We start from the raw sequence: 67,852 nt of genomic DNA, 5'->3' as shown, positions 1-67,852 counted from the left end.
ACATTTTTCCAGGAAGTCCGTGGTTATTTTAACAAGAAAATGACAGTCTGATATCAAGCAAGAAGAAAGCAAGAAGAAAAGTGGTAATGTCCTTTATGGTACATCTAACAAAATCCTAAAAAAACTTCAGTATATCCAGAATTCAGCTGCTCGCCTCCTTACTCATACTCGCTCCCGTGATCATATTACACCTGTTCTCCAAAAACTTCATTGGCTTCCCGTTGCTCAACGCATTCAATTCAAAATTCTTCTATTCACTCACAAAGCTCTCCATAATCAGGCCCCATCCTACCTCACCGACCTGCTCCATCAGCACATTCCCTCCCGTAGCCTTCGCTCTTCTGAGGCTAACCTACTGTCCATACCCTCTAGGACCAAGCACCGGACCTGGGGTGACAGGGCCTTTTCCATAGCTGCTCCATCTTTATGGAATGCTCTCCCCAAACACCTACGAGATTGTCCTGACCTGTCCAAATTCAAGTCACTTCTCAAAACTCATCTATTCAAAATGGCATTTAACTTGTAACAACACGAAATAAATGCTTTTATTTTTGCTATTCTTTTTAATAGTTTTTATACTTAGATCACGACAGAAATGTGAAGTCCTAGATCCTAAAACTTGTAAAGTTTTCAGTTTCCTGATTGCATGTGAATCTGTCCTGTTTCTGTCTAATTTTAAGAAATTGTTCTATATTTGTTGTTCTCTCTCATAATTTAGCTAATTTTTAATGAACTGTCTTATGCTGCTCTCTTTGTTTTTATCTTAATTATTCTTGATGTTGATGTACTATTTTGATTTTGTACTATGATTTGTATGGTGTATGTATTTGTTTTGATTATTTGTCTTATGTAAAGCGTCTTTGAGTATCTTGAAAAGCGCTATATGAATAAAATGTATTATTATTATTATTAATGATAATAATAATAATCGGACAAATGAAACAACACCTTTACTTGTCATATATACAGTGGGGCCAAAAAGTATTTAGTCAGCCACTGACTGTGCAAGTTCTCCTGCTTAGAAAGATGAGAGAGGTCTGTAATTTTCATCATAGCTACACTTCAACTATGAGAGACAAAATGAGAAAAAAAAATCCAGGAAATCACATTGTAGGATTTTTAAAGAATTTTTTTGTAAATTATGGTGGAAAATAAGTATTTGGTCAATAACAAAAGTTCCACTCAATACTTTGTAACATAACCTTTGTTGGCAATGACAGAGGTCAAACGTTTCCTGTAAGTCTTCACCAGGTTTGCACACACTGTAGCTGGTATTTTGGCCCATTCCTCCATGCAGATCTCCTCTAGAGCAGTGATGTTTTGGGGCTGTCGCTGGGCAACACGGACTCCACAAATTTTCTATGGGGTTGAGGTCTGGAGACTGGCTAGGCCACTCCAGGACCTTGAAATGCTTTTTACGGAGCCACTCCTTCGTTGCCCGAGCGGTGTGTTTGGGATCATTGTCATGCTGGAAGACCCAGCCACGTTCCATCTTCAATGCTCTCACTGATGGAAGGAGGTTTTGGCCTAAAATCTCACGATACATGGCCCCGTTCATTCCTCCCTTAACACGGATCAGTCGTCCTGTCCCCTTTGCAGAAAAACAGCCCCAAAGCATGATGTTTCCACACCCATGCTTCACAGTAGGTATGGTGTTCTTGGGTTCTTCTTCTTCCTCCAAACACGACGAGTTGAGTTTTTACCAAAAAGTTCCATTTTGGTTTCATCTGACCACATGCTCTCTGGCAAACTTCAGACGGGCCTGGACATGTACTGGCTTAAGCAGGGGGACACGCCTGGCACTGCAGGATTTGAGTCCCTCTCGGCGTAGTGTGTTACTGATGGTAGCCTTTGTACTTTGGTCCCAGCTCTCTGCAGGTCATTCATCAGGTCCCTCCGTGTAGTTCTGGGATTTTTGCTCACCGTTCTCATGATCATTTTGACCCCACGGGATAAGATCTTGACCCCAAGGGAGATTATCAATGGTCTTGTATGTCTTCCATTTTCTTACAATTGCTCCCACAGTTGATTTATTCACACCAACCTGCTTGCCTATTGTAGTTTTCTTCCTGGTGTCCTTCGACAGCTCTTTGGTCTTGGCCATGGTTGAGTTTGCAGTCTGACTGTTTGAGGCTGTGGACAGGTGTCTTTTATACAGATAACGAGGTCAAACAGGTGCCATTAATACAGGTAACGAGTGGAGGACAGAAGAGCTTCTTAAAGAAGAAGTTACAGGTCTGTGAGAGCCAGAAATCTTGCTTGTTTGTTATTGACCAAATACTTATTTTCCACCATAATTTACAAATAAATTCTTTAAAAATCCTACAATGTGATTTCCTGGATTTTTTTTCTCATTTTGTCTCTCATAGTTGAAGTGTACCTATGATGAAAATTACAGACCTCTCTCATCTTTCTAAGTAGGAGAACCTGCACAATCAGTGGCTGACTAAATACTTTTTGACCCCACTGTACATACACACATGTACATTAGAATTAAATTCTGGGGTCAGAGTGCAGGGGCAGCCATCATACGTTATCCCTGGAGCCAAAAGGGTAAAAGGCCTTGCTCAAGGTTGTAACAGTGGCTGCATGGCAGAGGTTGTGAGGTTTCCAACTATTGGTAACCCACAGTTCTTTTACAAATGAACTCATTCTTCTTTTTATTGCATTTTAAAACATTTTAAAAACTTTATTGAAAATGGGGTTTGTAGATTCAGGTAGGTGCATCAGGTTAGATGAAATGAATGCATCTCTGCAGGAACTATAAACACCTTAAAACAAGCTAAATTAAATGCACCACAGCCACTGCCCTTTACCCATGATGTAGGGCCTGCTCTGGGCTGGAGGTGGCAGCACCAGAAAAAAATTTAACACTGGGCAAAATAACTGATTTTTATCATTTTTATCCATGAGAGGTATGGCCCAGGAAGCCATAACTGCAACCGATGTTCTTCAGAATTTCTAGGGTGCATCCTTGCTTTTATAACATCAGATTTAGTTTTATAAATGCATACATAATTTTGCATGTACAGTATTGGAACAGTGAGGCCAATCCCTTTATTTTTGCTGTAGACTGAAAACATTTGGGTTTGACATTAAAAGATGAATATGAGACAAAAGATCAACATTTCAGCTTTTATTTCCAGGTATTTACATCTGGATCTGATACACAGTTCAGAAGATAGCACCTTTTGTCTGAACCCACCCATTTTTCTTGTGAGCAAAAGTATTGGAACATGTGACTGTCAGGTGTGTTTTGTTGCCCAGGTGTGTCCTGTTACACTGATTATTTAAACAATAAATAGCACTGAATGTCTATGCTCAGTTTCAGATTTGGGTTTTGCCTGTGCAGACTGTGCATTTATAGTTAGAGGAGTAACCAACATGAAAACCAGAGAGCTGTCTATGGGTGAAAAACAAGCAATTGTGAAGTTGAGAGAAGATGGAAAATCAATCAGAGCCATTGCACAAATATTGGCCATAGCCAGTACAACCGTTTGGAATGTCCTGAAGAAAAAAGTTGTCACTGGTGTACTAAGTAACAGATGTCGAACAGGTAGACCCAGGAAAACAACAGTAGTTGATGACAGAAACATTGTGCGTGCTGTAAAGAAAGACCCTAAAACAACTGTTAGTGACATCAGCAAGAACCTCCAGAGGGCAGGAGTGAAGGTATCACAATCTACTGTTCGCAGAAGACTTCATGAACAAAAATACAGAGGCTTCACCAGAAGATGCAAACCACTAATGAGCAAGAAGAATAGGAAGGCCAGGCTGGAATTTGCCAAGAAGTACAGATAAAGTTTTATGGACTGATGAGACAAAGATTAACCTTTACCAATGTGATGAAAAGGCTAAAGTTTGGAGAAAGAAAGCATCTGCTCATGATCTTGGGCTTGCATGGCTTCTTCTGGGACGGGCTCATTAATCTTCATTGATGATGTCACGCATGATGGCAGCAGTACAATGAACTCAGAAGTCTACAGAAACATTTTGTCTGTTAATTTAAAGAAAGATGCAACCAAACTGATTGGGAGATCCTTCATCATGCAGCAAGATAATGACCCAAAACACACTGCCAAAACTACAAAGGAGTTCATCAGGGGCAAGAAGTGGAAGGTTTTGGACTGGCCTAGTCAACCTCCAGACTTAAACCCTATAGAGCATGCATTTTACCTGCTAAAGAGGAGACTGAAGGGAGTAACCCCAACACCAACAAACACCAACTGAAAGAGGCTGCAGTAAAAGCCTGGAAAAACATCACAAAAGAAGAATGCAAAAGTTTAGTGATGTCAATGGGTCACAGGCTTGATGCAGTTATTGCAAGCAAAGGATTTGCAACTAAATATTAAGTCTTATTCACTTTAATCTGTTTTAAGTTGATCTGTTCCAATACTTTTGCTCACAAGAAAAATGGGTTGGTTCAAACAAAAGGTGTTATCTTCTGAACTGTGTATCAGATCCAGATGTAAATACCTGGAAATAAAAGCTGAAATGTTGATCTTTTGTCTCATATTCATCTTTTAATGTCAAACCCAAATGTTTTCAGTCTACAGCAAAAATAAAGGGATTGGCCTCACTGTTCCAATACTTTTGGAGGGGACTGTACATGCAAAATTATGTATGCATTTATAAAACTAAATCTGATGTTGTAAAGGCAAGGATGCACCCTAGAAATTCTGAAGAACATCGGTTGCAGTTATGGCTTCCTGGGCCATACCTCTCATGAATAAAAATGATCCCAAAAAAAAAATCAGTTCTTTTGCCCAGTGTAAAAATTTTTTCTGGTGCTGCCACCTCCAGCCCAGAGCAGGCCCTATATCTGGAAATGATGAGTGTGTCAGCTTCCCTGGGTGAAAACTCTAAAAAAAAAAAAAGAGTTTTCAAAATTCTCTCTGTTGCTGCCACCTCCAGACCTCAGTATGCTTTAAGTCTGGGCAGGCATATACAGTGGGGCCAAAAAGTATTTAGTCAGCCACTGATTGTGCAAGTTCTCCTACTTAGAAAGATGAGAGAGGTCTGTAATTTTCATCATAGGTACACTTGACAAAATGAGAAAAAAAAATCCAGGAAATCACATTGTAGGATTTTTAAAGAATTTATTTGTAAATTATGCTGGAAAATAAGTATTTGGTCAAACACAAACAAGCAAGATTTCTGGTTCTCACAGACCTGTAACTTCTTCTTTAAGAAGCTCTTCTGTCCTCCACTCATTACCTGTATTAATGGCACCTGTTTGACCTCGTTATCTGTATAAAAGACACCTGTCCACAGCCTCAAACAAAATTGTAGACCTGCACCAGGCTGGGAAGAGTGAATCTACAATAGGCAAGCAGGTTGGTGTGAATAAATCAACTGTGGGAGCAATTGTAAGAAAATGGAAGACATACAAGACCATTGATAATCTACCTTGGGGTCAAGATCTCATCCCGTGGGGTCAAAATGATCATGAGAACGGTGAGCAAAAATCCCAGAACTACACGGAGGGACCTGATGAATGACCTGCAGAGAGCTGGGACCAAAGTAACAAAGGCTACATCAGTAACACACTACGCCGAGAGGGACTCAAATCCAGCAGTGCCAGGCTTGTCCCCCTGCTTAAGCCAGTACATGTCCAGGCCCGTCTGAAGTTTGCCAGAGAGCATATGGATGATCCAGAAGAGGATTGGGAGAATATCATGTGGTCAGATGAAACCAAAATGGAACTTTTTGGTAAAAACTCAACTCGTCGTGTTTGGAGGAAGAAGAAGAACCCAAGAACACCATACCTACTGTGAAGCATGGGGGTGGAAACATCATGCTTTGGGGCTGTTTTTCTGCAAAGGGGACAGGACGACTGATCCGTGTTAAGGGAAGAATGAACGGGGCCATGTATCGTGAGATTTTAAGCCAAAACCTCCTTCCATCAGTGAGAGCATTGAAGATGGAACGTGGCTGGGTCTTCCAGCATGACAATGATCCCAAACACACCGCTCGGGCAATGAAGGAGTGGCTCCGTAAAAAGCATTTCAAGGTCCTGGAGTGGCCTAACCAGTCTCCAGACCTCAACCCCATAGAAAATTTGTGGAGTCCGTGTTGCCCAGCGACAGCCCCAAAACATCACTGCTCTAGAGGAGATCTGCATGGAGGAATGGGCCAAAATACCAGCTACAGTGTGTGCAAACCTGGTGAAGACTTACAGGAATCGTTTGACCTCTGTCATTGCCAACAAAAGTTGTTACAAAGTATTGAGTTGAACTTTTGTTATTGACCAAATACTTATTTTCCAGCATAATTTACAAATAAATTCTTTAAAAATCCTACAATGTGATTTCCTGTATTTTGTTTTCTCATTTTGTCTCTCATAGTTGAAGTGTACCTATGATGAAAATTACAGACCTCTCTCATCTTTCTAAGTAGGAGAACTTGCACAATCAGTGGCTGACTAAATACTTTTTGGCCCCACTGTAAGCCTTTTTCCCTTGGATGGTTCATTGCTGCCCTGTTGCCTGCAAACACTCATTACTGCACCACTCTCCAGCCCTTCGCCAGTCAGTGCCACATCATCTGACTACCATTAAGTTATTTCTTACACCTGCATTTGACCCATGTCTTTCGTTAAAAAATTTACCTTATAAAGAAACCATGTATTCTTAACTATTATGACTGTACATGCACAAAGAATTATTTCAACTGACAGATGCTTCCTTTGAAAACAGGTGGACCATTGTGCTTGGTTACATCAATTTAAATTACTCAACGATAATTATTCCACACTACTAGTCTCTATCACTAGTCACTACTATCTCTTTACAGTACATTTGTCTAATCTTAGGTTTATCTAAACCTCTGTTGATTGTTTTAAAGCATGTCCTTGTTTTAGGACCATTGTCCTTGGTTACATCAATTTAAATTACTCAACGATAATTATTCCACACTAGTAGTCTCTATCACTAGTCACTACTATCTCTTTACAGTACATTTGTCTAACCTTTGTTGATTGTTTTAAAGCATGTAGCATGACCACAAAAGAAGATACGTAAACAAGCCAGCCCAGATGAGGTTACATAGGGATGTTTTCTAATGGAAATGATGCAGTAGTTTTAACAATCAGGTTCAACAATTTCCATCTTATTCAGAATAGTAAGAACAATTCAATATATTGCTATAAATTAAGTGCATTCTTATCATCTATTATTTTAATTATGAGGTGATAATTTAATTGATTCTAACATCAGGGAAAATACAGGGGTTGGACAAAATAACTGAAACACCTGGTTTTAGACCACAATAATTTATTAGTATGGTGTAGGGCCTCCTTTTGCGGCCAATACAGCGTCAATTCGTCTTGGAAATGACATATACAAGTCCTGCACAGTGGTCAGAGGGATTTTAAGCCATTCTTCTTGCAGGATAGTGGCCAGGTCACTACGTGATGCTGGTGGAGGAAATTGTTTCCTGACTCGCTTCTCCAAAACACCCCAAAGTGGCTCAATAATATTTAGATCTGGTGACTGTGCAGGCCATGGGAGATGTTCAACTTCACTTTAATGTTCATCAAACCAATCTTTCACCAGTCTTGCTGTGTGTATTGGTGCATTGTCATCCTGATACACGGCACCGCCATTGGATGCACATGGTCCTCCAGAATGGTTCGGTAGTCCTTGGCAGTGACGCGCCCATCTAGCACAAGTATTGGGCCAAGGGAATGCCATGATATGGCAGCCCAAACCATCACTGATCCACCCCCATGCTTCACTCTGGGCATGCAACAGTCTGGGTGGTACGCTTCTTTGGGGCTTCTCCACACCGTAACTCTCCCGGATGTGGGGAAAACAGTAAAGGTGGACTCATCAGAGAACAATACATGTTTCACATTGTCCACAGCCCAAGATTTGCGCTCCTTGCACCATTGAAACCGACGTTTGGCATTGGCACGAGTGACCAAAGGTTTGGCTATAGCAGCCCCGCCGTGTATATTGACCCTGTGGAGCTCCCGACGGACAGTTCTGGTGGAAACAGGAGAGTTGAGGTGCACATTTAATTCTGCCGTGATTTGGGCAGCCGTGGTTTTATGTTTTTTGGATACAATCCGGGTTAGCACCCCAACATCCCTTTCAGACAGCTTCCTCTTGCGTCCACAGTTAATCCTGTTGGATGTGGTTTGTCCTTCTTGGTGGTATGCTGACATTACCCTGGATACCGTGGCTCTTGATACATCACAAAGACTTGCAGTCTTGGTCACAGATGCGCCAGCAAGACGTGCACCAACAATTTGTCCTCTTTTGAACTCTGGTATGTCACCCATAATGTTGTGTGCATTGCAATATTTTGAGCAAAACTGTGCTTTTACCCTGCTAATTGAACCTTCACACTCTGCTCTTACTGGTGCAATGTGCAATTAATGAAGATTGGCCACCAGACTGGTCCAATTTAGCCATGAAACCTCCCACACTAAAATGACGGGTGTTTCAGTTATTTTGTCCAACCCCTGTATATCCTGCTAAAACAAGATTACCTGTCCTGGGTAATACGTTTTATGCATCTGTGGTATTTGTATTGGAAATACAAAGTCAAGAATGGATATTTTTCACATTCCTGGCAACACTGACAAAGACAAAAGGAGTTTAAACAGTCTTCTATTCATCAGAATTATGCTTCACACTACACAACTTTCAAAGCCGTCAGATAAATGTACAGTTCACACCACACAAATATGGGTGGGGGGGGTTTCCACACACTACACGATCCATCACCAAGAGGAATCACAGACTAATCTGTCTGTCTAAAAAAGCAAGGTAGAAAAAAAAAAAAGAATCTGGGTGAAGGAGTGGATTGGGCTACACTGTCAGCAGGGATTGTCTGTTCCGCAGATAAAGTTGAAAGTAAATGAATATTTTTGCAATGCAACATTGCTATTATGGTTTTGCGTGGACGATAAGGTCACAAATACTGTAAAGCTTGTGTGTGTATCAGTATTCTGATAGCAACTATATTATGCCCCTGCCCCACACACTTACAACTCTTCCCCAGACTACGTATCTTGCGTTCTCATTGGCTGTAGTTCGACACCACACTCAATGCCAAACACAACCTAATCGCAACACGTTTTACACTACAGTATTTGCAGTCACTAACAGGTTAAGATATTTAGCATGCTAGACATTTTTCTGGAGTCGGCGAGTGATCAGTGAGCCACTCGAATTGAGTCGCTGAACAGTTCACACACAGCGATCGAGAGCCGATTTCCAAGCCATGAGCAAACGACAATTTTCCTTGAGCTGGTACATCTAGCAGCAACCTGTCAACGAGTGAAAATCAGGGCAGAAATCGTGTAGTGTGAACTAGGCATTAACCTAATAAGGATAAACATATAAGGAGATTAATATTTTACCTGTAATATTTTCAGATTCACAGGACCAATTAAACAGCACTACATTTTTCTTTGCTATATAAATTATAAAGCCTACAGAATGCAAAAAATAACATGCCATAAAATAAAACTTGGCAGTGTATGCTGTTTATGCAAAAACTTAGCTTATGCTTTTGTAGTGTTCAATATACCTTTAGATCAGGAGTGGCCCTGTACACAAAGTGTGATTACCCAGATGGTGGTACTAAACACATTGTCCTTGATCACAACAGGTAAAAAATAACAAGTAAAAAAAAAAAAAATTTTTTGACAATTTATTTGACATACTATACAGTAATTCACATAGATATATTGCCAAATTGTGTATTAGTTACAAGAGTATACTCTTGTGGCACATTTTATATATATATATAAAAAAAAAAAGTATGACCAGAGAAAAATCCTTACAAAAACAATAGTGCTTTGTGCTAGAAAAAAGTTGACATGCCTTAATGTTTCAAATCAAAGTTTTCACCTAACTAAATTGCCAGTTTTTTAACAATGCCAACTGCATTAAGCTGTAACTAATACAATGACATTAGGGCTATATTGCATGTATTTCCTTTTGCAGTTTGCTGGAAATTCACAAATAAACTTAATGACTAAATATAAACTGGCAAACTCATTACTGATCACAAGTAATTTACAGTTGCACCTGGTGTGCATTTGATGAGCTGTTACTGGTCTATAACAGAAAAAAACACAATAATGGGGAAAACATTTAATATTTTCAAAAATTTTCATTGTGTAAAGGTTAGTTTAAAAACAGCACACATTAGCGAACAGAAAACTACACAGGTACAGGGTACATGTTAAATTTATTAGTAAACTTCAAAATGTGTTTTTAATTTTGGCAGCCACTAAGACCAGGATCTCGCCAATCTTTTTCTGCCAGTTAAGGATGTGCTTGGATTCAGTGCACCAAAGCTCTCCATGGCGTGGTTCAGCATTCTCACAGCACTTCTTCACTTCTTCCTGTTGCTCCTGGAAAGGAAGAAACAAAGGTTTCCAAACATTTTGTAAGGTTGAAATGTTCGTTCCTTTTCTTTAGGTTAAAACATTTAATGAAAATTTAAACTGAGAAAGGGCATTAAACATTATCTTCCAACTTTATCACAACTGAAACCCGATGTTAAAACTGCTTGTGTGGGGTGGTGGTGGGGGTTCTGTGGGAGTAATTCGTGTTTTATATTGCCCTCTACAAAATGTCCCAACTTTCCTGGAAACTGGGTTTGTATTTTATAGGACTGCATTAAATTAAATACCTTAGTGAACAGCCAAGCTTATGATTTAAATTTAGATAACTGACTGAGTAACATATAGGGCAAGTACTTTTTCCACAAGAGTGATATGGGAGTTCAGTGTTATTATTCACTAAATATAGTACAGATTAGATTTTAACAAGCATGTTGTTTTTACTTGTTTATTTTGTATAACATTACAACAGCCATCTTTGTGATGGTAAACTGTGTGCATCTCAGTCATACACTGACACAACATTAAACCAATATGCCACTATACAAATTCCATTAGCAGAAAACTACATCATCAGAATACTTTTAACATAGTCTTGCAATGTAGCTTTGATTTTACTTACCAACAGAAAACCTCAAAAAAGACTTAAAACTCTTTAGGAATACTTTTTACAGACCAAAAAAAATAAAATAAAAATAACTGAATAAAAATATAAAAGAACTGTATCCTTTCTTTAAGCAGAACAGGCAAACATTAACATACTGCTCTATGTCTTTTTTTTTTTATGTTTATGCGCTTATGCTTAAATGGTGTTAAAAATGTGGAAACCCTTCATTTGATGACTTCAGTTTGGTTGGTAACTAAATAATGTTATTTCAAACAGGTGATCAGGTTTGTATTGTAATCATGATTTGGAACAAAAGCAGTATCCATGAAAAGTCTTGAGGAGCAAAAATGGACAGATCTCAGATTTCAGTTTGTTAACAAATGCATAACAAAATTATTGAAATGTTTAAAAAATGTGTATTGTGGTCAGACGGCTCAGTATTTTAGATATTTTTGAAAAGAAATAAATGCCAAGTGTGGTGGACCAAAGACGGAAAGTACCATTTATCCTAGCAGTAAGGCTCCCTATTTTATGGTTGGAAGTTTTTTCTTTCTTTCCTTCTTTTATCCTGAACTCTTGGAAGTTTAAACTGCAGATTTGGCTTGATGAATTTCCATTAAAATGTCTGTGCCAAAAAGTTCTTGATCCTCTGGGTCTGTGCATATCTTTTGGTCAACTTTATTGTCGGGTGCGTGTTGAAGTTACTGCTTTCTTTTGCTCTTGTGTTCATCAGGAAGTGGTTGCTTCTGCAGAGATCACCCCATTGTTCCCAAAAGGGATTAAATGTAGGTCTAATTTACAAACCATATTTTCAGTAAAGTTGGGATTGTTTGATAAAATTCAATAAAAAGAATCTGTGATTTGTCTTGGATCTTTTTTTAACTGTCGATTTTAAAAAGAAAAGACTTGCATTTTACAGCAAAAAGTGCCACATTTGTCTCTTATGAGCAGCAAGAACTATTCTGTAGAGTTTTAATTAGTATTAAACAGTCTGTATAGCACTTTCATGGTATAGCTGGACAACAATCACCTCTTCTGCATTCATGATGTCCTTCACTAGTATACAGTACAAGTGAAGGGAAACAAGGATGCCAGGTTCTAAGAAGCAAAAGTTTGTGCTACTAATCATAGTCTTTGAAGAAGAATAAAATACCTTTGCACTTACACTTACACAGCCACATACCATGACAGATCCTGGCTTTTGGAATTGTTGCTGATAACAGTCTGGATAGTCCTCTCAGTCTTTAGTCTGGAGCACATGGTCCCTATTTCTTTCAAAAAATATTTGGAATACTGGTTCACCTTACCACAAAACAACAACGTCTGTGGACATGCTTAAAACAGAGCTTCTTTTTTGCACAGTAAAGTTTTAAGTGGCATTTCTGAATGCAACTCCATACTGAAGTGCTTGACAAAAAGTTTGAGATTCTCAACCTTTCTTTGTTTATTAAAACCTCAGCTTTCGTGGATACTGCTTTTTTACCAAATCATGATTACAATTACCTGTCGATACACCTGTTCAAAAAATTTTTTTGTTTGTTTTTATCTCATTACTAGCTCCTAATTGCCCCATCCCAACTTTTTCGGAATGTGTTGCAGGCCTTAAATGCAGGAATGGGTGTATATTAACAAATGAAATGGAGTTGACAAGCCAAAACAAAAAATATATTGGGGTCATACTGTCCGCAATGAAATAAAAGTAAGAAACACTTCCACATATCATAATAGAATATAAAAGGAGGATTCAAGCACTCAGTCGTATGCTAAATTCACATTACACGACTTTTAAGGTGTTCAGATCGCTGTGTGGTTTACACACCAGTCATGTACTAGCAAGATTGGGCAAAAAATTATCTTACAAACTGTAACAATTAGTGTCCTCAAAATAAGGTGGGACAGTGTCTGAGTGGCAGCAAGCTAAAACTCCTGTTCATTAATAAACCACATAGTTTTAAACTATGCTATAAAAACAATAGACATGAATTAAACTCTGGTAGGACTATAACTTCACCTACCTCTGTGCCATGTTGTAGCTCAAATTTATAAAAGAGTGCCCATGCATCTCCTAGATCTGGTTCAATCTTCACTGTGCGCAGGAACCACTCTCTTGCTTTGGTTATCTTTCTCTCACTCCAGAATAACCTATGGATCAAACCCACTGACCATTTAAACATTTGGCCATTTAACACAATAAGTTGGGGGGAATTCCCCCTTAAATGCTTCAAACAAACAGGATTTGTACTTTTTGAGAGGGAGCCCAACTGCTAAAAATCCATAGTTTGTCTTTTGGCCAGGACAAAACTTAACATACACAAATAATGAAATGTACTTTATGAGAGAACCATCTCTCCAAATCGATCACAAACATAATCAGAAAGGATACCATGAAGCCATTGGTAACTGTGAAGTCTTGATGGCTAAGATTAGTCTGTGCAGGTGACAAACTTACAAGCCTACACATGATGTATTATATGGCAGTGTGGCAGGAAAGAAGCCTCTTCTAAAAAAACTCTTGTAAGATTCAGATGCCATGTGGCAAAAACCCAACACAGCAAAATGTACAAGTCACCATGTACTTCCAGTTGCAATGGAAAATATTCAACCCCCCAAAGACAATAAGAATTTATAATTTATTTGTTCAAGGGGTGTTGCAATCATTGAGAAAAACAAAGGAGCTATCACAAAAACGAGGAAAATGTGTATAAGAAAGTTTCAAAACCTTAAACATTCCATGAGGCACAATTGAGAGCATTGTCCAAAAGCTTAACATTTATGGTACAGCAGAAGCAAACCTGCCTGGTCATGAAAAGAAAAACAAAATTAAGGCCCTAGTAATGTCATAGGGGCAACAAAAAAACCTTGTTTTACAGCAAGATGACCTGATGAACTTCTGTGACAGTTCTAAGGAGTGAAAAACAGGAACTGTTTGGTCGTGTGGCTGGCATCATGGATTCACAGAAACACCAAAGCATTTTGAGGAGTAATGTTATGCCTTTTGGAGAAACTGAACCTTGTTGATAAGTGGACTTTTTAACAAGACAATGATACCAAGCACACTTCCAAGCCAATCTATGCTTGGTTAAGGAACCAGTTCTGGAATATCCTGAAGTGGCCTTCTCAGTCTTCAGATTTAAATCTCATAAATATTTAAAGAAGGACTTTAAAGAATGCAGTTGCAGCACAAAAGCAATCAAACCTCACTGAGCTTTTGCCCATAAGGAAAGGGCAGAAATTTCACAGGAAAGAAGCTTATTAGCACTTCCTTATGTTTGTTAGTTTATTAGGATTTTAACGTCATGTTTTACACTTTAACTACCGTTTCTGTCATGAATGTAACCACTCGTTACACCCAAGGTTAATCAGTTCACAAGTTTTAACGTCAAACACAGTCATGGACAATTTTGTATCTCTAATTCACCTCACTTGCATGTCTTTGGACACGGGGAGAACATGCAAACTCCACACAGAAAGGACCCGGACCGTCCCACCTGGGGTTCAAACTCATGACCTAGCACTTCCTTATCACTCATAACTCACTCAGAGTTATTGTCTAGTATAGTTTATCAAGGCAAAAGAATGTTCCAACAAGAACTGAGGATGGAGGTTAAATAACAATGCACATGGACATTTGTCAAGAGAACTAGATAAATTTCATTCAAACTAAAAAATTTACAACTTTGTATGTATCAATAAATATACTTTATGTTTAATGAGCCTTTTTGTTTTCTTTCAGTTCTATACACATTACCATAATATTTTAAGGTGAAGAAGTTAAATATTTCTCATTGCAACTGTCTTACTTTGCAGGTTCTGATTTTTAGATCCAATATGCTATATAAAGGTGATTGTGTAATTCTTACTATATAGTCTTACTTTGCAACAGCCAGTAGAACATGGGGGTCATGCTCACATTTCTTCAGTGCATCGACACTCTTGGTTTTTCTTTGTGGTCTAGCCTCCAAGAATACAGCCTCAGCCCAAAGAATACCTGTAACAGAGTAAGCAATGTGCTTTTTGAAATGAATAAAGATGGGTTAAATACTTCAGAGAAAAAGATTTACAACATACCAGAGCTGGGGCACTCCTGTAAGGCTTTAGCCATGAGGGTGTTGGCAATATTTTTCAGGCCTGCCCTGTATTCCAGCCGGACTGACTCCAACCTAGATTAGGGGAAGACATGCATGACACAAAAAAAAAAAAAAAATTGTGCTGGCTGTGAGCTTTTGGCTGGCTTTTTTCTATGACGTGAAGTAGTGCCACTTAGACCAACTGCATTGTGATTGCATTTTTGGTTTGCATTTAATTTTTATTTATTTAATTTTATTTATTTGGGTTTTAATACCATGGTTAACACATACTTTTGTGTCATTTTATGATGATGAGTAGGGCTGGCACCGATCCGATACTCGGTATAGGTATCGGTCCAATATTGTCCCAAATCACTGGATCGGATATTGGAAGGAAAAAAAAACATGTAATCTGATCCGATACTGTTGCTTAATGTAAATAACACTTAATGTAAATAAGGTCATTGTTTGTGTGTAAAACAAATAACACACAAAAATACGTTCCAACAGAGCGCCGTTTATTGCCACTCACGCTTGATGACATCATTAACATGTGCCACTGATCTACAACTCATCTGCAACAGCCATTTAGAAATTAAAACACAGTGATCTATGTAAACTTTTAGCATTTTGAAAAAAATCATCTCCTACTGCCACATCTAAAAACACTGTTTAAACACAATAAAAATCGCTTTATAAATGATAAATCGCTCACCTGAGATAAAGAACCTATCTTGTCCCGGCTTGGAGACAACAATTAATCCATTAGTGTTATGAAATAAAACAAACTACACCGTTTCCCATTTTCCTCTTCACAATCCAGTAAAATGCAGTTTTTTTTAAGCACGCTTTGGTTTTTAATAATCTAAAAACGTGACAGAACTTAAATGGAAAATCTCAACTCTGCGTCAATTCTAATTGGTCCATCGCATTTGATTGACATCCACGTCTTCCAATTGTGGACATTTTTGTTAAACAAGACAAAAACACTGCTAAATTTTGTGTGTGTAAAAGTTCAAATAAAAACAGCAGTTTTGCATAAGTGTGATGTAGGTTCTGTATTTATTCCTTTAGAATATTTGTTTCACAGTCTGAGCATTGTTATTTAGATAGATAGTTTAACCATGGTGCATTGAGACGTATTATTACTGCTTAGTTGTTTGAGAGGAGAAATTACTGTATCGGATTGGTATCGGCATCGGCAGATCCTCAATTTGCAGTATTGGTATCGGACATAAAAAAGTGGTCTTGAGCCAGCCCTAATGATGAGTATTATGTTTGTCTGCTAATTTTCTCTTGTCTTTAAATTTTGGGGCCATTTTATATTTTTATGGCTGTAAGGTAGGTTAAAAGTGTTCTTGTGTTTTCTTTTGTAAGAATTTTCTTTATGGTTCCAGGCATGTGAAGTTTCCTTCGATTGGTGTATTTGGGGCATTTTATCAGGATGTGCTTTATCAAGATGAGTGTTTTGCAGATTTCATAAGTTTGTGGGCTTTCTCCTTCTATTAGATGTTGGTGGATTATCCTGGTGTGGCCAAATCGGCATCTTGCGTTGTCCTTGGTGTGCCCTTGGTTTAATATTGATGTAAGGGTGTAACACAGAGTTTTTTGTGATCTGTGTGTTCTACTCAGTCTGCCATTCTCCTTGATGTACATATTTATTAGTGGTTTTATATCTGTTGCGGGGATTTTAAAGTTTGTTGTATTTTGTCTTGTTTTTCTTTTCTGGCTAGTTGATCCGCTTTTTCATTTCCTGCTATACCGCTGTGTCCTGGTACCCAGCATAACTTTTGTCATATTCCAGATGTTAGATTGTTGATTGTCCTTTGTATGTTATTAATGATAAGATGGTTTGATTCAAGTGCTTTAAGGCATGATTGTGAATCTGTGCATATTATGATTTTGTGTTCTTGGTTTTCCTCTGCATATTTTAATGCCATAAGTATGGCATGGGTTTCTGCAGTGTAGTTGGTACTGGGCTGGGGTATTTTGCTTTGTTCAAGTATCTGTTTGTAATTACAGCTGCTGTTACCTGTTCTGTGTTTTTGGATCGGTCTGTGAGATAGTGAATGATGTGGGTATTTTTGTCTGACTTTGAGAAAATTGTTGGATATACTTTTGGGTGTGTGGTTCCTTTCCTCTTGTCTGCAATGTCAAAGATGATGTTAGGTTTTCTGATTTGCAAGTGATGTATGGTATTGGTAAGGTTCTGGGCTATTATGTTTGGACATGGTTTTAGGTTGTCTATGTATGGTTTGATTCTGATCACAAATGGTTGGATTGCTAATGCTAAATGCTTGCCTTCTGAGTTCATGCAAGGGCTCTTGTGATGGGGATGGGAGAGGTGCGGTATACTACTAGGGCTGTTCTGATGCCTAGATGGTGGACCTTGTATAGACTTTTGAGGTAGGATTTTCGCACTGATGCATACATTAAGCACCTGTAATTAGGGCTTGGCGGTTTAATGCAAATATTTTTCCACGATATTGAAAATGACCATATTCGTTATATCGAGTATGCCTAGGATACACAGGTTACCATTTAAGAACGTTTAAAACACACACACACACACACACACACACTAATTATTAATAACTAATAAGTCAGGCAACTGTAGAGAAAAAATGAACTAAGTGGCGAAGATTTAATGAAATAAAATATAAAAATGAATTATATGTTCCTTATGATGTCATTATTCAATACGTTTGTGCCTTTTCGGCTCTAAAGCTCTGTCAGACTCTGTCTATACACATTAAATGTACCCCTCCCCATTTCAAAACACACTGAATCACTAATGCTAAGTTTACACTACACGACTTTCAAGTTGTTCAGATCGCTGTACGGTTCACAATACACAACTGGATCTCTTGTAATCGGGGGTCTTTTAAATTGTTGTGTATTTCACAATACACGACTGATCGGCGACAGGGGGTCACACACTACACGATCTACCATCAGGAGGAATCTCATACCATGTCTGGTCTCCCAAACTACGTTTTGTCACAAAAACACATGTGAGTGACAAGGGGTTTAATGATACCACATCCAAAAATGCATGTTAGGAATAAGCAAGTGATCAGAGTTGTTCGTGCGCTGACGTGCAGCGTAAAAACAAGTAGGAAAAATAAATGAATCTGAGTGGATTGGGCTATGCGACAGCAGGGATTGTCTGTTCTGTAGTAAGTTGAAGGTTAATAAATATTTTTTGCAATGCAGCGTTCGTATTATGGTTTGTCGTAGATGATAAGATCACAAATACTGTAAAGCTTGTGTGTGTGCAGATGTATTCTGATATAAACTATATCCCATATCTTGCATTCTCATTGGCTGTAGTTCAACATAGCACTCGCTGCCACTCGCAACCTGCTCGCAATGCTTTTCACACTACAGGATTTTGACTCGCCGACAGGTCCAGATATTAAACATGGTAGATTTTTTTTTTTGAGTCTGTGAGTGCTTGGCGAGCCACTTGGAACAAGCTGCCGAACAGTTCCCACATAGCGATAGAGAGCCGATTTTCGATCCCCAAGCGTACCTTATTTACCAGCAAGGGATATGTTAATGACGTAAAACCTACAGGTAGTAATTCTTGTTCATTTCTGTGCCCAAATACAGGCAGGGACCTGCCATTGTACTTTACAGTTTACATTTTATTGTATTGTATATCATAATTCAGTTTTGTTCTGATCAACGTACTGTCAAGGCACAACAGTATGGTAAGATCTGCTCCCCATTTAGTATTGACTAATACTTTTAGTATTTTAAATTTTGTGAAAAATTTCTCTCTCTGTGATTTAATATGAAAAATGAAGATGAATCTTTGGTCTAGTGTAAGGTCCAAGTATTGGGTAGTTTCTGCTATTTTTATGGGCTCTCCATCTAAAGACAGTTCAGGATCTGTATGTAGATTTCTGTTCTGGCAGAAGTGACAGACAGACAGACAGATAGATAGATGAATTGAGTCCTGTCCAGACCCAATTATAAGCTAACCTTTTGATAAGATTATTGATTCTGTTTTTGTCTGTTGTGCGAGAACCCTCGCCGCAGCACACCACTCCAAAGAAAAGGGCACTGGCCACCACAGACTGATAGAAGGTGCACAGTTGGGCCAATAAAATACATCCTTGTGGGACTCCTGACTCTTGGATGTGGTATTAGGAGAATGTGTTGTTGGCCTAGACTTTAAAATGTCTGTCAATTAAAGAGTTTTAAAGAATTAAATTAGTTTGCCTGTACTTTCTTGAGGCACTTTATCAGGTTTTGACCTGATCGAAGCTTCTTTGCATCTGTTACTTTTTTGTACTGCAAATGGTGACAGATTGGTTTGTATCATGTCAGTTTGGATGAATTCCATCACCATGTATCTGGGCCAGTTGTCTATTGGTCCTTAAGGTTTCAGGCTAGTCGTCAGTTGGGATTCGTTCTTGTAATTTAAGAGTTTGCGTTTTGGGGTACGTTTGGTATTCATAATTGTATGGTTTTCATTTCATTATCCTTACTCCCCACTAGGGGTGGGCGATATGGCCCTAAAATAATATCACGATATTTCAGGTTATTTTTGCGATAACGATATTTTTGGCGATATAACAAAACACTGAAAAATATTTTATTTATTTCGAGAAAACACTATTGCAAAAAAAATAATGTTCAGATTTTATTTAGAATTAATATAAGTTAACACGTAAAAAATGTAAGAAGTATGTAAGAATTACACACACTTTTCTTTATTTTGTCTTTCCAGTAAAAATTATGTAACAATGTAGTAGCGAAGTCAGACAATTTCCATAGGGGTGGCCAGACTGAGACCATTGCTCACACAGGGGTGGCACAGAATCTAATACCTTTTTCTTATGTGGTCACTCATTTATTTACCTATACAGGCAGTGAGTGCCATGTAGAATTACATCACGAAGACCCGCATAATAATAATAAGCTTTTTTTCTCCTGTCACAGAATCAGTTTCTTCCGTTCAAATCTCTCGACCACCATGGGCAAGACCAAAGAGCTATCAAAGGACGTCAGGGACAAGATTGTAGACCTGCACAAGGCTGGAATGGGCTACAAGACCATCAGCAAGAAGCTTGGTGAGAAAGAGACCACTGTTGGTGCGATAATTCGAAAACGGAAGAAATACAAGATCACAGTCAATCACCCTCACTCTGGAGCTGCATGCAAGATCTCACCTCGTGGGGTAAGAATGATTCTGAGAAAGGTGAGGTCAGTCCAGAATTACATGGGAGGAGCTTGTCAATGATCTCAAGGGAGCTGGGAGCAGAGAAATGCTGGATATGACCCCAAGAACACCATCCCCACCGGGCATTTCTTTGCCTCCAAACACGGCGAGTGGAGTTGATGCCAAAGAGCTCAATTTTGGTCTCATCTGACCATATCACATTCTCCCAAGCTTTCTCTGAATCATTCAGGTGTTCATTGGCAAACTTCAGACAGGCCTGTACTAGGGCTGGGCGATTTTGCCCCAAAAAAAATCTCGATTATTTTAAAATTATAACCGATTGTCGATTACGATTTCGATTTTTTTTGTTCTTGTATAATGCAATTGAAATAAGACTCAGATTCCTTTTTTTTGCATTGTAAATTAAAATGACTGCAGAAGTGCAAAAATAGTACCACCACCACCTATAATTATCCTTTTAAGGATCTAAAAATTTATAACAATAACGATCACAATAATTAAAAACAAAATGGAAATCTGAATTATCTATATGCTTTATAAGAATAGCTCACAAACAACTCTTTTTTTTTTTTTTTAAATAATGTGCAGCAAAACCTTACATTAGGAAAAGGACTAAAAAAAAGTTCTTTACAGGTTTCTTAAAAGAAACACGAGTCTGTGCTGTGCTGTTTCCACCACTGAGTGAGTCTGTATCAGTATCTATACTGGGGGAGGGGGGGTGAAGTAATCACTCAGCTCAGCTTTGATTTTGTCCTCTTGTGATTGGGGGGTGGATGGAGGGGGCACGTTCTGCTTCTAACTATATAGACTACAACTCCCATGTTTCCACGGACCGTCACATGTCCCCGGTCAGCCAATCCTGATCGCGCTCATCGGCGCCAGAGTTTTGATTCAGTTCAGCGGTGTTCGATTCAGTGAATCTTAATTAAACTCTTCTGTTTGTGTCTCGTTTTACCGATCGTGTTTACGCTCCTTATTTCTGAATCTAACCGTTACCGTGTATAACCCTTGTTGTCTTCCGTTTACTGTTTTAGTTTATCCTCTGGTTTTGGACTCTGACCTGGTTTTGTACACTGTTTTTGCCTTTTTATATTAAACTTTCCCTGATTTATATTCCGCGAGCGTCTGGTCAGTTTCTGCCTCGTGTCATGTTGGTATTTTAGTAAAAATATAAAGTATGTAAACAATCGCGATTGTCACATTCTAACATTGGGTGAAAACGTTCATTCTGATTAACCGAATTAATCGTGAAAATCGCCCAGCCCTAGCCTGTACATGAGCCTTCTTGAGCAGAGGGACTTTGCGGGCACTGCAGGATCTCAATCCATTACAGCGAAGTGTGTTACTAATGGTTTTTTTGGTGACTGTGCTCCCAGCTCCCTTGAGATCATTGACAAGCTCCTCCCGTGTAATTCTGGGCTGACCTCACCTTTCTCAGAATCATTCTTACCCCACCAGGTGAGATATTGCATGGAGCTCCAGAGTGAGGGTGATTGACTGTGATCTTGTATTTCTTCCATTTTCGAATTATCGCACCAACAGTGGTCTCTTTCTCACCAAGCTTCTTGCTGATGGTCTTGTAGCCCATTCCAGCCTTGTGCAGGTCTACAATCTTGTCCCTGACGTCCTTTGATAGCTCTTTGGTCTTGCCCATGGTGGTCGAGAGATTTGAACGGAAGAAACTGATTCTGTGACAGGAGTCTTTTATACAGGGACAGGACTAATTTGTGTGCCTCATGGGCACATAACCGGTCTGTGGGGGTCAGAATTCTTGCTGGTTGGTAGGGGATCAAATACTTATTTCCCTTAATTAAATACAAATTAAAAAAAATTTCTGGATTTTTTGTTGATATTCTGTCTCTCTCTGTTAAAATAAACCTTCCATAAAAATTATAGACTGTTCAAGTCTTTGTAAGGGGGTAAACTTACAAAATCAGCAGGGGATCAAATACTTATTTCCCCCACTGTATATATATATATATATATATATATATATATATATATATATATATATATATATAAATAGCAACCTTAACATTATGAGAAAAAATTTCAAAGATATTCCTTTGCAATATTTTATCATTTGGCTGCCAACTTGTGTGTAATGATGACACTCAATTGAACCCCAGAACATGCCAGTGTGAATGCATGGAAAAATAATTTTCTTTCAACAATATGATACAGACTGACCAACACTTAAGCCAAATCAGCATTGAAAATTTACTTTACTTTTAATAACCTTCTACAATGCTGGAGCTTTTTAAAACTGAATATTTTCTTTAAAATAGAAGTGTTATTTAACTGCTATTAAATTGTTTGGCGCATAACCACCCAACCTGGCAACACTGGAACACGCAGAGCCCGGTGGGCCTTTACTCGTAGCGCGCCACAATTACTACTAAGTACAGTAGTAGTATTAGTACTAAGTAATAGTAGTACTACATCTGTGTTGGTGGTTGACATTAATGTTGAGAGTATTCCTGCACTGTTTGGTGGAGGTGCTCTGTTGAATTGCGTCCCTGTGTAAACCTGCGTGCAGAAATACTTCCGCAAAAAAGCTGCCGGCAATCGGTGGTTGGGGTTTGGGTTGCCAAAGATTAATTTATGGTGGACATGGAGTTTTTGGAACAAGCTCCTCCACCGCAGAGCCGCGTTCCGCCATACTCGTTACTGTACCCAAATGACCCACGTAACGAACGTACATCATTTGCGTAGCTGTGTGACGTCATTACGTAAAGTACGCAGAATATCGCTATTATTACGATATGGTACTTTTTGTATCGTTTGTAAAATTATACCGTTATTATCGTGAACGATACGATATAGCACACCCCTACTCCCCACCCACCCCGGAGCCCCAATCTGGGCCATAAGAATAATATACCCAACACACCAGACGTTCTTGCCGTTTGACTGACCCTCGGCCAGCGCCTTCTAGGGATCTCATAGGAGATACAATTTAGGGCATGTCCTGACCAGCCCTTTGAACCAGCTGTTGACCAGTCCTGACCAACTGATTGGAGTCTGCCTCTCTAACCTACCATCTATGCCAAGTTGGGGCCAAAGTGCTGGGTTGGGGAAATGTTAGCCACAACTACCACTCCACGCAGCACCAGGATCCTTGTCTCCGCAGACACTGGTGCCACCTTCGCTTTGCCTCATTCGCTTGCCTCTTACAAGCAGCATAAGGAGGCTGGGGACCTATGTTACCCATGATAAAATATTACCCAGCAGTGCATCATGTGAAGGGCTTAAACACTGTGGTAAGTGGCAATATGCACCCAGTCTTGTACTGAACAAAATACAAGCCCCCTTATGCATAATGTTAAAGTGTAGAAGATTAGCTGTAAAAGTTTATAAAATTTACATTTTCTTAAGAAGTTACTTTTCACAGAATTGAATAATGCAAATTTACCACCAAAATATTAATGTTTTTAGCTTCCTTTCTGTGCATTTTCTTTTTACTGCTGTGGTATTCCATGACTCCATATGTTAGGAACCTGGCAAAATGCTTATATCTAAGCATTTTGGGGTTATTTCACACACAAATTGGCATAAAAAGTATAGTTTTACATGGCCATGAAAATAAACTAAAGTGTGACTAAAGTCTTACCAAAGTTCTGGGGTCTGTGGGTTTTTGAGACGTGATTTCTCTAGAATGGCACGGGCACGTGTCAGCTGGCCCGCTCTTTCCTCCAGACGCGAGAGTAGTAGCCACAAAGGCATAGAGTGAGGACACTTCTTAAGCTACATAATACACACACAGCTAGATGTCAGATACATCAAAAGTGTGATATTAACTGACAACACAGCTCATGATAATGATAAAAAGAACATGGTAAAGAAAGCTTAAAGTGTGCTACCAATATGTCTCGGATGCTTTTTGTAACTTGGCAATAGAAGCTTATTGTTCGTTGTAGTGAGAATGCTGGCCAAGAGACATAATCTTGAGAAAAACTATTTGCCCCTCACCAGATTTTTTTTATTTTTAGTAATTTATCACATTTGAGATCTTCCAACTAATTTTAATATAAGATAAAGATAGCATGCCTGCCAAACCTAATAACTGCTTGTGCCACTCTTGGCAATAACAACTATAATAGTTTGCCATAACTTGCAAAAAGTCTTTTTAACCTAGTCGTCTTTGCAGAATTGTCTACAAAGCACCCCAGAACATCACGATACCACCACGTTTGACTGTTCGTAATGGTGGAATGTCATGTTAGCTTTACGCAGTTGTAACTGGACCCATGTCTTCCGAAAAGTTCCATATTTAACTCATCTGTCCACAGAATAATATCCCAAAAGTTCTGAGCTTCATCAACATGTTTTAAGAATATGCAAAATCAGCAGCAGTTTGTGCCTTGCAACTCTCTCATGTGTCTTTCTCATGCAGCCGAGGCAAGCGAGGCCTACAGTTATTTATGTGTTCGTCTCGGTTTAATGACCTCGTGGATGAGCTATCAGTGCATTCTCGTTGAAATTTTGATAGGCTGGCCACTGGGAAGATTAATCACTGTTTTTTTCCATCTGTGGATAATGGCTCTCAGTGGTTTGATGGAGTCCCAGAGCCTTAACAATGGCTTTGTAAGCTTTTCCAGACTAGTAGATTTCTATAACTTTTTTTACATCTGTATCTAAATCTTTTTAGAATGTGGCATCATATGCTGCTATTTTAAACCTTCTAGATTACTTCACATTACCAAAATGGTTTTACTTAAGTGATGTTTAGATTCAACAGGTCTAGCAGTAATCATGCCTGGGTGTGGCTAGCAAAACTGGGAGAAATAACATTTTCCACAAAGGGCCAGGTAAATCATTCAATTAAATTCAATTAAACTTTTTGTCTTTCAATATATGAAATCATCATTTAAAAAATCCTGTGTTTATCCCGTGATTATCCTTTTCTAATATTAAAAGTAGTTGAATGATCTCAAACATGTAAGTGTGACAAATATGCAAAAAAGGTCAATGGCTTTTAGCTAGTAAAATTTAAGAATGTGTTGCCGTGTTTAACATCTCCATAAATGCATTGTGGACACAATAGCTAATCTATTTAAAATTGCCAATAAATATGCCTAATTCCAGCACCTACCCCTTGGCTGTAGGCCTCTCGAGCCTTGTCAAAGTTCTCAGGCTGTTCCTCAATCTGACCCTTCATCATCCAGAGCTTGGGGAAGTCCTCATAGTGCTTCAGTGCCTCAGAGCAAAGTTCTTGGGCTGCTGAGATGTTCCCAAGCACCCACTCTAACTTCACAGACTTCATAAAAACCTGTACACAGACAGAGAGCAAAGAAATAGTGCTCTATGTCAGACAATTAGAAAACAATACTCAATAAATGACACACACAGCTTATATTTTTGGAATGTAAAAGTCAGCTGTCAGATATTCAAACTGTTTAATTGCATATAGAATTATAACCCACACAAAGTTGCCATAGATAAAAATAAAACCCAAAACAAGACCTCATACAACCTAGTACAATGTGTCTGGTGTGTTGGCCATAGTTATCTATTTTATATAACTTTATGTAACTACTTAAATGCCAGTGTTTTAGGCCACTCACTCTGGCAGTTGGAGCGCTGCTTCGAGCTTTGGCCAGAAGCCTTCTAGCCCTCTCGTACTCATTATTCTCCGACTCCAACTTTACAGCAGCCAGCCAGATTTCCTCACTGTTAGGGTTGGCCTAAGACAAGAGAAACAAGAGGTTGTTTAAATTAAGTGCAGATATGGGAATTAAGGAATGCTATCAAAAATGTAAAAAATTAAAAACATATTTATTCCACCTCAGTCACTGAACATACCAGAAGGTAAATTTAGACCACTGTTCAGAAATAAAAAATACCAATCTTGAGCTTAGATAAGTAAACTAAAATGCACTGCTTTGAATAATAACTGAGTTGCTAAAGTGGTTGTGAGGAAAGGCGATGTTCAAAAATTTTTATAAATCAAAATGACATTTGCAGTTGAAACAAAGAAGCCCTTATTTAAAACATATTCTAGCAAAGAACCAGAAGACTCCACAACAGAAATGCTAAGAAAGAAGTGGAACTTTTTTTTTAATTTCTATATTAAATGTTACAATTTGCTTTCTTAGACATGCATCTAAAAATACAGCCTAAAACAAAAATGGTCAGACACCCTTCCATGGTTTATACTACAGAAAATACAAATTAAAATTGTAAGTACATTAAGCCAAGTTAGGCTGTTTCTGTTTTCTGCAGCCTACACCGATTTAAAAAAAAAGTGCTTTCAACCAAAAATGGACAGGTTGAGTAAATAAATATTTTGTGCATTAAGAACAAAATAATTAAATCATGACATAAAAGCTGTGCTGATATTTAAAGTATAAGCTCAATGCTTATTTATTTAACTTTATTTATTTACTTAAAATAGTAATAATCAATTTTGACTACATTTCCTGGTGACTGTGTTGTATATTTTTTGTCCCCCATTATTGACATGACAAGACCACACAAGATTAGAGCACTTACACTTCCTATGTGAGGGGAAAAATAGAGGGTTTTTACCTGGAAGGCCAGTGCTAGAATGCTTCGAGCTGCAGGCACATCTCCAGCCAGCCACTTGGATTTTGCACCCATCAGCCACAGAACCTCTGCCTTGGGACAATGAGCTACTGCTCTCTGTAGAAGTGCCTCCAAAGACTCTCTGAGTAAAAGGCAGAGAGAGAAGCAGGAAAAAAAAACCATTTAAGTTTTTACAGCAGACATCGCACATGTTTAATCATTTACATAAAATCTAATAAATACCTTTCATTAGGACAGCCAGCAACAAGATAAATGGATATAATTAGAAGTTACTAGATCTATATGGATATCATTAACTTAATGACCCATAATATATGCCAGGACAAATGCTAGGATGTGATTAAATGCTAGGAAGTGATTGTAAAAATGGAGTATAAGTAATTTGCCAAATACAGAGGAGAGATTAGCTGTTGATATGTGGTAAATATGACCTGTGCTTGATTAAGACATGCAAGACCAAACTGAATAGTTTACAAAAAAAGAGAAGAACTAAACATCATCTGTAGTAGATAAGCAACCGTGCATGCAATACTGCAGAATAAACCATATATTTAAAATTACACAATATCATAAATTTTGTTTTTATTGTTAGCTGCTTTATTTCTCACCGTGTGCCATGACTCTTCTCAAAATAAGCTGCTCGCAGCCACACACTCTTCTTGCTGGGAAAGACTTGCAGCGCATGAGCGTAGATAGCACGAGCACACTCCAGTGCACCATGAGCCACACACTGAAATGAACAAACAAACAAGCACAAAATATCATTGTACAACTGTTCAATTCTATTATAAATGTGGCATAATACAGTCCCAATTCCAAAACAATTAAAGCAAGTAAGAACAATCCATTAATTTTGTAAACTCTGTTGCATGTAATTTATTGTAATTAACAAAAATAGCAGATCTTTAATTTAATCATATTTGTTTATTTTTGTAATTATACACTAGTTTCTGACTTCATGCTTGTAACACACAGCTGTGTGGAAAGAGTAACTGGCCCCTTTTTGATTGCCTGTTATTTTTATATTTATTACACTCAAATGATTAAACATAACATATTACAAAAAAGAGTAAAAAGTAAAAAGACAACACACTTGTTTCTAAAACATAATTTAATACATTTAAGGAACAAAAATGCCCAATATTACCCTATCCCTATCAAGTACTTACCCTATCCCTATCAAGCACTAGAAAATTCATGTACCATGTATCAGGTCTTCCAATTAATGTTAAGATTCATTAAGGTCATTTCATATATTCTAGCACACTTAGTCCACACTTGAGCTATAATATGTTCTTCTTTATGATAACCAAAATTGCATTATGCAAATACTGGAACTAGAATTACCTCAATTCCGTATGCTACAATGCAAACATAAGTCCTAAGATTTTGTTGTCTAGTTAATTTGCTGATTAGTTACTCAGCTTAATTAATTTAAACAAAGTGCAGCTGTATTATTAAGAATTATAATTTCTAATAATTTAGTTAATACTAATAATTTACCTTGCATTTACTAGTTGTGTCTTGATTTAAGGATAAGATTTACATTGGTAAATAAAAAATACAACATTATTCTGGTGCACTATGCAAGTTATTTTCTCTCAAGAATTATATAATCATCATTATATAATTATATAATCATCATTATATAATTATCTATCAACCACTCTCACACGTCTGTGTGTTACACGCAGATAAAAGCAATAAGAAGAGTTGTATCTATAATAAAAATAAGGCATAGTGTATACTGTTCTAAGCAAGTTCTAAGCATGATTTAAGCATGCATTTAAGAGCAAACATGACATTACTTGAAAATGTAATCAAAAGTGTTGTTTAGATGTTATCTACTTGAATTATTCTTTTATCAGTTATGCTATTTCGAAATTCTTTTCATGTATTAAGAATACTTAATACTTACAAACATTTAAAACATTTAGTTAATATAATAATCATTTAAAAACATTTAGTTAATAATTCATCCAACATTTATTTTAGTGCAGACATATCACCTACCAGACATAATAGCACCTACCATTCCTGACCTAAGCCCAATTAAGCTGCTGTAGCAAAACCTGAAACAAGCAGTTCATGTTCGAAAACCTAGCACTGTTTCAGATAAGTGTAAGTGTAAGACAGTTGTGTTGTATTTATGCACTTAGTTCCTATTAAATCATATTTTTCTTTACTCAGCTGAAACCAATAAGTGTGACAAATGTGCAATAAGAAATGTAATTAGAAAGGAAACATTTTACAGGACTGTAAAACTTACGCTGTCTGCATCCTCCATCCATGTGTGTTTACAGTCCTCCTCCTCGATTCCGATACCAATTACTGCTCTGATCACAGCCTGACACGTGGCCACACTGCCTGCTTTATCACATTCTTCTGCATCCTAAGTAAGAAAAAGAAAGAAAGGGGTGTGATAGTCTCAGCCCTCCTTATTCCAGTGTGAGAGAATTGGAGATGACTAGATTGGTGGCTAATGGAAGGGTTTAATAAATTTTACAGCATAACTATGTTGAAACAAGATATACACATTAAGGTCAGCTGTACTACACTTAATTATGTATAGGTAAAAACTAAGGGTGATCTAAAAGCAAATCTTCTTGCTGTGCATAGAGCTTTACAAACTCAGAGGACAACTTCTACAAGCACAAATCAGAAAAAATTTAAACAGTATGGAAAATGTACTTTGTAGCATTGTTATTCCTTCTTAACATTTCATATCAAGTGATGAAGTGTTACAGGTGTTATTTTGTCCCATTCTTCCTGTGTAAACACATTTTAAGGTGTGCAATAGCACACGGTTGTGGTCACATTTTTTTCTCTCGAAATTCTCCTCACAGTCTCTATTTGGAACAGATCAGGACTGTAGCCAGGGCAGTCCATTACCTGTAACCTCTTCCTTTGCAGCCATGACTTTGTAATGTGTGCAGCATGTGGTTTGTTATTGTCTTATTGAAAAATGCATAGATGTCCCTTAAAAAAGATGTCATCTTGAAAGTAGTATATGTTGCTATAAAATCTTAATGTACTTTACTGCATTAATGCTGCCATCTCAGTGGTGAAAATTACTGCTGACACAACCCCATTCCATGATAGACCCTGGCTTTTGAAATTGTTGCTGAAGGTTTGTCAATGTAATCCCCTGCCCATGCTGTTATATCAGCTATTGATGAATGTTCTTGATACAGTGCCATGAAATGGCTTGGAGATCACAGCTTAGGTTTGCACCCTTGCCAGACAAACCATGAAATGGGTTCCTGTCTGAAATGAAATAAGTCAAAGTAAATGTAAAAGTAAAAGTCAAAGTACCCTGTGTTATTTTTTTATTTTTCATATTGTCCCAACTTTTTTCTAATTTGGGGTTGCTTAAAAGTTTACTGCTACCATGCTAAAAAGACTCACAGTCAAGAAGCACCAATGTTGCTAGCTAGCATTACTTAAGCAAATGGCAAGAATGCATGTTAGCTGAGTTAGCTAAGTTTAACTTGCTTAAATGTATGTTTTGAAACATACAGTTAATAAGTTAATAATATTAATGTGGTGCACAAACTGTGCAACAATGTAACAGAAAACAAAATATTGTTAAATTTATTATGGGAAGGTATAATACACTGAAACAGTCAGACAACCACAATAAAAAAAAAACGTAAAGATGCCTGAATTTGTTAAGTATGGAATAGTATACAGTATGGAAGTATGGAATAGTACTGGATACAACCACATGTTACAAATGTTTCATTGCATCCCTGCTAAACTGTGTATTGCATCCTGCACGCCAATTTATCTTTAAAGCTGAACTGAAGATGAATAAATTGCATAATTGATTCATTTGCACACCAAATAAACAAATTAATTACCTACTAATTAACTAAAGACAACATTTTAGGAGCTATAATTTTTACTACGATACAGAATTCCAAATGTATTTTGTACAGTCAAATTGTATTAAACAAATTAACTTTAAAATGTTTGTATGTACTTAAATGCAGCAACGCTTACTGGTCTGTTACCTAAACTTAAGTAATGCTTGTAGTGACTATACTGAAATATGTTTTAATAGCTTTTTCACATACACTTTATTTTTCTTCACATTTTAAAGATTAAAAACACTTTATAAGATTAAACAAATCACAACTATATAACTATATAACTATATAACAGGCATGGCTAACCTGAATCCACTGCTCACGGTTAATCTCAACTCCATTGGCTCTAAGCGAGGTTATAGCTCTGTCAATAATCTTTTCCACCATCTGTGTGTTGCCATTGGCTTCCTCCAGCTTGGCAGCTGTGATCCAGATGTGCCGATCGGTGGGGATATTCTCACGTGCCTTGTTCAAAACACGTCTAGCATTCTCATAAGTCTCTAATCGGGCCAGAGCGAGCCAAAGCTGGAAAACAGTAAGAAAAAGTGTTACAGAGGAACAAAACACATTACTGGCCAGTTTGTAAATGAATTGTACCTCCACACTAGTTGGGCAGCACTCCACAGCTCTGCTCAGCATGATTCGGGCATCCTCGGGCTCCTCCAGTTCAACAGCCGTCTTCCAAAGACGCACCGACTTAGAAACATTCTCAAGAGCTGCCCCCCCCCACACACACACACTGCATGGTTACTCATGCTTGCATTCATAACTTTTTACTAAAGCTTAAAAACATATTAAAAGTTCCAGACTAGCAGTACCACATGAAGCACATGCGCCCGCAACCTCTGCAGCAAACATATGCATAATTTAATGCACAGGTACTTCATATTAAATTAACTTAAAAATTAAAAACAAACCATGATTGTGGCATGTGCAGCAGTTTAGACATGCTTTCTGTTATCCTCTCATAACAGAATTAACAGGTTAGGCCCTAATTTACTCATTAGAAAGGTCTAGAATTATATAAAGAAACTGTCAAATGAGGACAGAAAAGCATTCTCTAAATCAGGGGTACTCAAAAAAGGCGAACACTGATACAAGTCTGGACCTATATGCATTCTATTATGGGCCGAGTACAAATTCACAAAGAGAAAAAAAGACCCTCTCCTCTTGTTTCATAAGGTCTAATCACAGTGAACAGTGACATCACTGAGACATGCAGTAATGTCACAGTTGTCAAATAAATCATATTACACAGTCACTGTGATTGGACAGCACAAAAGAAAGGGAGAATTTTTTTCCTTCAGAGATTTTGAACTTGGTTCGTGATAAGAGTGTCATCAGAATTGTTTAACAATGGTAGGCAATTATTACGATTAAAAAGTAAAATGGCTTGTCCAAAATTACCAAGCACAATAGTCAACAGTAAAAAAAAAAAAAAAAAAAGAGAGAAATGGAAAAAAACTTGTTTATTCTCCCTGAGAGAAGAACAAAGCTGATGTGCTTAATCTGAAAGAAAACTGTGGCCATTATGAAGAGTGGTAATGTGGGATGCCACAATGAGACAAAAATGGCAAATAAAAAAAATAAAAAAACCCCACAAAACAAGGAGGTAGTAATCAAAAAATAAACAATCTAAAAGCATCATAAAATAGCAGTTATGGTTAAAACAATGACACAACAAAAGTGGGCAACATAGGCTTTACTTAGAGTGGCATGAACCGCAGGAAAACACAAGAAACCTTTAACTGATGCTGAAATAATAAAAGAGTAGGTTGATAGATGCCATGAACCAAGAAAACCAAAAAGTCGAAGTGACAGAAGATTAATCGAATTCCCTGTTCAGATTATATTGCAGCAAGACCAATTGAAGTTCTTCCTGAATATTTATTAAAGCAACTGAACCATTACATAAAAAGGCTAAATCCACTTCTCTGGCTGTGGACGAATCAACACTACACAAGCTTTGTGAAGATGTTTTAGGGCTGATAAACCCTGTGGCCACACAAGAGAGAAGAACCTTCAGCTTTGTAAAAATTTATTTGTGCAAAATTATTAAAATATATCAGCACTATAAGCTTGCAAATGCCAATGTTGATTGAGGGGAAATGTGAACATCAAGGCAGGATCTGGAGGGCCAGAAAGTGGTAGAAGACCAGTCTACATTGCTTGTACAGGCATATTCTGCATGGGATTACTAAAAAAAAAACATGCCGACAAACCTTATTACAAAGTCAATGTCTAATATATGCCAAACATAATCTAGGTAAGCTAGGTATAACTATACATTCTTGATAGTGTTGTGAACTAGTACTACTATTAGAACTCTTTGGGCACAGTCACTGAAGGTACACTACATTATTATTCAAGTGGCAGGGGATTCTGAAAGCAATAGGGAATTGGAAACGACTACATTCAGATATAAAGGGAGAAATGCAAAATTAAACATTAAAAAAAAAAAAAAAAAAGCAAAAAGGAAAGCTATTCAGTAACTAACCTTTTCTTAGAACCCGTTTCTTAGCCCTGATGTCAGTCTCAAGCTCAGCAGCTCGAATATAGATGCGCACAGACTGGGGTAAGTGACGCACTGCTTGTGCAACAACAGCCTTTGCTGTGTCTCCAGGCTGTAAGCGTGCAGCCTCCAGCCACACATCCTCACTCTGCAGAAAATACATACCACTGCAGAATTACAATCCAACCTTCAAAATTATTTCTAGCAAAACCATATGTAAATAAAGCAGAGAATGGCTACTAAAAACCCTAGATACAATTAACACATAATGTAATAGCTTATTTCATTATGTGCAAAAATCTTATTAGATTAGATTCAACTTTATTGTCATTACACATGTACAAGTACAAGGCAACGAAATGCAGTTTAGCATCTAACCAGAAGTGCAATAAGCAGAAAGTGCAGAATAAACAGTATTTATGATATACAGTGTATCACAAAAGTGAGTACACCCCTCACATTTCTGCAAATATTTCATTATATCCTTTCATGGGACAACACTATAGAAATAAAACTTGGATATAACTTAGAGTAGTCAGTGTACAGCTTGTATAGCAGTGTAGATTTACTGTCTTCTGAAAATAACTCAACACACAGCCATTAATGTCTAAATAGCTGGCAACATAAGTGAGTACACCCCACAGTGAACATGTCCAAATTGTGCCCAAATGTGTCGTTGTCCCTCCCTGGTGTCATGTGTCAAGGTCCCAGGTGTAAAGGGGGGGCAGGGCTGTTAAATTTGGTGTTTTGTGTACAATTCTCTCATACTGGCCACTGGATATTCAACATGGCACCTCATGGCAAAGAACTCTCTGAGGATGTGAGAAATAGAATTGTTGCTCTCCACAAAGATGGCCTGGGCTATAAGAAGATTGCTAATACCCTGAAACTGAGCTACAGCATGGTGGCCAAGGTCATACAGCGGTTTTCCAGGACAGGTTCCACTCGGAACAGGCTTCGCCAGGGTGTTAGGCGTCATATCCAGAGGTTGGCTTTAAAAAATAGACACATGAGTGCTGCCAGCATTGCTGCAGAGGTTGAAGACGTGGGAGGTCAGCCTGTCAGTGCTCAGACCATACGCCGCACACTGCATCAACTGCATGGTCGTCATCCCAGAAGGAAGCTGACGCACAAGAAAGCCCGCAAACAGTTTGCTGAAGACAAGCAGTCCAAGAACATGGATTACTGGAATGCCCTGTGGTCTGACGAGACCAAGATAAACTTGTTTGGCTCAGATGGTGTCTAGCATGTGTGGCGGCGCCCTGGTGAGAAGTACCAAGACAACTGTATCTTGCCTACAGTCAAGCATGGTGGTGGTAGCATCATGGTCTTGGGCTGCATGAGTGTTGCTGGCACTGGGGAGCTGCAGTTCATTGAGGGAAACATGAATTCCAACATGTACTGTGACATTCTGAAACAGAGCATGATCCCCTCCCTTCGAAAACTGGGCCTCATAGCAGTTTTCCAACAGGATAACGACCCCAAACACAACCTCCAAGATGACGACTGCCTTGCTGAGGAAGCTGAAGGTAAAGGTGATGGACTAAACCCAATTGAGCACCTGTGGCGCATCCTCAAGTGGAAGGTGGAGGAGTTCAAGGTGTCTAACATCCACCAGCTCCGTGATGTCATCATGGAGGAGTGGAAGAGGATTCCAGTAGCAACCTGTGCAGCTCTGGTGAATTCCATGCCCAGGAGGGTTGGATAATAATGGTGGTCACACAAAATATTGACACTTTGGGCACAATTTGGACATGTTCACTGTGGGGTGTACTCACTTATGTTGCCAGCCATTTAGACATTAATGGCTGTGTGTTGAGTTATTTTCAGAAGACAGTAAATCTACACTGCTATACAAGTTGTACACTGACTACTCTAAGTTATATCCAAGTTTTATTTCTATAGTGTTGTCCCATGAAAAGATATAATAAAATATTTGCAGAAATGTGAGGGGTGTACTCACTTTTGTGATACACTGTACATTATTTACAGTGGGTAAATAGCAGTGGGATGAACAGGATCTATAAACTACACTATAAACAAGATATGTAGCTAAAAACAATATACATATTAAGGTGCAAATTAATATTAAGGTGCTATGCAGGTTAAAGTGATTAAGGTGCTATGGACACGATCAAGGAATGAGTACGTAAAAAACATGGTAAACAGATGTATACAGTATATATGGGATTTATGTACAAATAAGGTATGTACCAATGAAATACTAAGCGGAAAAAGGATAAAAATGTTCGTAGTGCAACCTTGCCAGGAGGAGAGGTGTGTGTGTGTGTGTGTGTTGTTATTATTATGTTATTGGATGATGAGTTTATTACATTATCTGCAATTTATTACATTATACATTAATTATTACGTTATGAGCTGTTACACTTATAAATAATTGCTGCATTAATTTCAAAATAGTTTCCTAACCAATAAAGCATTACATAACATGGCTCCACAGTACTTGAATAAATTTACTGAGCACTAAACGTAGCATGTTTATTTTATTCACAAGATGCTGGCTTATTTTTTTTTGTTTCCAGAATTTGACAGCAGGAGGAGAGTTCCCATACATGGCCTCACAACTGTTTATGCAACAAATCATTACTGTGTTGGTTTTGGACACTCTAGGACCAGGACCATCTACCCTGGCTTTAGACAAAGGAACAAACAGCTTGTGGGTTCATGGTTGCAGAAATTTGTGGTGAGCAGAGATCTTGGGTTGATGTCATTGTACCTCATGTACACTTAGGTTGGTTGACATTACAGGAGGTGGTGCGAATGTAATGAGAGTGTCCTCATGGATGTGGTACCTTTTAGTTTTCCCTGTTAGCTATGATGTGATGATTAGGAATGCGGCCATTTCATGCAATAATCTGCACAACTGACTTCTTAGCATTATGATGTGAACCTATTATTTTAATTACACCTTTTTTATTGTGAGAAGGGAGAATGTACCTTTTTACCCATCTGAGGGTAAAACCTGTAGGTTTGAGGGTGCCATGCCAGCAATGCTGTTCATATAAGACTGTGGGTTGTGATAAGTATTTGTAGTGGCTGCACTCACAGATTTTATGAGCTAATTTTATTTTGACCTGTTTGATAATTGTGTATTTAATCTTTTTTTAATTTTTTTTTTAATATACTCGCAAGGTGTTTCCTTACTGCTTGGTCATTATGGATTTTCAAACTGGAATCTGTTAAGTTCGTTGCATCAATGTCCATTGTAAAAAGCAAATACAAATCCCATTCCATAAAAGTTTATTTTACATTATTTATTTTTACAAAAACAATAATCTGTGATTTGTTAAATGTCTTGAATTTATATTTGACAGATTAAATTAGAAAGATTTCCCATGTTTTTCACCATCAATCAACTTAACAGCACAATTTGAACAGTTATGCACATTTTTATTGCAAGAACATGTTTACCAATAAAAAATTAATAAAATTATGATGAAATTACTAATTCTAAATTATGTCTTCTCACTCAGAAATTAGACCTCAAGTCCACAGTTTTAGTTATTTTAATTTTACTTAACAAACAGCTAAGGGGGGGGGGGGGGGCAGTAAGGTGAGTAGTTGAGTTTATGTCATGGAGGACCCCCTCCCCCCATGGGCCCCAGTGCACCTGCATTGTGCGCGTGGAAATGCTCTTACTTTCACTATTAAACATATCCCTGAGTTCTACTGTAGTTTTTCTACGATTTGATTTCACCAAACGTTTAAGTGATCGCCGATCACGATCATTCAAGATTTTTTTCCGACCACATTCCTTCCTCGAAGATGTTTCCCCACTGTCCTTCCACTTTTTTAAAAGCGTTGGACAGTTCTTAACCCGATTTTAGTAGTTTCAGCAATCTCCTTAGATGTTTTCTCTGCTTGATGCATGCCAATAATTTGACCCTTTTGAAACAGATTAACATCTTTTCCACGACCACAGGATGTGTCTTTCGACATGGTTGTTTAACAAATGAGAAGCTACTCACTGCATCAGTTAGGGTTAAATAACTTGTTGCCAGCTGAAACATAATCACCCACGCAGTAATTAACCAATGGGAAGCTCTTACCTATTTGCGTAGTTAAATCCAGGTGGTGACCTTTTTTTTGGACAGGCAGTGTTTATATATATATATATATATATATATATATATTCATTGGACTTGAACTGCTTGAGTTTCAATAAAAAAACTGGAAAAATTGGGGTGTTCTAATACACTGCCTGTCCATATATATATATATATACACACTACCGGTCAAAAGTTTTAGAACACCCCAATTTTTCCAGTTTTTTTATTGAAACTCAAGCAGTTCAAGTCCAATGAATATATATATACAGTGTATCACAAAAGTGAGTACACCCCTCACATTTCTGCAGATATTTAAGTATATCTTTTCATGGGACAACACTGACAAAATGACACTTTGACACAATGAAAAGTAGTCTGTGTGCAGCTTATATAACAGTGTAAATGTATTCTTCCCTCAAAATAACTCAATATACAGCCATTAATGTCTAAACCACCGGCAACAAAAGTGAGTACACCCCTTAGTGAAAGTTCCTGAAGTGTCAATATTTTGTGTGGCCACCATTATTTCCCAGAACTGCCTTAACTCTCCTGGGCATGGAGTTTACCAGAGCTTCACAGGTTGCCACTGGAATGCTTTTCCACTCCTCCATGACGACATCACGGAGCTGGCGGATATTCGAGACTTTGCGCTCCTCCACCTTCCGCTTGAGGATGCCCCAAAGATGTTCTATTGGGTTTAGGTCTGGAGACATGCTTGGCCAGTCCATCACCTTTACCCTCAGCCTCTTCAATAAAGCAGTGGTCGTCTTAGAGGTGTGTTTGGGGTCATTATCATGCTGGAACACTGCCCTGCGACCCAGTTTCCGGAGGGAGGGGATCATGCTCTGCTTCAGTATTTCACAGTACATACTGGAGTTCATGTGTCCCTCAATGAAATGTAACTCCCCAACACCTGCTGCACTCATGCAGCCCCAGACCATGGCATTCCCACCACCATGCTTGACTGTAGGCATGACACACTTATCTTTGTACTCCTCACCTGATTGCCGCCACACATGCTTGAGACCATCTGAACCAAACAAATTAATCTTGGTCTCATCAGACCATAGGACATAGTTCCAGTAATCCATGTCCTTTGTTGACATGTCTTCAGCAAACTGTTTGCGGGCTTTCTTGTGTAGAGACTTCAGAAGAGGCTTCCTTCTGGGGTGACAGCCATGCAGACCAATTTGATGTAGTGTGTGGCGTATGGTCTGAGCACTGACAGGCTGACCCCCCACCTTTTCAATCTCTGCAGCAATGCTGACAGCACTTCTGCGCCTATCTTTCAAAGACAGCAGTTGGATGTGACGCTGAGCACGTGCACTCAGCTTCTTTGGACGACCAACGCGAGGTCTGTTCTGAGTGGACCCTGCTCTTTTAAAACGCTGGATGATCTTGGTCACTGTGCTGCAGCTCAGTTTCAGGGTGTTGGCAATCTTCTTGTAGCCTTGGCCATCTTCATGTAGCGCAACAATTCATCTTTTAAGATCCTCAGAGAGTTCTTTGCCATGAGGTGCCATGTTGGAACTTTCAGTGACCAGTATGAGAGAGTGTGAGAGCTGTACTACTAAATTGAACACACCTGCTCCCTATGCACACCTGAGACCTAGTAACCCTAACAAGTCACATGACATTTTGGAGGGAAAATGACAAGCAGTGCTCAATTTGGACATTTAGGGGTGTACTCACTTTTGTTGCCGGTGGTTTAGACATTAATGGCTGTATATTGAGTTATTTTGAGGGAAGAATAAATTTACACTGTTATATAAGCTGCACACAGACTACTTTTCATTGTGTCAAAGTGTCATTTTGTCAGTGTTGTCCCATGAAAAGATATACTTAAATATCTGCAGAAATGTGAGGGGTGTACTCACTTTTGTGATACACTGTATATATATATATATAAACACTGCCTGTCCAAAAAAAAGGTCACCACCTGGATTTAACTACGCAAATAGGTAAGAGCTTCCCATTGGTTAATTACTGCGTGGGTGATTATGTTTCAGCTGGCAACAAGTTATTTAACCCTAACTGATGCAGTGAGTAGCTTCTCATTTGTTCAAGTCCAATGAATAGCTTGAAATGGTACAAAGGTAAGTGCTGAACTGCCAGAGGTTTAAAAAAATGTAAGGTTACCCAAAACTGAAAAATAATGTACATTTCAGAATTATACAAAAAGGACTTTTTCAGGGAACAAGAAATGGGTTAACAACTTAGAGCTGTTCTGCAGCAGTGGAGGTTGATTAAGCCTTGAAAGCTGGTGCTACCAATTCCTATGGGTGTTCCAACGTTTCTTGATTACTTACAACCCCCTCTGTCTGCATAGAAGTAGTGTTGGAACACACTGTGGTACCATACCCTTGTGAGCATCATTTGAACAGTATTGTACTGCAGAAAGTATTGTGTTGCTATAAAAATGGCAAGAAAAAGGCAATTAACAATAGAAGAGAGACTGACCATCACAACACTTAAAAATGTAGGTCTTTCCTATAGAGAAATTACAAAGAAAATCAAGGTATCAGTGAGTACACTTTCCTTTACCATCAAAAGGCACTCAGAAACTGGGGGAAACTCTGACAGGAAGAGGTCTGGCAGACCCAAAGCCACAACAGAATCAGAAGACAAGTTTCTGAGAGTCAACAGCTTGCGTGATAGATGGCTCACAAGACAACAGCTTCAAGCACAGCTTAATAGTGGTCGTAGTAAGCAAGTCTCAGTTTCAACGGTGAAGAGAAGACTTCAAGTTGCAGGTTTGACAGGTCGAGTTTCAGCAAGAAATCCATTGCTAAGATGTCAGAATAAGAAAAAGAGGCTTGCTTGGGCCATGAAACACCGCCAATAGACTATTGAAGACTAGAAGAAGGTGTTATGGACTGATGAATCAAAATTGAAATCTTCAGTTCATCACGCAGGATTTTTGTATGGCATAGAGTAGGCGAAAGGACGGTTCCTCAGTGTGTGACATCAACTATCAAACATAGAGGAGGAAGCGTGATGGTCTGGGGCTGTTTTGCTGGATCCAGGGTCGGTGACTTGTACAGAGTGAGAGGCACCCTGAACCAAAACGGCTACCACAGCATTCTGCAGCACCATGCAGTACCCTCTGGTATGCGCCTAGTTGGTCAGGGGTTCATCCTACAGCAAGATAATGACCCAAAACATAAGTCCAAGCTATGCCAGAACTACCTTAGGAAAAAAGAACAAGATGGTAAGCTTGAAAACATTGAGTGGCCAGCACAGTCTCCAGACTTAAACCCCATTGAGCTGGTTTGGGATGAACTGGACAGAAGAGTGAAAGCAAAGCAACCAAAAAGTGCCACACATTTATGGGAATATCTGCAACAGAGTTGGGAAGAACTTTCTGAAGAATATTTGGTTTCCATTGTAGAAAGAATGCCACGAGTGTGTTCAGCTGTTATATCTGCCAAAGGTGGGTACTTTGATGAGTCAAAAGTTTAGAATACATTTTGGTGTATAAATTGATTTCATGATTTATTTTTTTAACTTAAATTGTTTTTTTTGTTCTGTCTTCATTTTAGAGTACAATAAGACAAACTGCATAAATTTCAACAAAAAACTGGAAAAATTGGGGTGTTCTAAAACTTTTGAACGGTAGTGTGTGTGTATATACAGTGTATCACGAAAGTGAGTACACCCCTCACATTTCTGCAAATATTTCATTATATCTTTTCATGGGACAACACTATAGACATGAAACTTGGATATAACTAAGAGTAGTCAGTGTACAACTTGTATAGCAGTGTAGATTTACTGTCTTCTGAAAATAACTCAACACACAGCCATTAATGTCTAAATAGCTGGCAACATAAGTGAGTACACCCCACAGTGAACATGTCCAAATTGTGCCTAAAGTGTCAATATTTTGTGTGACCACCATTATTATCACTGCCTTAACTCTCCTGGGCATGGAATTCACCAGAGCTGCACAGGTTGCTACTGGAATCCTCTTCCACTCCTCCGTGATGACATCACGGAGCTGGTGGATGTTAGACACCTTAAACTCCTCCACCTTCCACTTGAGGATGCGCCACAGGTGCTCAATTGGGTTTAGTCCATCACCTTTACCTTCAGCTTCCTCAGCAAGGCAGTTGTCATCTTGGAGGTTGTGTTTGGGGTCGTTATCCTGTTGGAAAACTGCCATGAGGCCCAGTTTTCGAAGGGAGGGGATCATGCTCTGTTTCAGAATGTCACAGTACATGTTGGAATTCATGTTTCCCTCAATGAACTGCAGCTCCCCAGTGCCAGCAACACTCATGCAGCCCAAGACCATGATGCTACCACCACCATGCTTGACTGTAGGCAAGATACAGTTGTCTTGGTACTTCTCACCAGGGCGCCGCCACACATGCTGGACACCATCTGAGCCAAACAAGTTTATCTTGGTCTCGTCAGACCACAGGGCATTCCAGTAATCCATGTTCTTGGACTGCTTGTCTTCAGCAAACTGTTTGCTGGCTTTCTTGTGCGTCAGCTTCCTTCTGGGATGACGACCATGCAGACCGAGTTGATGCAGTGTGCGGCGTATGGTCTGAGCACTGACAGGCTGACCTCCCACGTCTTCAACCTCTGCAGCAATGCTGGCAGCACTCATGTGTCTATTTTTTAAAGCCAACCTCTGGATATGACGCCGAACACGTGGACTCAACTTCTTTGGTCGACCCTGGCGAAGCCTGTTCCGAGTGGAACCTGTCCTGGAAAACCGCTGTATGACCTTGGCCACCATGCTGTAGCTCAGTTTCAGGGTGTTAGCAATCTTCTTATAGCCCAGGCCATCTTTGTGGAGAGCAACAATTATATTTCTCACATCCTCAGAGAGTTCTTTGCCATGAGGTGCCATGTTGAATATCCAGTGGCCAGTATGAGAGAATTGTACCCAAAACACCAAATTTAACAGCCCTGCTCCCCATTTACACCTGGGACCTTGACACATGGCACCAGGGAGGGACAACGACACATTTGGGCACAATTTGGACATGTTCACTGTGGGGTGTACTCACTTATGTTGCCAGCTATTTAGACATTAATGGCTGTGTGTTGAGTTATTTTCAGAAGACAGTAAATCTACACTGCTATACAAGCTGTCCACTGACTACTCTAAGTTATATCCAAGTTTCATGTCTATAGTGTTGTCCCATGAAAAGATATAATGAAATATTTGCAGAAATGTGAGGGGTGTACTCACTTTCGTGATACACTGTATATATACACACACACAATAATTCTGACCCCCACAGACCGGTTATGTGCCCATGAGTCACACAAATTAGTCCTGTCCCTGTATAAAAGACACCTGTCACAGAATCAGTTTCTTCCATTCAAATCTCTCAACCACCATGGGCAAGACCAAAGAGCTATCAAAGAACGTCAGGGACAAGATTGTAGACCTGCACAAGGCTGGAATGGGCTACAAGACCATCAGCAAGAAGCTTGGTGAGAAAGAGACCACTGTTGGCGCGATCATTCGAAAATGGAAGAAATACAAGATCACAGTCTATCACCCTCGCTCTGGAGCTCCATGCAAGATCTCACCTCGTGGGGTAAGAATGATTCTGAGAAAGGTGAGGTCAGTCCAGAATTACACGGGAGGAGCTTGTCAATGATCTCAAGGGAGCTGGGAGCAGAGAAATGCTGGATATGACCCCAAGAACACCATCCCCACTGGGCATTTCTCTGCCTTCAAACACGGCGAGTGGAGTTGATGCCAAAGAGCTCAATTTTTGTCTCATCTGACCATATCACATTCTCCCAAGCTTTCTCTGAATCATTCAGGTGTTCATTGGCAAACTTCAGATGGGCCTGTACATGAGCCTTCTTGAGCAGAGGGACTTTTCGGGCACTGCAGGATCTCAATCCATTACGGCGAAGTGTGTTACTAATGGTTTTCTTGGTGACTGTGCTCCCAGCTCCCTTGAGATCATTGACAAGCTCCTCCCGTGTAATTCTTGACTGACCTCACCTTTCTCAGAATCATTCTTACCCCACGAGGTGAGATCTTGCATGGAGCTCCAGAGTGAGGGCGATTGACTGTGACGAATTATCGCACCAACAGTGGTCTCTTTCTCACCAAGCGTCTTGCTGATGGTCTTGTAGCCCATTCCAGCCTTGTGCAGGTCTACAATCTTGTCCCTGACGTCCTTTGATAGCTCTTTGGTCTTGCCCATGGTGGTCGAGAAATTTGAATGGAAGAAACTGATTCTGTGACCGGTGTCTTTTATACAGGGACAGGACTAATTTGTGTGCCTCATGGGCACATAACCGGTCTGTGGGGGTCAGAATTCTTGCTGGTTGGTAGGGGATCAAATACTTATTCCCTTAATTAAATACAAATTAATTTATAACCTTTGTTTAATGTTTTTTTTCTGGATTTTTTGTTGATATTCTGTCTCTCTCTGTTAAAATAAACCTTTCATAAAAATTATAGACTGTTCAAGTCTTTGTAAGGGGGTAAACTTACAAAATCAGCAGGGGATCAAATACTTATTTTCCCCACTGTATATATATATATACACACCAACTAGGCATAACATTATGACCACTGACCGGTGAAGTGAATAACACTGATTATGATGGCTAGACGACTGGGTCCTTTTCATCTTTTCATAAAGAAAAAAAGCTGAAATATGGAATCATCTGACCACATGCACACATTAGTGGTTTCTGTTCTTGACCTACATGGACTAAGACTTAAAGTAGATAGTGAAAGACTTAAATTATTTTGCATTAAGACATTAAGACTTCTTTGATTGACAATTTTCTCATAGGTGAGCCATGAGCCATCATCGCTTGTACAGTCTTTGTTGGACCCTCCTTTTATACCCAATCATGAGTCCCTCAACTGTTACCAATTTACAAGCTTATTGTGAACTGTTTTAAAACACTCTACTTTAAATATTCTTTCAACTTTTCAATCTTATTTTTCGTGTGTTACAGGCATCATATACTAAATGCATTTATATTTACAAACTACAACAAAGTTCTTCAGTAAAAGCATTGGAATACTTTTGCCAGTTAAATAATGATTCAAGAGAAAATAACAAATCACATCACAAAATCTTTGTCTTTTTGCATTTTGCAGAATGTCCCAACTTTTCTGGAAATGGGATTTGTGAATTTGACTTCACTATTTATAAACCTTCCCAGACTACATTTAAACCTTTATATAATAACTGTAAAACTTTTTTATATGGGTATTTCTGTTATTTGCAGCGATGACACATACTTCACAAGTGATATATGCGGCTTCAGTGAGAATTTATTCTTGACAAATTAACTACTTTAGTTTACTTCCATATTTTGCTCATTACATATTTAATTAAAGTCAATTTTATTTCTTTTTATGGTAATTTTAGAATTATCATTCAGCGCTACACAATGTTTGATAATGTTTATTAATTAGTGTAATTTAAACTAATTAGTTTAATAAGGATTTGGTGTTTTTGGTCTATGCCAGGGGTGTCAAACTCATTTTCACCGAAAGCCACATCAGCATTATGGTGGCTCTAACGTATCCTGCTGCGATTGAAGTCTGCCTTTTAATTCCTGGGCAATTTGCTGGTTTTCTTAAAGGCTACATTTAGCACACTTAGTTCCGTGTTTATATTGTATTTCTATATCTATAATGTACTCCTTTACCATCGAAACGACCTCATAACACAAAACGTACCGGTTGTTGTTCTTGAATCACAAACATGTATTCGCGTTCCAATCTTTCATTAAATTACATTCCTTCTGCATCAGTTTTCTATTATTGGACATTTTGGGATTATTTGTAGATATTCCTCAAAATCAGTTGATTGAAACCCGCCTTAGTTAGACGCTGATGTGAAAACGAGTCACAAAATCAACATACATTGTGGGAGATGTAGTTTATGTACGATTTTACAATGTATTTTAGGTATTTTACGCCTTTTAGGCTCTCACTGGCCATATAAAATGACATGGCGGGCCGAATGAGTTTGAGCCTTGAGTGTGACACATGTGGTCTATGCAGTCAAGTGTTGCAATATTCTTGAACATTACCCCCAAACCCCTGTATCTTAACTGCTGCACATTAGTATATTTAATATTTTAATTTCATAAAAATGCAGATTTAAAAAACACAAGATGTCAACTGACCTTTGGACACATTTCAGTGCCTTTCATGATAAGGTTTCTGGCCACCTGTAGTTTTCCTGTCACCTCCTCCAGACGTGCTGAGGCAATCCAGGCCGGAGGGTGGTGAGGGTTTGTCTCTCTCACTGACTTTAATAGCAGACGTGCCTTCTTAATGTCACTGCACATAAAACCACACACATAATCAGACAGGTCAAGGACAATTATAGTAAAGCTAGGACAAGGCAAGTGATAATAACTAGAGAGGTGCATTTCCTGAAGAAAATGCAAGTGTAATTGCAGCCTAGCATATGATTGGCAGGTGTTAGTGTGTTACGCTAATTGCTTGGCAGACAATAATGCAATGCTATGTGGTTGCCAAGGTGTATTCTTTATTGTTTTCTTATGTGGTTTTCTTATGGGGTTACAAAGGTATAGCTAGACAGTTACTAAGATATAAGTTACTAAGACGATGCCAAGGGGTTGCTAAGGTTTTGCTACAGAAGTTACAAAAGTGTACTGACATTGCTAGGCTGTTGCTTAAGTGTTGTTAAGCTGTTGCTAGATGATTGTTAGGGTGTTGCTAGGCAGTTGCAAGGGCATATAGGGTGGTTGCTAAGATGTTACTAAGTGATCGCCATGGTGTTGGTTGTTGTGCTTGCCAAGTGGATGCTAAAGTGTTGCTAGGTGGTTCCTAAGATGTTGTTAGGTGGGGAGTAGGATAACGGCTTTATTGCTAAGGTGTAATTAAGTGATTGCTAAGGTGTAGCTAGGTGGTTGCCAAGGTGTACTGGGGATACCAGGCGGTTGCTAGGTGGTTGCTAAGGTGTTATGTGATTGCTAGGGTAGGTGAAAGAAGGGTGTGAACATTTGTACTTGTGTGTATGCAAAACATATTTATTGAGGGTGTGAATACTTTTGATCAGAAATAACAGGCAAGTGATCAAAAGTGTGTGCAAGCACATAGGTGGTGGGGGTATGTAAGCTATTGGTTGATCAGAAGTACAAAAGATCTATGTGCTTTCAAAAATAAATGGGAGTGAATGAGACAAACAAGTACGTAGTGGGTGAACAGGTACACATATCCAAAAGATGTACACATGACATGGTGTTATTAGGTAGGTTGTAGAATATAGGGGTGGGGGGGGGGGGGTGGTTAAGGTGTTCTTAGGTGGTTGCTATGGTAACAGGTTGATTGCTTAGGTGTAGTTAAGCAATTGTGAATGTGCTGATGGGAGGTTGCTATGGTTTTCTAAGTATTTGCTAAGGTGTGTGCAAGTATGTATGTGAATACTTTTGCTCAGACAGATGATTGTGTGTGTGCAAGCGTGTATTTGGTAAGGGGTGTGAATCATGCTAGATGTGATGGGAACCTGGTGTGTTTGCACTGAAAATGTCCAGAACTCACAATGGACTTTATCACAGACTGGACTGAATAAAGAAGAACTTGAATTGCTTTTTTACCGCTACTTTTAGTTTAAATTATTTTAGTATATGTATGCTTTGTTTAAGTCTAATTCATTTAAATTATTCTCCAGACCTCAATTGCAGGTCAAGTTAGTTAGTTAGTGTTTAGTTTTTAACGCCATGCCTGCCCTTTGGGCCATGTTCATGGCAGAAAAGGTTGTGATCTGTCTTATTTACTAATTTAATTTGACTTAGAGGAGTTATGTCTGTTGTCTATGTATGTTCATTTATATGTATTGCTTCAGTTTTGTTAATGACAGGAATATTAGAAGTGTTGTTGCTTTTGTCTTGGTAAAGAGTTCCTTTATGGTTTTTGCTGATAAGATCTGTTGTCTTTCATGGTTATAAATGATACATTCCAGCATTAAATGTTTTATTGCAGTGGTTCTCAAACTGTGGTACGCGTACCACTGGTGGTACGTGAAGCAGCACGAGGTGGTACGCCAGATAATCTCGGAAAAGTAATTACATGCACCGAAAAAATAAATAATTTAATAATTATGAATAAAAAAAAAATCATATGAAACAAATTGTGTAAATTACTAATAAAATCTGTTTCAAAGTTCTTATAATTCTGTTTTAATAAAATCAGTTTAATGAAAACAAATTGTATTAAAACTAATGTGTTTTTAAAAATATCCTGTACTTCATTACGTCTATACTTCACGTTCGCGGTTTCCATCTCGGAATTTCCGAAACGTTATCAGTAAAGTTATCAGTAGGTCTCTCACTTTTATCAGAGACAGATCTGCATTTGAAGCTCACTGATCTCGTTCCTGACATCACAAGGCTACTCCGCTAAACAGGCGCACTCACTGAAATGGTCAGTGGTAACTGCATATATACTAGTGATTAGTCGTTCGCAAACGATCCGATTCTATTGAACGGATCTTTGAAATGAACGAAAGGAACCGAGTCTTTTATTTCTGAGCAGTTCTTATCGGCTGTAATCCACCCATTCTGCTTCGCATCAGTAGAGGGAATTAATCATAACTCGTAATAAGAGCTGTTTATTGTCGAAATTCAAATTCGAAATCACTTTCAGTATCGCGGAGAGCAAGCGAGACACACACACACACACAGAGAGCTAGTAGTATAATGACAAATAATTGAGAAATAAACTATAAACTTGTTTAATTGTGTTAAATACAAGAGAGGATTTGTCTGAAACTTAATGCAATGTAACCAGTCTGTCTCTTCTCTGTAGTTTTATTCCTTTTAAAATAAATCTTTTTTTCTCATGTAAGTGTTGTTTGAATTATGCCTACATTTAAGGCAAAGTAGCAAAATTTTATATTAATATCGGGGGTGTCTTATAGTTTACCCAGTAGCGCCTCCCGAAGAACGAAGAGCCATTTTTTTGAACGGCTCTTTAAAAGGAACCGAGCCAAAAGATCCGACTCCCTTCAAGAAGCCATAATTCCCATCACTAATATATATACACACACACCTAATTAATGTGTGCCATATGTGGTTCTGAGATGAGAAACATAGGTGGTACTTGGAAGTTTTGGTTTGATAATGGGTGGTACTTGGTCTAAAAAGTTTGAGAACCACTGTTTTATTGTAATCTGTGTTTGGCATGTTGCACAATATGGGGCAGTTTTGCCTTTTATCAGGTACATGTGTGTTAATCTTGTGTATACTGTCTGATCCCAACGGTTTTCGAGGTAGGTCTTAATTTTTTCCCCAACAGTGGGATTAATTTCATACAATTTATTATTCTGGTGTGTTCCAGTCGTTTTGCCATTTGTTCCTGATATATGAGTTTATTGTAGGTTTGATGTCCATTGGTGGGATTTGGTACATTGGATCCGGTATGGATGTGGCCTTTTTTGCTGCTTGATCCGCTCTCTCGTTGCCCAGGAGTCCGCAATGTCCTGGTATCCAGCATAATATTATATTGTAACTGTGTTGTTGTAGGCAATATACTTTCTGCAGAATTTCTGTGATTGTTGGGTGGTTGGTTTCTAGAGCTTGGAGTGCTTGTAGGCAGGATTTTGAGTCTGTGCATATGAGTGTTCTTCGTTGTTGGATTGATTCTGCATACTCTAATGCTAGGAGTAGTGCTTGGGCTTCTGCTGTGAAAATCGAGCTTTGTTTAGGGAGGGTTATTCCTTTTTGTTGTTGACCAGATACTATTGCTGCTGATGTCTAACTGTCTGTTTTTGAGCCGTCTGTGTATATAGGGGTGTATGTAGGAAATCTTTCTCTGACTTCCAGAAATCGCTGTTTATATGTGTTTGGGTGGGTCTCAGATTTTTTGCTTTGAGAAATGTCCATGATGATATTTATCTGTTTAAGGTCCCAGGGTGGAATAATGAACAGCTGTATTTGTGCAATGGTGTCCAAGTTTATGTCTAGTTCTTGTATGATTGATTGAATTCGTAGGCCTAGGGGTTGAATAAAATTTGGTCTGGCTTCATATAGTGGTAGGTACTGTGGGTGAAAGACTGTGTGGTATGCTGGATTATGTTGGCTGGATTTCAGTTTAATAACATATTGAAGGGCTAGTTTCAGCCACCTGTTCTTCAGCGATGGTTCGTTTGCTTCGAACCATAAGCTTTGGATAGGGGATGTTCTAAAAGCACCTAGCGCTAGGCGTATTCCTTGATGGTGTACAGTGTCGAGTGCTTGAATATACGATTTCCTAGCTGATCCGTAAACAAAACTCCCATAATCAAGCCTTGATCTTATTAGGGTTCTGTATATTCTTAATAGCAGTTGCTGGTCTGCTCCCCATTTGGTTCCTGCTAGGACTTTTATAACATCCAATCTTTTGGGGCATCTGTTTTTTAAAAGTTTAAGATGTGGAATAAAGTTCAGTTTACTATCTAATGCAAGTCCCAGAAACTTTGTTTCCTTGGTAACGGTGATGGGATCTCCATTTAAGAATATCTTTGGTTCTGGATGTAGGGTTCGAAGAAGGCTGAAGTGCATGCATACTGTTTTGGTCTTGGAGAATTTGAATCCATTAAGTACCGACCATTTGTAGATCTTATTTATGCTCAGCTGCAGCTGACGTTGCATGATGTTTATGTTCTTCCCTTTGTATCCAACACAGATGTCGTCTACATAGAGACTGCAAAAGGTATTTGCTGAAATTATTTGTGTGACATCTTTATATTGAAAAGAGTAACTGATAAAATGCTTCCTTGTGGGACTCCCATTTCTTGGGTATGTGTTTTAGACAGCGTATTATTGATTTTTACATTGTGTAGTCTGGTCTCTAAGAAGTTTGAGATGAAGGTTGGTAACCTCCCTCTAAAGCCCATTAAATGAAGGTCTTTCAAAATTCCATACCTCCAGGTTGTATCATATGCCTTTTCTAAATCAAAGAATACGGTTATAACATGTTCTTTTGTTACAAAGGCGTTTCTGATAAAAGACTCCAGTCTGACCAGGCTATCAATTGTACTCCTTCCTTTTCGGAATCCACTCTGCATTTCTGTTAAGTGTTTTCCTTTTTCCAGTAGCCAGACAAGGCGGTCGTTTATCATTCTCTCCAATGTTTTACAGAGGCAACTAGTCAAAGCTATTGGTCTGTAGTTGTTAGGATCGCCATGGTCTTTTCCTGGTTTAGGAATCGGAATTATAGTTGCTTTTTTCCATGCTGTTGGTATCTTTCCCGTTGCCCAGATTTGGTTATATATTTTAAGGAGAAGAGTTAGGGAGCCATGTGGAAGGTGCTTTAAAAATTGGTAGTGTATTTGATCTGGTCCGACTGCTGTATCATATGATTTCCTTAAGGAGCTTTGGAGTTCTTCCATTAAGAAGTCCTGATTGTATGGTTCAGAGTTGTCAAACTGAAAATTTAGTTTTTTTTATTCCTGTTGCAGTCAGAAAGTTTGAAATTCTGGTATGTGATTCTGTATGGAGTTTCTTTCAAAAACCTCTGCCAGTCGGTTTGCTATGTATATCTTGTTTCACTGATGTATGTTTTATCTTGTTGTTTAATGTGTTGTATCTGGTTGTTATTTTCTTTGCCTTTCATTTTGCGTATTAGGTTCAACACTTTTGTTGCTGGTGTACTCACTGTCAGTTTTGAGACATATTCTCTCCAGCTTTGCTTTTTAACTGAATTAATGATTCTTCTGGCTTTTGCTCTGTTTACTTTAAGATTATATAGATTGTCTGTTGTTGGGTGGCTGTTAAAGAGGCTTTTTTTGCACCTGTTAATTGCTTTCTTGCAGTCTTCATTAAACCAAGGGTTGTGTCGTTTACTTGGTTTTTTGGAGGTTTTTGGGACTGTTTTATCTGCAATTGATTTTAGGGTGCTTGTAAACCAATCAGCCAGTTCTTGGGTGTGGTTTGGTTCCTTACACAACTTTTCCCAGCAGTAGGTCTGGAAGGCATACCAGTCTGCTCTTTTCAGTTGCCATCGTTGGGTTCTCTGTTGTGGTTGTATTCTTTCTGGTGTTATAATAACTGGAAAATGGTCACTTCCACAGAGATCGTCCCAAACCTTCCATGAAAAATCAAACAGCAGTTCAGGTTTGCATATAGTCAAGTCTATTGCAAAATATGTTCCATGTCCAGGGTGTAGATAAGTATTTGCTTGGTTATTAAGTAGACTGAGGTCGTTTTTGATGATGAAATCTTCCATTACCTTTCCTGTAGTGTTTGTATGTTGACTGCCCCATAATGGATTATGGCCATTGAAGTCCCCCATAAGTATGTATGGGGTGGGAAATTGGTCTACCAGGTTGTCCAAATCTTTTAATGTTACTGTACATTGTGAAGTCTTTTAGTGTAATACTTTGGTGTGGTGCAAGTTGAGTTTCTTGGAGGCAGAAAGCTATTGGATTCAGTGTTGCCGCCAGGTGTTGCAGTTCGGCCAGATTAGCTTTCATACCCCGACAATTCCATTGAATAAAAAGGTTCTCTTCCATTAGGTTACTGATGAAGGGGTGCGAGACTTGCTTCTGTTTTTAGGTGATAAGCTCCTATTGCGAGGATGGGTTGCATCTTTCATTTCTATATCTTTTACATGCTCTGGTTTGTTTGGGTTGGTTTCTTGGTCTGTTCGTGTTATGAGTATACTAGTTTTCTTTTTCATCTTGCTGTTAGTTTGCTCTTGTTCTGTTTTTAAAGTTTGTGCTTTATTTGACAGGGTTTGGGTTATTATCTGTGTACTCTGTGTACTGATACTGATTTGTTTGGACTTGGGTTTTTCTGATAAGTAATCTGCTGTGGTTTGTCTTTCTCTAGCCAAGTTAGGTCGGTTTGGCTAGCTATAGTTTTCGTTGACTTTACTACTGAGGCAAATTATTTCTCTAGTTTAAATTTAGGTAGTTCATCAACTATTCTTCGTGCCTCTGGGTAGCTTATTTTCCTGGTGTTTTTCACATTCTGGATTTCTTTCTCCTTTATCCAAGTTGGGCATATCTTTGATGTGGCATTATGTGATCCTTCACAGTTTTTACATTTCGGTGATTTCTGGCAAGATAAATCATGTTCCTTCTTCTCCACAGTTTAAGCAAATTGCTTTGTTTTTGCATGTGGCTGATCCATGACCAAATTTCTGGCATTTGAAGCATCTTATTGGATTAGGGATATATAAGTCAACATTCACTTTTTGGTATCCAATCAAAATCTTCGCTGGTGGTTGGGTTTTATTGAAGGTTAGAATATATGTATTTGTTTTTACCAATTGATCTTCTTTTCTTATTTGTATTCGTTTAATGTTTGTGACGTCTTGAGGTGCTAGTTCCAGTGCTATTTCCGTTTCTTCCATGTCTATGAGATCCCTAGTACGGATCACTCCTTTGCTGGTGTTTAAGGTTGGGTGCAGAAAGGCTTTTATGCGGATGCCTGCTAGCTCTTTCGTGCTTAACAGGTTATCAGTTTGTATCTTTTTTACACACTCTACTAGGATTTGTCCAGATCTCAGCTTCTTTGCATCTTTTACAGTCCCAGCGATCCCCGCAATGCCTTTCTGAATGGCAAAAGGTGAGAGTTTGGTAAGCTGTATCTCTTCTGGTTGGGATTCTAGTAGAATAAATTTATGCCAGTTTTCATTTGGTAAAGAGAAGTTAGCCATCAGGTCTCGTTCCAGGTCAGTATCTATCATTTTTCGTTTGGGGTTTTTCATCCAGCGGATGTGCACCAGGGCTATAGGAATGGTATACTCAAGCAACAGATGTTATTGTTACTCGATTGACCCTGAGCCAGCGCCTTCTAGGGATCTCAGAAGAGATACGACCTAGGGCATGTCCTGACCAGCCAATTGATTGGAGCGGGCCACTCCAACCTCCCGTCTATGTGAAGTCGGGGCCAAAGTGCTGTGTTGGGAAAATGGTAGCCGCAGCCACCACTCCCCTCAAACACCAGGATCCCTTTCTCTACAGACACGGGTCGCACCTCACGGCAAACAAGGCGCCTCATTCGCTCACCTCTGACGAACAGCCAGAGGGGGCTGAGGACCTATTCTACCCCGGGTCCCCACAGGGGCAATTGCAGGTCAAAGCTTCAAAAATGTGCTTTAAAAACATAATCCCTTAAATAGCAGGCAAGTTACCTGATGTCACCTCCGTGCGTAGGGATCATTGAGTTGAGGTCTGTTAAGTAGCCTTTAGGGTCCACTACTGTCTGTCCACTTACAGAGTCTGAAACCTGCATATATTATCACATGCATCATCATTCAAGTACTATACATGTTTATTCTTAATCCCATTTAATGTTCAATGAATTTTGTTTTATTAATTATTTCATTTAAAAATATTTCAATTATATGCAGAAAACCATGAACTTTAAAACATGCCTGTACAAATAATTATGTAAAAACTAAAAAAGGCTGCAAGTTAACTGTACCTACCAAGAAAATTGATAAGCTGTCCCCCACTGCAATCTTTTTCTTGTTAGAAATTAGGGAAGTGCTGACTTGGTGTTAAAGTTAATAATTGCTTTAATTTATAATAAAAAAGGGGAAAACAAAGAAAAATTTGTTGTTTTGACTATTTAGCACATCAGCACAATGGAGAGGGAAATGTTATATAATCTCCAGCCCATTCAAGTGCAGTAAGCTGAATTGTGGAAATATGAAGCAAATTATGAAAGAGTATAATTTTCTGAAGACTTAAAATAAGTGAATAAAACTTTAATTAAACTCTTGGTGGACTGGGTGATTAAGGGTCAAAGATTCAGCTCAGAGTCAAATGTGTCCAGCTGCATTACAATTACATTTAAATGTATTGTAGGTATGTGCCTTATTTTTGCACAAAATAATGCCCTATTATCTAACAAGCCATGCTCCTGAAGCTTGGCACTAACAATCAATGTACACAATTTTTCATTTCCCCCATTTTTTAGAATCTGACCTATACTCCATGAGGTATTTTTGAAGGTACATATTCATTGTAGCCAACAAGTAATAAAAGCCCATCACCCAAGTGTATTCTTAATATGGTTTAGCATTGTATCTTGTTTTGACGAAGAGCAGTTAACCACCTTAAATGTGCTACTCTGCCTACCCACAGCCTTAGTGTACCTGACTTAGCCGCATGTCCATCAAAGTGTTTCTGGCTTGGCCAATTTTCCTCATGTCAAGTTCTCCTGCTCCTGGGGTCATGCCACCTGGATAAGGTGTGTTTAAGCCTCCAGGAAATGGTGTGTTCAAACCACCAAATTGCTGTAAAGAAAAAAAAGATAAATTTACAAAGAAAGAAATTGCAAAAAAATGTCTGAATAGTTTTCCAACAGTAAATACTGAAGTAATCTGCATTTAAAATTAGACATATTAACTAATTTAATTTACAATTTAAACTGTACCATAACCATACACTTATAACTACAACACTCACTGCTCTTTAAAAGCAGATCAATCACAATTAATTTATTAAAAATGCAAAACCAGAATAATTATAGCAATACTTTGAATAAGTATTGAATATGTTACCTTTGGCAGACTTATTTGCAATGTAAGTATAATCCTCATTACATTGTGATGAATTACACTGGATCTTCATGACAAATTTAAATCCATTGTATTTTACTTTAAGATCAAATTATTCAAATAAAATAACTATGTACTATTGATCTGTTCCTAGGCATCTAAAGCTCATCATCATACCAATAAACCATAAACTGAATTATATGTTGAGGTCAATATTGGCATCTCTAATTGATAAGTATTAAAAAGCCAATATTTTGACATTATATGAACAACTTCTATCTAACTTTGTATCATTACAATATTTAAATAGCATGTCCAAAAACATTAAAAAAAAATAAGTTGCCCTGTCAGCATACATGCAGTAATTAAAAAAAAATATATATGGACAAGACTAAAGGCACCCTTCCCCAATACACAAAAAAAGACAAGTATGCGGCAACTCTGGCAGTCTCTTGCTCCTGTTGAGCACCTGACTGGTCTTGTAGCACCATAGAGATTCAGGCTGCCTTTCAGTGAGGTATGATTTAAACCATGCTAAGGCAATCCATAAGATTGTTGGTTCCTGGCAGGACTTTTCAGTATTTTCCTTTTTTAAAGGATCACATTGTAATGTTGTAATGATGTTTACAAAGTACAGTTTTTAAGAGCTTTTTTGCACTGTCCAATGAGACCTGTCACCCATGTATGCTAAACGGTGAACTGTGAGGCCAGATTTTTTGTACAGTCACTCAAGTCTCCTAGCAACAGGTTTTACGAGTCTGAGCTCAGTGGTATACCATGGAGAAGCATGGGTAGCTAGGACATCTCTAGTTAACTGAGAAGCAAAAATATCCAGGGTATCAGAATTGTAAGTATTAAAATGATTAACTAACTCTGTGCAAGAGAGGGAAGTTTTAGACCAAAATTTTAGACCAAATTGAAAAAGCAACAGTAATTGAATCATTAAACTTAGATAGAAAATTTAGTAAACCTTTGTGTAATATTTCCATAATATTTTAATACTTGGAAATTTGACTTCAAGGAGGCTAACACTAGCTACAGGTATGATCTTACAGCAAGACCTCCATAATGCCTAGACTTATGCGATATACTTAAATCCTGAAAGAGTCCAAATAATTATTTGGCTGTTACCAAATTTCACAGAGAAATAGAATAAAATGCAGCAAAATCCTTTGGACTCAAGCATTTGTGGGAAGTCTAACTTCTAAAAGGAGACAGAAAAGTAAAGACAAATTTCTAGTTTTTGAAAATAATTAACATTGCCTCGTTAACAATGTAGATGCATCCTTTTCCATTTCAGAAAACAACGTTCAAAAGCAAGCATTTGTTATGATAAGTGTGCTAGTGTTAATGTCACGTGTAAAAAAAAAAAGTACTAGTGTTAATACCATGGGTAACGCTTACTGCATGTAGTAAGAGAGTATAGGTGCTAATCTGGCCCACATACAGTCAAGAACTGCCCTTCATTAATAACATGTGATACATTATAAAATGCAAATAAGAAAAAAAACTTTTAAGTGTTGTGTCATATCAAGGAAAATGGGTTAGGGAATTTGTTAATTATTGCTGTTTTATATACATTTTCCCTAATTTTCCCTAAGTTTTTGGAAACTGGATTTGTATATTGTATACTTAAGTGTAACAATGTCAAAGTAGGCAATTTTAGTAAGATTTCTGTGTGTTCAGCCTTTTCACTAGCCACATGGGATAAAAATCATGCAGCTGACTTACCCAATAGTCTAATACAAAATAAAATAATAGTATGAAAAGGTTTACCCCCTGAAGTGGGTCAACAGTGGTGTGGTTATCCCCAGTCTGGAGGTGTTTGGCAAAAAAGCTGTCAGGCACAGGTGTTAGTTTTTCATAACGTGGGTTCCTTTGCCTCTTATTCCTGGCATCACCAACATCTGGAATGCTCAACCACTCCTCTTCTGTTACCTCAGCTAGTTTTCGCTACACAAACAAAAAAAGAGAAAGTCTATGAACTTTAAAGAATGCAACTGTACTTTTTCAGACACTGAATGCACCTTTATCATCCTTAGACAACGAACATTATAATATTATAAATAATTAAAATAACCAAAATAAATCCACACACACACACACACACACACACACACACACAAACCCACACAAATTTAAGCACCTTTAGATCTGAAAACTGCTGTTGAATTTTGGGCCGCTCCATACGATACTTCTCGATCTCCTCCTTCTCTCTCAACTCTCTAGACAATAACAAAAGAATTAAAAAGCAACCTCTAAAACCTCAGTTATGTTTAAAGTCTGGTAAATTAAACTTTGGTGACCAAATAAGAAAACTCCAGCCTAAGAACTTTTTGGGCATGTTCTGAATGGTTGATTGGAACAGGCCTCTTCAACCTCCTGTCTACGTAAAGTCGGAGCCAAAATACTGTGTTGGGTCCTGGCACCCACAGCCTCATTTAAGTATCAGAATCTCTAGACACAAGTCGCACCTTAAAGCAAACAAGACACCCTATTCATTCGCCTGTTACTAATAGCTTGAGGAAACTGGGAACCTAGTCCCCAGGGAGAAAAAAGGCTACATGATGATGCTCACAAAGAACAAGTACGCAATATCTAAGCCAAGACATAAAATTTTACAGTTAATGAAATGGAACAATCCCACTTATTGATAAATCAAAGTTCAAGATGTAAAAAAAGGTTTATGTAAGGAGCAAAAAAGGAGAAAAAAAAATAATCAAAAAAAGTGAAGCACGACAGCAGAAATATTTTAGACTGGCAGACTGTCATCTTGCACAGACTGCGTATTTTGCACATCTCCACAGAGCCAATTTACTCATGCATAAACTATATTGCAAATTAGACTGGCATCTTTCATAGACTGTTACCTGGTACGTCATTCTCTTTTTTGCACTTTACATACAGGGGTTGGACAAAATAACTGAAACACCTGTCATTTTAGTGTGGGAGGTTTCATGGCTAAATTGGACCAGTCTGGTGGCCAATCTTCATTAATTGCACATTGCACCAGTAAGAGCAGAGTGTGAAGGTTCAATTAGCATGGTAAGAGCACAGTTTTGCTCAAAATATTGCAATGCACACAACATTATGGGTGACATACCAGAGTTCAAAAGAGGACAAATTGTTGGTGCACGTCTTGCTGGCGCATCTGTGACCAAGACAGCAAGTCTTTGTGATGTATCAAGAGCCACGGTATCCAGGGTAATGTCAGCATACCACCAAGAAGGACAAACCACATCCAACAGGATTAACTGTGGACGCAAGAGGAAGCTGTCTGAAAGGGATGTTCGGGTGCTAACCCGGATTGTATCCAAAAAACATAAAACCACGGCTGCCCAAATCACGGCAGAATTAAATGTGCACCTCAACTCTCCTGTTTCCACCAGAACTGTCCGTCGGGAGCTCCACAGGGTCAATATACACGGCCGGGCTGCTATAGCCAAACCTTTGGTCACTCGTGCCAATGCCAAACGTCGGTTTCAATGGTGCAAGGAGCGCAAATCTTGGGCTGTGGACAATGTGAAACATGTATTGTTCTCTGATGAGTCCACCTTTACTGTTTTCCCCACATCCGGGAGAGTTACGGTGTGGAGAAGCCCCAAAGAAGCGTACCACCCAGACTGTTGCATGCCCAGAGTGAAGCATGGGGGTGGATCAGTGATGGTTTGGGCTGCCATATCATGGCATTCCCTTGGCCCAATACTTGTGCTAGATGGGCGCGTCACTGCCAAGGACTACCGAACCATTCTGGAGGACCATGTGCATCCAATGGCGGTGCCGTGTATCAGGATGACAATGCACCAATACACACAGCAAGACTGGTGAAAGATTGGTTTGATGAACATGAAAGTGAAGTTGAACATCTCCCATGGCCTGCACAGTCACCAGATCTAAATATTATTGAGCCACTTTGGGGTGTTTTGGAGAAGCGAGTCAGGAAACGTTTTCCTCCACCAGCATCACGTAGTGACCTGGCCACTATCCTGCAAGAAGAATGGCTTAAAATCCCTCTGACCACTGTGCAGGACTTGTATATGTCATTTCCAAGACGAATTGACGCTGTATTGGCCGCAAAAGGAGGCCCTACACCATACTAATACATTATTGTGGTCTAAAACCAGGTGTTTCAGTTATTTTGTCCAACCCCTGTATATGCACACAGTCTCTTTACACACACATTCAATCTATTTTCTTTTCTTAGAGTGTATGGGTTCTACCCATGCACAGTCATTTTACACACATACAGTCATGTGGAAAAAGTTAGGACACCCCATGAAAACCTTTGTCTTTTTGAACATATTTAAACATCTGGACATTTGAGCTTTGTTTAAACAGTACTGAGAGATGGAGTTTATATAACTAAACAAAAAAATTTTTAAAAATTATTTAAACACAAGTTGTAAAATGTAATGAACAAAAATTAAATTTCTTGTGAGGAAAAAGTTAGGACACCCCCACATTTATTACTACTTAAAATGTCTAAAATTAAAATCCAGTGCACCACATCAGCTGCAATGATTAGACAATCGTTAGAGGACATTGGAGTTTTATTTAAACCTCAGACATTAGTTTGGTTTGCTCTTGATTGTTGAAGTGAGTGGTATCACAATGGTGAGATCTAAAGAGCTCTCTGAGGCCTTCAGAAAGAAGGTTGTAGATGCATATGAGTCTGGAAAGGGATTAAAAAAAGATTAGAAAGATTAGAAATTAGCCTTCTACTGTCTGGAAAATAATTTACAAGTGGAGAACATTTAAAACAACTGCCACCATGGCAAGGTCAGGCCGTCCTAGCAAGTTCAGCCCAAGAGCAGACCGCAAGATGTGTAAAGAAGTCTCCAATAATCCTACAATGTTATCACGGGACCTACAGGTAGCTCTTGCCACAGTTGATAGCAAGGTACATGCATCTACCATCAGAAAGAGACTTGACACACTTTGATTTTCATGGGAGGTGTGCAAGGAGGAAACCGTTGCTGTAAAAAAAAAAAAACATCAGGGAAAGACTAAAGGTTACCAGACAACACACAGACAAAGACCAGAACTTCTGGAACAATGTGCTTTGGACAGATTAATCCAAAGTTTAATTATTTGGGCACAGTAACAGAAGAACCTCATACCAACTGTGAATCATGGAGGTGGAAATGTCATGGTTTGGAGCTGCTTTGCAGCAGCAGAGGCTGGCAAGCTCTCCATTATAGAATCCACAATGAATTCTTCACTGTATCAGAGGGTGCTTGAGGAAAATGTAAGACCATCTGTCCAAAAACTGAAGCTGAAGCGGAAGTGGACCATGCAGCATGACAACAACCAAAACATTCCAGTAAATCCACCAAGGAATAGCTCAAAGGAAAGAAATGGAGAGTTCTGAAATGGCCAAGTCAAAGCCCGGATCTTAATCCTATTGAGATGCTGTGGGGTGATTTGAAACAGGCTAAGCATGCGAGAAACCCCTCAAACCTCACACAGCTGAAAAAATTCTGCATGGAGGTGTGGGAAAAACTTTCTCCCAGTCGATGTCAGAGACTGGTAGATGGTTATAGGAAATGTCTAATTGAGATTATTTCAGCCAAAGGGGGGAATACCAGCTATTAGAGCATAGGGTGTCCTAACCTCACAATAAATTTCCATTTTTGTTCATTACATTTTACAACTCGAGTTCAAAAGTATTTTTATTTAGTATATTTTATTCAGTTTTATTTGTTTAGTTATATAAACAATCTCTCAGTACTGTTCAAATGTAGCTCAAATGTCCATATGTTTAAATATGTTCAAAAAGACAAAGGTACTCATGGGGTGTCCTAACTTTTTCACATGACTGCATACCCATAATACCTACTTTAGCCGTACTGGCTCTTCATTTGTAAATATTCAAAAGCAATGAAAATACTTTTCTTTAATCTATTTTGGAGTGTGTCACACTACATTTGGTTGTACGCAAGTATAATAACAATAAAGGTTCTTCTTCCTGCTCGAGTGGGCAGCTGCACAGAATCAGCTACACCCTGACAAAGGAAAATAATTTTATGAAAATGGAAATGTGAAATTTATGTTCACATTTAAGTCAGACAGTTAAAACAAATTGTAATAAGGCATACCAACATAATTTCAAATAATAATAAAAAATATAAAAAAGCAGAAGCACAATTATATGTATACACATACACACATTCCATGTGGCAAGGAATACAAAAATTAACATAGGGGTATAGCAAACTTGTGATACACTTCCAATACTTGATAGCTTTTTTCTTTAAATTGGGTACTATGGGTGATTTCCAGTGTTTCAGAAATAATTTTGATTAGATAACTAGACCTTTGATTACAGTCTCAAATTCACCCTTAATTATACCCCTTATCAAATCTCTGTTGCCTAACAGACATAGCTGTGGATAAAGTGTCAGGTTCTTTCCTAAACATGTCCCTCCAAAATGAATAAAAAGACACGAAAAAAATGGTCCTGAAAACAATCTACAGAATTCGTGTCTGGGCTGTGGGGTTTTACAACATCCCAAAAACATTCAACCCCTAACAGACATAGCTGTGGATAAACTGCCAGGTTTATTCCCCTGTGTCAAGTCATTATACCATTATTGCCCAAAGCATAACTTCACAGCAAGATAAGTATGGCTTCACCAGGAGATCATCGAAGTTTTAGAATGGCCCAGCCAAAGCCCAGACCCGAATCCAACTGAAAATCTGTGGGGTGACCTGAAGAGGGCTGTGCACAGAACATGCCCCGGCAATCTAACAGAATTGGAGTGGGCGAAAAATGCCAAGGTAAAATGTGACATGCAGATTGCAAGGCTGAATGATGCAGTCATAAAATAATTCATAATTCATAATTCTGAAGGATAAGAAATACTTACCTTCTCTCCTTTCTTCGTTCATCCATTCGTTTGTCAAGTGCTGCATATATGGCATCTGCTTCTTCGTCATCCTTCTCATATGGGCCACTGGAGAATAGGCTACCAGCATAACCATTAAACTACATCACAAAAAATAACCCATAAGTGTGGTTAAGGATGTTTCTATAACTAAACAGTAAACAATCAACAAGTAAAACCAACCCTTCTATTTCATCCATGCTTGAGCCCAGCACTTAGACACTGTTAATGGACAATGTAGCATTTTATATCCAGATTTATTATTAATAATTATTCTCACAACAATGTATTTTTTAAGTTTGTGATGTAGGAATTAGGCCTGTAGGGTTTCTAGTTTAAAAATACCAGTATGTCTATCATGTCTGACTTTTTTTTCACATGTTTTAACAGCCTGAAAACAGGGTTAAGTTCCAGGGTTAAGCCCAAGGATAAGTTCCAGAGTATATTCAAGACCGCAAACTCCTGTGCTTTACCAATACATGGCTGAACTCAGCACTACCAGACCACACCATCCAGCCAGCTGAGTCCTTCTTGGTATACCACATGGACAGAACAATAGAGTCAGGAAAGTCAACAGAAAGTGGAGTGAGTCTGATGGTAAACAGCTTGTGACAGAATAAATGGAGTTTCTCTTACACGCTCCTGCTCATCCAACCTAGAGCTTCTGACCATCAAATGTCACCCTTTCTACCTTCCCCAGAAGTTCTGTCATAGTAAATGACATTTATATTTCAGCCCAAACCCACATGGACACTTTTATGTGAGCAGCATGAGGCTCACGAAACAACAACTGGACAGTGCACACATAGTAGCGGGAGGGGGTTGGGGGTTTGGTTATTAGTGCTGATGGCAGTATGAATGCAAAGATCATCTGTTCAAGAATCACCTTCACAATCACAGAGCTTGAAAGGCTTTTAGTAGTTTTAGAATGAACATCAGGAAGGCAACAGGACAAGACAGCCCCAGCCAGGTCCTCAGAGCCTGCTCTGACCAGTTATCACTAGTGTTCACCATCATTTTCAATCAAGCCCTGTCCCAAAGAAACCGCAGCCCTCCTGCCACCTGTAGCCACCCCAAAGGAAAAGGTTTCCGCTCCTTGAAGGTTCTGAACCAAAACTCAATGTAGGACTACTATACACTTTACAAATAAACCAGATAGTTAAGTACATTAATGCAGTCTCTACAAAAACAACAAAATGGCTTTGCCTTGGCCATTCCAGAACTCTCCATTTCTTTCTTTTGAGCCATTCCTTGGTGAATTCACTGGAATGTTTTGGGGTGTTGTCATGTTGCAAGGTCCACCTCCGCTTCAGCTTCAGTTTTTGGACAGACGGTTCCTCTGATAAAGTGAAGAACTCATAGTGAATTCTATGATGGAAAGCTTGCCAGGCCATGTTGCTGCAAAGCAGCCCCAAACCATGACATTTCCACCTTCATACTTCAAAGTTGGTATGAAGTTCTTGTGCTCAAATGCTGAGTTTGGTTTGCGCCAAACATGTCTTCTGTTACTGTGCCCAAATAATTTAACTTTGGATTTCAGGTGAGTTGCTGCTAATCTGTCCAAAGCACATTGTTCCAGAAGTCCTGGTCTTTGTCTAGGTGTTCTCTGGCAAACTTTAGTCTTGCCCTTAGTGCTGGACAATAATTTGATATCGATATATGTCGCGATAGAAAATGTTTCAATAACGGTGATATGATTTTTAAACAAATTCGATCGATATACATTACGTCAGTGCGTGATGACGTACGCCACAGGCACGAAGCCAGTGCTCAGCATTACCGCTCTGATTACACCACGCTACCTACAACACGGTGGATTAGTGGCAAAATGAGTTCAACAGCTGTGAGTGAACGAGCATCCACAGTCAGGGGCGGAGCCAGGGGGTGGCCGCTTTGCCGGTGTTACTTTTTGGTGGAAGCATTTCTGCTCGCAGGTGTTCCCACAGGGACGCAATTCAACAGCGCACCTCAAGCAAGTAGTTCTCCACCAAAACAGTGCAGTAATACACTCAACATAAATGTCAACCACCAACACAATTATAGAAGAAGTACTACTACTGAGTACTAATACTACTGAGTACTAATACTACTGCTTAGTAGTTGTGGCGCGCTACGAGTAAAGGCACCAACGGGCTCTGCGCGTTCCACTGTTGCCAGATAGGGCGGTTTTCCTCTAAATTGGGTGGTTGTTTTTTCTCAAAAAATAATTTAATAGCATTTAAATAACACTTCTATTTAAAAGAAAACATTCAGTTTTAAGAATCCCCAGCATTGTAGAAGTCTATTAAAAGTAAAGTCAATTTTCAATGCTGATTTGGCTTAATAGTGTTGGTCAGTCTGTATCATATTCTTAAAAGAAAATTTAAATTAGTTTTCCATGCATTCACGCTAGCATGTTCTGGGGTTTAAATGAGTCTCATCAGTGCACACAAGTTTGCAGTCAAATGATCAAGTATTGCAAAGGAATATCTTTGAAATTCTTCCTCATAATGTTAAGGTTATAGGCTATATTTTGGAAATGTCGGAAATGAGAAAAAAATAAAAAATAATAATTATTATTATTATTAGGCTTGATGTAATTCTACATGGCACTCACTGCCTGTATAGGTAAATGAGTGAGTGACCAAAACACTACTAGATCCACAGCAACTTGCCACATACAAAAAATAAGGTATCAGACAGTTTCTGTGCCACCCCTGTGTGAGCAATGTTCTCAGTCTGGCCACCCCTATGAAAACTGTCTGGCTCCGCCACTGTCCACAGTTGAAAAGCAGACGAAATAGCTGATAAGAGGAATAAGGAAGGACTAATTCAGTCGTGTATTCAGCTTGTATTTCTTGCCAGAAACCAGAAAAGGTTTGCAGGTACAGCCATCCAATTTTGGTGTTCTTGGCAGTTTTTCTGACATTTGTATTATTCATATCAATATCGGAATTATATCGTATCAACCGAAATTAGGAGTTATATCGTGATATAAATTTTAGCCATATCGTCCAGCCCTACTTGCCCTAATGTTTTTTTGACAGCATTGGTTTTCTCCTTGCACACCTCCCATGAAAATCAAACTTGTGCAGTCTCTTTCTGATGGTAAATGCATGTACCTTGCTATCAACTGTGGCAAGAGCTACCTGTAGGTCCCGTGATAACATTGTAGGATTATTGGAGACTTCTTTACACATCTTGCGGTCTGCTCTTGGGCTGAACTTGCTAGGACGGCCTGACCTTGCCATGGTGGCAGTTGTTTTAAATGTTCTCCACTTGTAAATTATTTTGCGGACAGTGGAATGGCTAATTTCTAATTGTTTTAAGATCTTTTTAAATCCCTTCCCAGACTTATATGCATCTACAACCTTCATTCTGAAGGCCTCAGCGAGCTCTTTGAATTTTCATTTTTGTTCATTACATTTTACAACTTGTGGTTAAAAGTATTTCTTTCAGTTTTATTTGTTTAGTTATATAAGCTTCATCTCTTAATACTGTTCAAATAAAGCTCAAATGTTCATATGTTTAAATATGTTCAAAAAGACAAAGGTTTTAATAGGTTGTCCTAACTTTTTCACATGACTGTACGTCCATTTTAGGCCTGCAACAGAACCCAAAACAGTTTAGACATGGCAATTTAGGACTATTAATTAGGTAATTTCAAAAAGATGATGTTATAATGATTTAAAACAAAAGCAGTATTGGAAATGAGTATTGTGGTCAAAAAGCCAAAAGCCAGGGTCTATCATGTTATGGGGTTGTGTCAGTACTCTTGGCAAAGTCATTTTCACTTCTGTGATGGAAACTGGAAAATTATTGCAAGTTACTGCAAATGTAAAGTGAAGTTGCTAGTGCCAAGGGTGGCATAACCAGTTAACAGATTAAGGGGAGCAATTACTTATTCACATGGACAATATATGTTTGGATATCTCTATCTTAAATAAATTAAATCATCATTTAAAAGATTCATTTTGTGTTTACCTGTGTTCGTTTGTCTGTTGTTTAACGCCATGTTTGATTTTACCTTGTGTTTTCTTTGTCATATTAAAATTAGATGGAAAATCTTAAACATTTAAATGTGACAAATTTAAATGTAACAAATACAGCTTACATGTGGGGACATGTCCTGCATTTTATACTCTTTGCATGCTGGAATTACTGAGCTGTCAATGTCAATCATATGCCAGAATTCAAAACCTGGAGTGTATTATTAAATCTTTGCTTTCACATTATCAGTACACTTAGTTTCTGTGTTACAGTCTATCAGTCTAGAGTTTAACAGTCTAGAGTTTAAGCTAATTAAGTTTAAGTCTACAAAGATGTAATAATCTTATTCAGTCCAAGTCCCCTTCTTCGATTGCTGTAATAAATAAATAGTTGACTGAAGCACATGGAATAAGTAGGGTACAATGAATGCATATCACAAAACAGCACTGTTAACAGGTTTGCATACGGTTGCTAGTCACCTCATCATAGTTGGTGTCGTTTAGGTCCTCGTCATCATCATCTTGGTTGCTCTTTTTCATTTGATCACCAACTGTTCTTTTCCCAGGAGGCGCATGCCGGTCATCCACAGGATCGTTCGCATCTCGAGCGGGGCCAATATCAGATCGCGTAGTGAAACCAGTGGCACTGGAATCAGACAAAATAAATTGACACATAAGGGGCCTGATAAAAAAATAATTTCATCTTCATCCTGGTCAGGGTGAAGGTGGGTCCAGTTTCCCAGAACCACTAGGCACAAGGCAGGAATACACCCTGGACTGGGAGCCAATCAGTCGCACGACATCATATCTTAGTAGGCGCCGATAGCGCATGCTAAGATCCGAGCCTTGATCTTAGAGGTGCACGAGCACAAGGACATTTCAACATACTTCAAGTCAAGGTACGAGTTTCCAAAATTGCACAGTAAATCTTCATGTCAACTTTTCTGCTCTTAACACAAAATCCAAATAATAAATTTTTTTTTAATTAGCTCGTGAGCTTTATTGTTGTTAGTTTATGGTATGTCGGCAGTAGGGAAATAAACTAAAAACTCGGTTGAGAGCTTCTCAACGAGGCATGCAGTTAGTGACCATAACGGGATTATTGCGAATGAGCAGAATTGGTAAGTAAACATCAAATAAAGTTTCTAATCATGTATGCTGATTAGAATAACTACGTCAAATGAACATATAACTAAGTTTAATAGCATAACAGATGAAACAATGTTAACGCATACTTACCCTCTGCCTAGACCAGGAACATAGCCGAGGGGCGCTGCCATACCCAGAAAGGGCTTCTTCTTTTTGCCCATAAGAGGAGATGCCAAAGGAAGAGCGGGGCCGCTCGGAACATTTCCAACATTGGTCCCTGTAGAGGTTTTTTGAGGATTTTTTGAGGGTGCTTTCATTGCCGCGCTAGACATCGTTACCCTGTCGTGAATGCGCGTTTACTTCCGCTAAAAACATCAACAATCGCACTTCCCTTCAGCACTGGACCTTTATCTAATGCTCAGTATTTTCTATAGCGCCACTGTTGGTAGCGGAGCTGCACACTGTTAACGCGTTGCACCCTGATGTATTTCTAATAAAATTCCAATGAAGTTAGAAATTATATATGTATATACTGCATAGTCCCTTTTGAGATAAAGTTGCGCTTTCAGATTAGTCCACATGGAGCATTTGAAACTGATCTGCTATCAGGTGAGTTGCTGCTAATAATTCATTAGTATCATATGGGCGGACTAAGTGGGTTACAGCTGGGATTATTAAAAAGTTTGCAATAAACAAACACCTTCTATCTGAACAGTCTATAATTTTTATGGAAGGTTTATTTTAACAGAGAGAGACAGAATATCAACAAAAATCCAGGAAAAAAAACATTAAATAAAGGTTATGAATTAATTTGTATTTAATTAAGGGAAATAAGTATTTGATCCCCTACCAACCAGCAAGAATTCTGACGCCCACAGACCGGTTATGTGCCCATGAGGCACACAAATCACCCTCGCTCTGGAGCTCCATGCAAGATCTCACCTCGTGGGGTAAGAATGATTCTGAGAAAGGTGAGGTCAGTCCAGAATTACACGGGAGGAGCTTGTCAATGATCTCAAGGGAGCTGGGAGCAGAGAAATGCTGGATATGACCCCAAGAACACCATCCCCACTGGGCATTTCTCTGCCTCCAAACACGGCGAGTGGAGTTGATGCCAAAGAGCTAAATTTTTGTCTCATCTGACCATATCACATTCTCCCAAGCTTTTTCTGAATCATGCAGGTGTTCATTGGCA

General features: G+C 38.7%; 1 protein-coding gene across 2 annotated transcripts; it reads right to left on the bottom strand.

Annotated features, from left to right (window-relative positions):
• Positions 1-10,192: 10,192 nt before the first annotated feature.
• Positions 10,193-67,009, bottom strand: prpf6 (PRP6 pre-mRNA processing factor 6 homolog (S. cerevisiae)). 2 transcript variants are annotated; one of them, XM_063015724.1, is made up of 21 exons: positions 66,808-67,009; positions 66,049-66,214; positions 61,583-61,701; positions 56,860-56,938; positions 56,490-56,666; positions 54,309-54,449; positions 53,340-53,434; positions 45,377-45,533; positions 33,153-33,315; positions 31,253-31,371; positions 30,962-31,180; positions 29,053-29,175; positions 27,392-27,513; positions 26,766-26,904; positions 25,802-25,921; positions 25,330-25,506; positions 23,848-23,981; positions 15,042-15,133; positions 14,847-14,961; positions 12,989-13,115; positions 10,193-10,375 (listed from the first exon to the last, which is right to left on the bottom strand). In XM_063015724.1, exons 1-21 carry the CDS (start codon positions 66,987-66,989, stop codon positions 10,223-10,225), a joined length of 2,919 nt encoding a protein of 972 aa, XP_062871794.1. In that variant the 5' UTR covers positions 66,990-67,009; the 3' UTR covers positions 10,193-10,222. The 2 variants fall into 2 exon arrangements, with proteins under 2 accessions (XP_062871794.1, XP_062871795.1); XM_063015725.1 differs by lacking the exon at positions 10,193-10,375 and having other exon boundaries at positions 13,031-13,115; positions 14,834-14,961.
• Positions 67,010-67,852: the final 843 nt, after the last annotated feature.

The sequence above is a fragment of the Trichomycterus rosablanca genome, chromosome 19 (assembly GCF_030014385.1).
Source record: "Trichomycterus rosablanca isolate fTriRos1 chromosome 19, fTriRos1.hap1, whole genome shotgun sequence".
Classification (NCBI taxonomy): Eukaryota; Metazoa; Chordata; class Actinopteri; order Siluriformes; family Trichomycteridae; genus Trichomycterus; species Trichomycterus rosablanca.
This window is presented reverse-complemented; position numbering and strand designations above follow the sequence as displayed.

What these genes read in the sequence shown, in the direction of transcription:
- prpf6 (XM_063015724.1), bottom strand. Translation starts at nt 66,989, where the DNA reads ATGTCTAGCGCGGCAATGAAAGCACCCTCAAAAAATCCTCAAAAAACC. An exon ending in GCACTGAAATGTGTCCAAAG is followed by an intron (nt 33,316 to 45,376) that starts GTCAGTTGACAT and finishes TATTTTCTGCAG; the next exon opens with AGTGAGGATGTGTGGCTGGA. An exon ending in GAAACGGGTTCTAAGAAAAG is followed by an intron (nt 31,372 to 33,152) that starts GTTAGTTACTGA and finishes GGGGGGGGGCAG; the next exon opens with CTCTTGAGAATGTTTCTAAG.